Here is a 72,089-nt window from a genome sequence, read left to right as displayed (position 1 = left end):
CAGATGCTAATCTTTCATTTGTTAAAGTTTGATCTCTAAAACTAATGAACATGGTTTTAAGATATAATCTTAACTCAGTAATATCATCAGTATAAAAAGCAAGAGTTGTTTGAGGTACCTTCAATTCAGCAGCATCAGAACTGCTATCAGCATTTGCCATTAAGGCATAGTTCACCTCATCTTCAGAATCTGAAATGTTTGCCTAGTTTTTCTTCTTTGTGATAAGTGCCTGGCCTTTATCACCTTTTCTTTTCTTGCAGTCAAGAGAGATGTGGCCTCCTTCACCACAATTATAGCATTTGACATTTGAGTTGTCTCCTATGTCAGACTTTCCTCCTTTGCCTTCAGACTTTCTGAACCCTTTCTTTTCAGAACTTCCACCTTTCCTGGAAAACTTCTTTCCCTTTCTGAATTTCTTGTAGGCTATCTTTGTGATACCCTTCACCATAAGAGCACACAGTTGCATCATCTCTGCATAAACATCCACTTCAGATAAACTTTCAGTTTCTGAATCATCATCATCAGAATCTGATGATTCTGAATCAGACTTTATGATGAGAGCCTTTCCTTTGCCTCTCTTTGAGACAGCCACTTTAGGAGACTCCTCCTCAGCTTTAAGAGCAACTGTCTTTGACCTTCTTCCAAGCCTTTTGCTCCTTTGATCCATCTCAAGTTCATGAGTCTTGAGCATACCATAAATTTCATCAAGAGTACTTTCAGTAAGGTCATAGTTGTCTAATTACGGTGGTAGACTTCAAATCCCAATTTTCAGGAAGAGCTAAAAGGAATTTTAGATTTGAATCTTCAAGATCATATTCCTTGTCCACCAGTGACAGATCATTCAAGAGTTTGGAAAATCTGTCATATAAATCAGTTAATGACTCATCAGATTTTGAGTCAAAGTGCTCATACTCCTGAGTGAGTATTGTCTTCCTGTTCTTTTTGATGGCTTCAGTTCCCTGACATCTTGTCTCCAAAGCATCCCATATCTCCTTTGCAGTCTTGCATCCAATTACCCTGTTTGACATGACATTGTCAATTGCACTATACAGCAGATGCCTTACCCTTGCATCCTTGGCAATAGATGAGATGTCTTCAGCTGTGTAATCACCTTTCTCCTTTGGTATGACCTTTGCTGGTTGATCAGTAACTGCAACAGAGAGTTTAGTAGGCTTATGTGGTCCATCATAAATTCTATTAAGGTATTCTGGATCTGTGGCTTCCAGAAACATATCCATCTTCACTTTCCATATAGGATACTCAGATGCTCTCAGTATAGGAACCCTAATAGTTTTATATCGACTATGGGTTTGATTGTTCTGAGTTTCTTGAGTTTTGGTGGGCTTGGTTGGAGTTTTTCTTTCTTCAGACATGATTGTAAACCGGATCTTACTGTTTGTATATCAACAGAGTAGCTCTGATACCACTTGTTAGGTCACACAACACTATAGAAGGGGGTTGAATATAGTCTTTATACAATCAAATCGATTTATCAACACAAGTATGTAACAGTAATCAAGTATATTCAATATAATAAACTCTGTTACAATAGAACAGTTGTTCTCTCTCAGTTATGAACAATATCACTAAGAGCTGCTAGGGTTACAATGAATAATCTTCCTCGTGAATGATAACACATATAGTGTAAACCCTAAGCTGTGTTTATATAGTACACAGTTACAAGATATCATCTAATTGATATGGAATATAATTATGTCTCCTAAAATATATTAATCAGATATTATCTTCTACAAGTCTTCTAGTCTTTAAACTCTAAAGCATATCTTCCAATGTTTTAGTCATGATCCTCTCCTATAAATCAGCTTCATTCCTTATCTGAAGTACCTGCACTTATGTCTTGATATAAATCCTGACGGCCTTAAGTTTTGATATAAGTTCTGACTTCAGTAAGTTCTGATTTCTAGTAAGTCCTGATAAGTCCTGATATTAAGATCTGAAACTAAACACATCAGATTAGTTATGACATTACAAATATATCTAACACATACATCATTGTGTATAGGTCATAATCATTCGGTGGCCTTTTCACCTGATCTGGTAAACGAAGCTTTAGTCATTTTTCCAATGAGACAAAGTTCACATCTTCCATATAATTCAAAATCAAACTTATCCAAGTATCCCTCTATATGTAACTCATAATGCATTTCTCATTAATATGGCTTATCGACGATGCTAGAGGTAATGTTTGATTTGAGTCATCTTAGAACATATAAATTGTTAACTAATTGTGCAACATTATAAGCCTTATCATTAAAATAGAATAAACAACTATTGTTTATTTAATTAAAATGAAAACCTTTCTTGTCCTGACAAGAAATTGATTTAATGTATCCGCTAAAGGCATGAACGTAATAACAATTTATCAAGTTCTTAATCTAGTCTTATGGGAAAATTAGGTATCGAATTCCTTCAACTAGAGCAACAACTTTTGCTCCAATTCTAACCCGATACCTGAAGCTTGACCATTGTTGGTCTTCTTCTTTAGATCTTCCAAACAAGCTCGACAATTTAACTTTCAATCATCCAGTTATTTCCATAGAAGTGACAATCATCTCCTTTAGCAACACCACTATCAGGCTTCAAAAGCCCTTTGGGATTGGACTTTGGTTTGGCACCGAATAAGATCAAATCTTCACCTTGTCTGTCCACTTTCCTTTCCCATTTGCATTCCATGTGTACACTATCAATATGGACGTAATTCATGCATTTACCGTATTATTTTCAGCAGTTCTAAACATGCCTAACAACTCAGTGAGTGTTCTGTCTATCTCATTGCTTTTGTTCTTAACAAACTAAGAATAGAAGTTGTTCAAAGATTGTTTGATCAAATCAAGATGAGTCTCTAAACCATTCTTGAAACCCAAAATATCAAGGCACATATACCTATCATCTTTAGAACATGTGGTCCAACCGGATATCATTCTCCCATTAATGCCTAATTATGGTGCCTTATTATTGTCGAATCTTCTGACGAGCCTATCTTTCAAACATCCTTTAAAGGCGCTCAATCATATCATAAGCATCATTATACTCTTGTTACTTCTAAAGCTCAGCACTCATAATTACAAGCATGAGACATGAAACATCAGTTGCATAATCAATTTGCTTCTGGTAAGCATTTTGTTCAGCAAATGTTTAATTCTCAGCTACAAGAAATAAGGGAGGGGTTTGAGTGACATCCTTGAACTTGAGTACAATCCTCAAGTTCCCATGTCAATCGAGGAAATTATTTCATGTCAACTTGTCCTTCTCAAGGACTATTACATAGAGAAGTTATTTATGTTATTTGTCATTTGATATCTACGATATTAAAGTGCATAAAATGAATTAGTCTACAGATGATCATTGAATTATGTTCAAGTGATTATTCATATATATATATTCACAATATATATCTCCCACTATTTTTATCAAATCAATAGCCCTAAATATTAATTTGAAAGAATATCTTTTATGTACTTTCTAGTGAGACAAGATCCATATTTCACCATGCATTAGGTCAGCTTTGGCTTTTCTCCTAAAACCTGATTATTTAGGTAGACAACATTTGTCAATTATATCAAATATATAACTCTTGGATAGCTTGGTGCAACAACATTTGTTCATATTTATTTAATAAATCTCGCCAAACTCGATGCCCCTAAGTTCACAATCCTATTGTGGTAACTTAGTTAAGTCAAACCCAACAGTCAAAAAGTATCAATATACTTCAACACATCTCTCATGATAGATTGGAGTACTTCGCTTTGGCGAACCCACTCCTTATCGATCTAGGGGTTAACGTATTGGACTCATTGGAAGGCATCTGATCAACTTAATATTAAATTTAGGGTTTTATTAATTTTAAAACCATCATGATCCCATCATAAAGAGATTCGCAATTTTGCTTGAATAAAATACTTCAAATCAATATTCGTCAATAGTTTGATTTCCAAGTAGTGAGGGAGTCATAATGGTCTCGCTTAAAACCTACAACCTTACAAGTTCAATGAACTCGCTTTTGACAAAATCGCCCCATGTTAGAAATAAAAAATATTATATTTTATTCCGTGTTTCATAAACACGAGAATCTCATAATCGTATGTTCATTTTAAAATCTTGAGTCGTCGTATCTAATGCATACATCCTTAATCTAACTAAACATACATCAGTAAATGACTCTATATATGCATTCACCATATGAGCATATATATATATAAAGTGTAATAAAGTAAACGTGGTTGGTTATGGCTTCATCTTATGCGATTTTCATCAAGCCAATGACAAAGATCTAGGTCAATCTAAGATGGAAAATAAATACAAGCTAACTATTACATGTCTTCTTTCTTGAGTTATCTCTTCCTTGTATTACTTTCTTGGATGGCCTCCATGTGGGATTACCCTTTCTTGAGCTTTAAATCTTCATGTCTTCATGTATATTACAAGAAAATAATATAAAAGTAAATCTAATGAACTTACAAGAAGAACTCGAGTTATATTGGAGATTTAATAATTACAAGATCAAACGACATGCAAGCCGTATTTGAAATAACCAAAACCATTAACCTAAGGTCATAAGCAATAACCACCCACCATGCTCAATTAACACATAAGAACATGTTAGAATACATAATCTGATCTTAACATATCATACCCATCATGATCTAATCATAAAACCAAATATGGAAAAATCAGAAAATTCAAAATTAAATCTGATAACATTAAATCACAGATTACAGGGCCTAAACGACATCTAACGCCTTACATATCCGAATAGGGTATTACCTATTGAAATTTTGTTCAGATGCTCGATTACCTATCGAATAAGGTATTCGTTTGAGAAAATTGGACACCAGACCCAGATTTTAGCAAATCCGCTGTATCTGATTCATAATCTGTATCTAATACGATTCTTATAATAAGAAGAAAATATAAATCATGTATATACCAGTATACATACAGAATATATAATCATCATATTATTATACAACTCACATGAATATCGTATATTCAAACCATACATATACAAACATATCATATCACATCAAAATATGGCAAATTACGTCCATGCTTGTATATAAAAAATGGTTAAACACATAAACGAATTAAACACTTTCGCAAGTAGCACATAAATGCAACGGAAACGATGTAAAATTAAATTATAACCAGAATAAAATCGAAACCCTAAGTAAGATCTATGCGAAAATAGATATTTAATTCGTAGTAAGAATCTTTACCTTAAAGAAACTTTAAGAGTTCATTAATGGAGTTCCAAACCTTGTTAAATCACCACGTATCCCGCTCTCGCGATCTACGCTTTACGTTATCCACACGAACGCCTTTCTTGAAGGATGGATGTGTACTAGCACCTGAAAACTCCATCTCTACCTCTCTTCCTCTTTCTCCTTGAACGGCTAGGATTTTGTAAACCATATATATATATATATATATATATATCAGCCTTCAAAGAGTTTATATAGAGAGAAGAATGAGTTTTCTAATTATAATCTAATTATAATTAATACTAATCCGAAATCCCATTTTATTATTTAATTAAGTCACAACTAATTATTAATAACTTATTTTAGAATTTAGTTTAAGTAATTTCTCTATTTTATTTATATTATTAATTAAATCATACTTAATTAATATCATAAATAAAATAAATTACTTATTTAATTTAAATTTATAATTTAAATTATTTCTCCTTCAAGTGTTCTTTGTGTGTGACCCTGTAGGTTATTATTACATTGGCTATAGTTTTAATATCTCTTATTAAAATTATAAATAATGAGCGGCATCTAGTAATACGTCATTGCTACCCAAGTAATAATAATTAAATCGGTGATTTGATTTTTAAACCTTTCGTGATAATGTACAATGTAATATAATCCCTTTACCAAATATTATAGATTAAACTAGAGGCATGATGTGTCATCCTCATTATAGTTTAATCCAAGTTTCCTTGATCAATGAATAGACTATCATATCAAATCAATATTTGAGCATGGCCACGCATTTCATAGTCTAGCTCACACAAGAGCCCAATAATATCACTCCTAAAATAGGAGGGTTAAATCCCATCTAGATCATTTATATTTCTCATACGATTCATAATATACCCGAAATACACTTTTATCATTATCCGGTCAAAGGTAACTTCTAATATAATTAAAGTACATTAATTCTCGTATAAAAATATAATGATTTTAAGTCTAAGGATCATTACATCATTATCACAATGAGAATTACTTATGACACAACAGACATGTAGAATCCCACATTGGGTCTATCCAGCACCATGTACATTTATATCTGCCTGTGTTTTTGACTTTAGTATCATCATACCTCTGAACAATGAGATGTGATCATCAGTCAACAAACACACCATTCTTAATGCATTATTATTGCCCCTTAATAATAATACTCGACTAGGAACCTTTAGGAATATTGATAATATTCTCATAATCACATTTTTATGTCACGTACTTAGAGATACAGAATTGTATATCATATTCTAAGGACATTTATTAATCTAACATTTATATCGCGGTAAATTAAGAATTAATAAATTATAAAGAGAATAATTGGTAGAACATAAACACTAATAATCCAAATGTCTTAAACTAAAATATTATAGTGTTGTCTCTAGGGCACAAACACTAACACAAATCACTTGGATCAACCCTTGGGGTCGCAGCTCCTCGCCTTGACGTTGGACCTCATAGATCTATGACATGAGGAAAATCCCTTGGCACTACTAGAAATATGCCCTTAGAATGACTGATGTTTTCGCGACTGATGTTAAAAATATTTTTACATAGACATCGGTTTTTACCCGATGTCTAAAGCAGTCTTACACAACGGTTTGGGAAATTTTCTGAAGTCTTATTCACGGTTTTAACATCAGTTCCAATAATTAACCATTGTTATAAATGTTCTATAACATCAGTTTTGATTAAATATATGTTTTCGAACAACTGTTCTAACATCGATTTTCTTTTTTAACTATTGTTGATATTCAAGTAGTAGAGCTTTTTAAGATCATTTCTTGGTTTGTAACTAATGTATTAAACATGTTTTAAAAACAATATTTAGATTTTTATCTTTGGTGTCTTGGTCAAAATAATAACCACAAAACTTAATATTTAAATATCAATTAGGTCACTTACTGCGTCCAAATGTATCAAGTGAGTCAGTGGTTACAAAACTGACTCAAATTAATCACTCATTTGAAAATTTGTATAAAAAATATCACTATATCGTTAGTTGAAATTCTTAAAAATTTTATATATTGAGTTTGGTACATTTTTTATGAATGATATTACATCCAAATGAAAGATTCTGAGTTCTAGTATTTAGATAATATTTTTAATTTTTTTAAAATTTATTTACTATTTATTTTTATTTAAATCAAATAATACAATCAAAAAATTAAAAATAAATAGTTGATAAAATTTTAAAAATCTAACAATATTATCTAAAATAGTAGAACTCGTATCCTTTCATTTGGATATAATATCATTCACAAAAAATGTGGGAAACTCAATATATAATATTTTTAAGTATTTCGACTAACGATAGAGTGATATTTTTGATATAAATTTTTAAATGAGGGACTCATTTGAGTCAGTTTTGTAACCGGTGACTCACTTGATATATTTGGACGCAGTAAGTGACTTACTTGATATTTAACCCGTACATATTATTACCCAATTATCAATAAACAAAATAGCCTAGTTTGCACAATCAACCCAAAAAAAATATTATAACCCAAATACATGATCATTCTAAACAAATATATAAGTACAACTAATCTCATCAATTTTTAAAAATAAACCATCCTGCTATCTAAACAATCACATCATACTTAATTACTTGCAGAAATAATACTTAATTGATCAATTGCAAGAACTTTAATAGTAGCTGCCTTCAGCAATCCCTTGAGTTTGGTTCTTCTTAGTCGAGCCAAGACTTCCTGTTTCATGCCCTCTGCAACTACCATAAATATATTTAAGGTGTTTTTTTCCTCTAACTTCTGTAGAAAAAGACCCTAAACTCCCACCACCCTGCACATACATCATCCACACCATTATTTACAAATTACACTAATCTACGCATCCAAAAAAGAACTAAACATGTTTACATGAAATATCATCCTCGCCTATAATTTCAAGCACAAACTTTAACAGTCCACCACCAATCACATCTTTATAATATAAAATGGTATTAAGTAACTACTTCGGCAAAAGGAAAAATGAACTAATGTTTATATACACGTATAATAAAAACAGAAATTTAAAAAATTCTTCCATTTCGATAATTAGGTTATGCATCTGATTCAACTTAAAGTAGTTATAATTTTAATCATACAAAACATAAATACATATTAAAATATCCTATCCTGCGCACATATCCCCGTTTATCATAATTGTCGAATCACACAAAAATCAAACACCAAAAATAGTTTTACAAAATCAAAAACTAAAACAATCAGCAAACACTATAATACATATATAACAGCGGGGTGTGATAACCTAAAAAGAAGAAGCAGGAGAAGGATGATTAAGTTCAGATTGCCACTTTCTAAGCATCTGATTAACTTGTTCTTCTAATAAAGCAACATTATTAGTACGACTCTCTTTTGTAGCTGATTGAAGTTCACAGAACATACCATGTAGATCATCCACTCTATTCTTTGCTCTTTCTTTCATCACCTGTAGAACATACATTGTATCAAAGTTGAATGAACACTTATAACAACACAATTCTAATCTTGTAGATCACCCACTCTATTCTTTGCTCTTTCTTTCATCACCTGTAGAACATACCCTGTATCATAACTTACTGAAAAGATTATTTTAATATTTAACAACACACTGAAATGCATGTAAATATACAAATGTGTAAATTCATCATTATATACTACTACATACACATAGGTTTTTTGGGGCCCTGGTGCCCTAGGCGTTCGTTTTTGTAGCCTTACCCAAGGACCTGCCCTACGTGGGTCTGTTAGTCTGTCTGGTATAATTTATAGCCAACATCTACTGAATAAAAAGAAAAAAACTAAAGATACATTTACATTCTAACCAGATATAAGGGGGTATCAAACCAAATCAAAACAGAAGATTATCTAAAAATTAAGTTTGTGTACATCATCCCATATATGATTTGAAACAAGATATTGAAACCTTTTATATACCAAAATGGTTTACATCCTCCCAAGTTTTTGGTACCAGAACAGTTTATTTGCAAAGCAAACCTAACATTTGACAACACTATAGTCTGACTCAGATATCTAGATACACAGAACCAGTAACAAATGCAACCCTAAAGACAGACTTAAAAAGCTAAAACTTAAAATGTACCCAAGTAAAAGTGTGTTACAAATTGGGTAGCCACTTTACAATTGTTAACTATAATAGCTTTGACCGATCATCCAAGATGCTGCTTGTTCATTTCTTAACCAGAGCAATGATCTGTTGAACTTGTGCAACAACTTACCTTTTGTCTTGCTCAGTCGGAGTGACCAGCCAAGTTCATATATCTGCAATACGTTGTACTCTTTTCCCAGTCCAAGAAAGAACAACCAAACGCAAACATTTCACATATTTCGGTTTGTAAGGGTCAGTGAATTAATCATGTTATTTTGGTTTTGAAAGAATATACTATTAACAACCCATCTATAGTTCAGCAACAATCTGACAATCAAAAAACTTGTACATCGAGGTTCCTCAAGCCAACAAGACATTTCTTTACTCATTTCCCAACATTAGTGTAACCCTTGGAAAATATTTGGTTGATCCAGGCAGCAGGAAGGAAATCACTGTGTACTATCAAATAGAATATAAATGCCACGTATGCAGCAGTTCCAATACAGACCACAAACCCAAATAACATTCCGTTGACTTTAGAAACGAAAAAATCCAGGACAAGATACCCATTGATAATCATCACAAGGGCAACTGTAGAACATACCATGTATTACCTGTAGAACATACACTGTATCTAGCCTCACTTTCCATAAATTGATAGGTATTTACCAACTCTTATAACAGTCCATTTAACAAACTAATTCTAATCCGAAATCACAATTCGACAAAATCTTTTTATTAAAAAAAATCGACATAACAACAGTTGGGTAATTCAACTCCACCATAAAATCATTAAATACTAATATACTATCAAACTTGATGCATTACACATAATATACAACACAATTAATAAAATTAATTACGAACACACGGATACACATAATAATCATACCTTGCAAGGCCAATTTTCGTAATAAAATATGCAAACAACACGATCAATAGCTTTAACAACAGAAAAGAACTCCTTCTCGACATAAATCTCCGAGTACCCACCATAACCTAACGCAACCCACTATCGCCTCTTCTCGGCCATTTTCTTCATCTGCTGTAACGTTCGCACTCTCAAAACCTTGATATCCTCCAAATCGAGATGATCTAGAGCTGAGATCTCATCATCTATCTTATCTTCCACCGCTTTCAATATAGTTAACACTTGTTTCTCCAAGATCTGTCAAATTGTCCAATTATTATAATAAAAAAAAACACACACATACACAAACTCTCTCTCTCTCTCTCTCTCTCCCCCCTCTCACTCCCCTATCTCTATCTCTCTCTCTCAGTTAAAGGTTAATGAAATATTTAAGGCTACGAAAGTGAATACAAACCTGTGAAGCTCAATGAACCTCTGTACCTATTGAAAAAGAGAGGAACGAGATTAAAAAACAAAATCCAATAATAATTAAGAACTAAATCAAGATGAAGAATAAACAAAACCCAATCGAACTAGTAAACCAAACCAGTTTTTTGAGAAATTAGGATTTCTCGAATCTGTTTGATTAATCGGAGATATTCTTCAATTTGGGGTTCAAATTAGAACCCTAATTACAAATATAATATGAGATGGTGAGAGCTAATGTGAGATGGGGAGATTTTAAGATAGAGAGAGATGTAAGAGAGAACCGAAGAGAGAGAGAGAGAGACGAGAGAGGGAGACATGAGAGAGATCGGAGAGAGGGAAACGGTAGATAGAGACAGAAGAGCGAGGTGAGAGAGACGGGAGTAAGGAGAGTAAAGGGGGAAAATAAATAGATTTTGGAATGGAAGAAATAAACGGGGGGAATATTTTAGTTAGCAAGGGGAAACATTTGGGAAAAAGGGGGAAATTGAGCACGTAATTTTTTTAATTTTTTTAAAATTAATAATCAACAATGGTTGTCAATTTAAACCGATGCCTAAGAAAATTTGACACCGGTTAAGTTATAAACCGATGTCTAATTCACGTTTCTCCTTTTTTAAAAATAATTATTGACAATGGTTATTTTATCGACCAGTGTCTAATATATATAATAACATCATTTTAAAAATAACCGATGTCTAAAAGAACATTAACATCGGTTGTTTAAGCAACCGATGTCTAAGGACCGGTATCTATTGACAGAATTCTAGTAGTGTGGTCTTGCTGTCAGTTGGGATCTCGGTGTCTGATGTATCTCCAGGTCACGCTTCAACCTTCGGATCTTAGCTTCATGATCCCTAATCCTCTCTTGTACATCCTGGGGAATCGTCCCTTGGGGTGCTTCTGGGATGTTGCCACAAGACACATGCTTCTTACCAGGGCGTCTCCTTCTTGGAGCGGTTTTCTCGTCCGAGGGGAGTCTCTAGCAGAGTAGGGTCCAAAGAATTCTCGATTGTCATGGATGAGAGTCAAGCCTCGATTAGAGAGACCACTTCCTACAACCTCTAGGTATAGAGGCATCCCGTACGGTGGGTTAGTTGTCCCTGAAATCACAATCGTTGAGTACTCATACCCAATGGGTTGAGGGTTTATCGGTGCATGTAGTTACTGAAGTTGGGGATTCGTCTCATGAGGAGCCGGGGGATTCATCCCTAGGGGCAGATCTTGGATCATGGAATTCGTCCCTTGAGCTTGAGCCTTAGATGCCCCTGCAGGGGTTACTCCTCTGGTGGTGGCATAAGTCAGGTGCGGGGGTATCTCTACCGTAGATGAGATCGTTTGAGGTGGAACTATGCCATCTACCCAAGATGGCATAGTTAAACCGTACGAGACTCTCATCTACAACGAAAAAATTTAAAATAATTAATCTTACGGATGTTAAGATATATCAATTTTAGTCATACGGAATCTCTACTCGTACGGTTGGATCGTCGAAAAAAGCATTTTAAAAATTAATCTTGTAAATCCGGAACGAGTCTCGTTGTCGGGAGTGGTACTTTTACTAGATTTTTCTAACCTGACATGCAAGATGAATTTTAAATTTGTTAATAATTTTTTCATATGACTAAAATTGATATATCTTAACATCCGTATGGTTGGATCGTCGAAAAAACCATTTTAAAAATTAATCTTGTGAATCAGGAACGAGTCTCGTTGTCGGGATTGGTACGTTTACTAGATTTTTCTAATCCTGACGTGCGAGATAAATTTGTAATTTTTTAATAATTTTTTCATATGACTGAAATTGTTATATCTTAATATCTATATGGTTGGATCGTCGAAAAAACTATTTTTAAAAATAATCTCCTAAATCGGGAACGAGTCTCGTTGTCGGGAGTGGTACTTTTTCTAGATTTTTCTAATCCTCACATGCAAGATGAATTTTAAATTTGTTAATAATTTTTTCATATGACTAAAATTGATATATCTTGAAATCCGTACAATTGGATCGTCGAAAAAACCATTTAAAAAAATAATCTTGTAAATCGGGAACGAGTCTCGTTGTCGGGAGTAGTACTTTTACTAGATTTTTCTAATTCTAACATGCAAGATGAATTTTAAATTTGTTAATAATTTTTCATATGACTAAAATTGATATATCTTAATATCCGTACGGTTGGATCATCAAAAAAAGCATTTTAAAAATTAATCTTGTAAATCGAGAACTAGTCTCGTAGTAGGGAGTGGTACTCTTACCAGATTTTTCTAATCCTGACATGCAAGATGAATTTGAAATTCTTTAATAATTTTTTTATATGACTAAAATTGATATATCTTAACATCCGTACGGTTGGATCGTGGAAAAAAGCATTTTAAAAATTAATCTTGTAAATCCGGAATGAGTCTCGTTGTCGGGAGTGGTACTTTTACTAGATTTTTCTAACCTGACATGCAAGATGAATTTTAAATTTGTTCATAATTTTTTCATATGACTAAAATTGATATATCTTAACATCCGTATGGTTGGATCGTCGAAAAAACCATTTTAAAAATTAATCTTGTGAATCAGGAACGAGTCTCGTTGTCGGGATTGGTACGTTTACTAGATTTTTCTAATCCTGACGTGCGAGATAAATTTGTAATTTTTTAATAATTTTTTCATATGACTGAAATTGTTATATCTTAATATCTATATGGTTGGATCGTCGAAAAAACTATTTTTAAAAATAATCTCCTAAATCGAGAACGAGTCTCGTTGTTGGGAGTCGTACTTTTACTAGATTTTTCTAATCCTGACATGCAAGATGAATTTTAAATTTGTTAATAATTTTTTCATATGACTAAAATTGATATATCTTAACATCCGTACGGTTGGATCGTCCAATTTTTTTTAAAAAATTAATCTTGTAGATCGGAATCTCATTTTATAGAGTAATACTTTTACAATGGTTTTCTTGAAACACCATTGTGTAAAAACATTTTTACAACGGTTTTATTAGAAAACTGTTGTGTGAGAAATAAAGTTTCTAGAAGGTTCTAGATTGGGGCATATAGACAATGGTTTGTATTAAAACTTGTACAAGTTCAACTAAGACAACACTTTTTTAATTATAAAATCGTTGTGTAAGCATATAAGTTTTTTCCAATCTAACGGCTAATATCTAACCTCATTTCAATCAAAGGCTGTCATTTCTACACTTCAGCAATCCTTGTAAAAAATTTATGACCTATCATCGGGTGTCACCTCATCCCTTGGTGCCCATTGAAATTCTAAAAGAACTATTTTTAACAACTGTTTTATTCCATTGTATGAAGGTTTCTAAGACAACCTTTCTAAAAACTATTGTCTGAGTTACACAACGTAATATTTAAAAGCTTGTATGAGACCAACTAAGACAACACTTTTGTTTTAACATAACACCGTTGTGTAGGAATATCAGCAATTTTTTGATCTAACGGCCGATATCTGATCTCATCTCAATGAAAGGCTCTCATTTCGCCACCTCGGCAATCCTTGTGAAAGTTTTACCACCAATCACATGCTGCCACCTCAATACGTGGTACCCATTGAAATTTCTCAGACAACTGTTTTCACTCCGTTGTTTGATGGTTTAGAGGACAACCTTTCTGAAAAACCGTTGTCTGAATTACACAATGTAATGTAAAAAACCGTTGTCTTATGCCCCTATACGTTTACATAGTAACAACGGTTTGTAATCGTTGTGTTAAAGATTTACAACAACACTATATTTAAAAAACTGTTGTCTGACTCGATAAGAGGATACAACATGTACGACGGTTTGAAAAAGATGAATAACCGTTGTTTGTTATGGAGCTCACACAACTGCTTTTTCTGCAAAATCAATTCACCGTTGAATGATTTTTTAGAACGACAATTTTTTTTTAACCGTTGTCTGATTGCAAATTTCTTGTAGTGTAAGGTAATGAAAGGATACATAATTAGAATGAAGAATCCCAGAAGTACATAGTCAGATTTGGAATAAAGCATACCAGAGGTACATTGAGCATAAAATGTGTAAAACATGAAAGTTTGTTTATTAAAAAACAAATGTATCAAAACAATTTGTTTGGATAAAAAGTATTTTTTTGTTTGTAAAAAAATACCAGGAGTCATAATTAATTATATTAAGGTAATGAAAGGATACATAATTAGAATGAAGAATCCCAGAAGTACTACGTAGTCAGATTTGAAATAAATCATCCCAGAGGTACATTTAGCGTAAAATATGTGAAACACGAAAGTTTGTTTAATAAAAAATAAATGTATCAAAATAATTTGACAGGATGGAAACTGTTTTTTTGTTTGCAAAAAAACACCACGAGTCATAATTAATTATAGTAAGGTAATGAAAGGACACAGAATTAGAATGAAGAATCCCAGAAGTACTGTGTAGTCCGATTTGAAAAAAACATCCCATGAGTACATTTAGCATAAAATGTGTGAAACACCAAAGTTTGTTTATTAAAAAATAAATGTATCGAAACAATTTGTCAACAATTTGTCAGGACGAAGACTTTTTTTTGTTTGTATGAAAACACCACTGAGTCATAATTAATTATACTAAGGTAATGAAAGGACATATAATTAGAATGAAGAATCCCAGTAGTACTACATAATCAGATTTGAAATAAAGTATCCTAGAGGTACATTTAGCATAAAATGTGTGAAATACGAAAGTTTGTTTATTAAGAAAAATGTATCAAAATAATTTGTCAGGTGGAAACTGTTTTTTTTGCTTGTATAAAAACACGAGTCTTAATTAGTAATATCAAGATAATGCAAGGACACATAATTAGAATGAAGAATCCAGTAGTAGTTAGATTTGGAATAAAAAATACTAGATAAAGCATCTTAAACGTACATTTAACATAAAATGTGTGAAACGCTAAAGTTTGTTTATTAAAAAATAAATATATCAAAATAATTTGTCATGATAGAACTGTTTTTTTGTTTGTGCATAAACACCCCAATTTATAATTAATTATAATAAAAGTACACATAATTAGAATGAAGATTCTCAAGTAGTCGGATTTGGAATATTTGATCTGAAAAATGTTTATCACGTTTTCTTTCATATTAATGTCATATAATTTCAACTTTCTGAGATAGAATAATGAATGTTTTATAGCGGATTGAGTAACTATTTAAAGAGGCAGCAAGTAATCTCATGCAAAAACATAAGCATTTGCCACTTTGATTATATATACAATGGCCCTCAGTATTGCAGACCTTGGCTTAAAATTCTCTTGGAGCCGTTCCCTTCTTAAACCTTGCTTCTCATTGTCTAATTCATCCACAAAAGTTTCATATACTAGTCGTATCAAATGCAGTGCGAGTGATGATGCCAGAAGATCTGGGAACTATCCTCCTCCCATTTGGAATCATGATCTTTTGCAGTCTCTTTCCAGTAATTTCAAGGTAGGATCAATACTGCTAGTAATTTCAAGTAACAGATATGTTATGCTTACATATATATCATATATACAGGGCGATAATTGCAGTAAACATGCAAGTGATCTAAGGGAAAATGTGAGGAACTTGCTTAACAAAGGGAACACAGACAGCCTCCATGCACTTGAGTTAATCGATACGATTCAAAGACTTGGAGTGGGCTATCATTTTGAGGATGAAATAAAGAGAACCCTGGAGTTCGTATACAACAATGATGACAACTTGAGCTGTCTAGATCTTTATGCCACATCTCTACGTTTTAGAATCTTGAGACAACATAATTTTTATGTTCCTCAAGGTACTTCGTTTTCATTCACGTTACTTTTGTTGTCCATTTACATTTATATACTAATGAATAAATAGAGTAATTAACCGTATGCAGTTTTTGATTATTTATATTGCAGATGCTTTTAATGGTTTCATGGATGAATCCGGCAAGTTCAAGGCCACCCTCGGCAAAGATATGAAGTGTATGTTATTCTTGTACGAGGCATCATACCTTTCGACAAAGGATGAAAAGATCATGGACGAGGCCCGAAATTTTGCAGAGAAACAATTGAAGGATTACATAGATAATATCAGCGATCAAAATGGAAAGCTTTGTACCCTTGTGAGTCATGCATTGGAGCTTCCATTGCACTGGCGGGAGCCAAGGCATGAAGCTAGATGGTTCATTGACTTTTATGAGGCATCTGCGCCATCAAAACATAGAGATAATTCTCTTTTGCTTGACTTTGCAAAACTGGACTATAACATGGTACAATTCATTTATCAAAATGATCTCAAACACATGTCAAGGTATTATATATTTAGCTACCATCTTTGTTACTTAAATGTATATTTATCAGTATATTTCTCTATACAGATGGTGGAAGGGCATTGACTGGGGAAACAAATTAAGCTTCGCTAGAGACAGGTTAATGGAGTGTTTCTGCTGGAGTGTGGGCTATAACTCCAAGCCTGAGTTTGTATATGGAAGAAGGGTTCTCACTGCCTGTAATGCCTTCATAACTACCATTGACGATATCTATGACATTTACGCTACGTTGGAGGAACTTGAACTGTTGACGAAATCATTAAAAAGGTTAAACGTGATTTCTAGCATAGTACTCAACTTTGGCTTATAACTTAATTGTCAGTCTCTATGTAATATACATTTTACGGTGAAGATCTGTTTATAGATTTGCAACTATTAACTTTCTTTGTTTATAAATTTTGGGGTCGACATTTACATGTGCTTGTGGAGTTAATCAGATGGGATTCGACCGAGTTGGATCAACTTCCTGATTACATGAAGGTCTGTTTTACGGTGTTCTACAATGAGATCAATGAAATAGCTGATGTTGCGGAAAGGAAATATGGTGTCTCCATCCTTCCCTACTTTCAGAAAGCGGTATTAATTTTAAGCATATAGTTATCGAAAACATCAACACTCTACCACTCAACAAGAGAGAAAAAATTAAGTTTTCTTTAGATTTCTACTTAACAATCAAATCTCAAAAAGAATAATGAACTATGAATATTGGACTGCCTGAACTTTGTATATGGCAGCCACTGATATTATGTACTTATGTTACAGTGGAAGGATATTTTCGAATCTTACTTGTTGGAGGCACGGTGGTACCATAGCGGATATAAACCAAGTCTCAGTGAATATCTGAACAATGCATGGATCTCAATCTCAACTCCTGTAGTTTTAACTCATGCTTATTTCTTAACTGCAAATTCCATCTCAGAAGAAGCCTTGCAGTGCTTAATGAGTTATCCAAACATAGTTCGTTTGCCAGCAACTATTTTAAGACTTGCAGATGATTTAGGAACCTCATCGGTATAAATCACACACACATATCTTCTCTAGTAAATATACTAATTATGATCGCAAATAATTTTTTTTGATGATGATGACGATATTGCAGTCTGAAATAGAGAGAGGGGATGTTCCGAAATCAATCCAATGTTACATGAAGGAAAAGGATGTTTCAGAAGAAGAAGCGAGAAAACACATTAGCTACTTGATCAGTGAGACATGGAAAGAAGTAAATGAAGAGATGCTAGTTGCAGAGTCTCCTTTTCCCAAAGCCTTCACTGACATGTGCTTAAATCTGGCTAGGATATCTGTAACTATGTATCGACATGGAGATTCACATGGTGCCCCAACTTCTCTTGATAAACATCGTTTATCACTTTTATTTGTTGACCCATGCCCCCTTTGATTTCTGATCAAAGGTTGGGGTTCTCATGTTTGTATTTATCGTATGATTTTAATAAACAAATTTTGGCCTAGCCAAAAGCGTAATATGTGCTCTCAAACCTCTTAAATCTATACTAGAGTTTTTTCCTGCACACAACCAACCACAAAACCATACTTATTACTAGTATTTACCATAAAAAATATTAAAATATTAATACAATATCACTCGTTTCTCCTTTGTATAAATTGCATGGTATTATTATTAACACTTATATTTACGCACCCATATTTTAAAATAAAAAAAAGTCACGGATGTCACTGTTCGGGGGGAGAATGACAATGTCACCCTCTGAAAATATGACCTCAAATGTCGTTTCAAAACGGAGGATCGGGTTCCGTTTTTGTTATTGATGTAAAACGAAAATGCCCTTTTTTTTCTTTTTTTTTCATATTTATAAATATTTTATTCATATTTTAATATTTTCAAAAATCGAAATTGAGTATTAGTGAACTCTAAATTTTTTTTTTTATCGTAGGTAACCCGCAGCCGCTACCCTTCGGGTGCCCACTGGGTAAACCCTACGGACTCACGCAATAGCCTGCAAACCACGTGAACCAAGGTAAACCGCATTTAAGCGACAAGTTCTGACTCAGAAGACATAATAATAAATTCTTCTCCCTTGGGATTCGAACCTGTGACCAAAAAGATAGTTTTCCTCTCTTTAATCAGGCTCTCTAAAATATTAAAAGTAATTAATAATAAGAATCTGGTTCCTAAGCTCTAAATCATAAATTAAATTAGGGTTTAGGGCTCTAAATCCTAAAGCATGAACCCGAAATTCAAATTAAGTTCTAATTAGTTCTTCTACCTAGTAATTTCTCCTTTATTAGTTTCAATTGGTACCATATAATGTGCTTTGATGGTATTTGGTAAATTGTGAATTTGATCACCGTAAATATTTATGTAGACCATCGAACCCTAACATGTTCATACTCACACTCCCTTCAATTTTACATTAGATATTTTTTTTATATTGCATTGTAGTGCCAAATTTTTGTTTTAATAATAACACAATAAGACCTACTTTTTATTTCTTTCTAGCTAGATCCTCTTGGTCCTTTATTATGGAGAATGCCAAATGATATGACATCTTCCAGGACTAATAGTTCATTCAAAGACATTGTCAACCTCAAACCAAAATAATATGGTGCATCATCAGTTTCCCTACCCCGCATTACTAAACTTTATCGCCACTTAATTTTGTTATATTTGAGGTCAAATAGGCAACTACATATGCTGTCAGCCTGTCACACACTCTTGGTTCAAATTTCGGTATAACATAGTCAAGTCGCTCTACAAATCTGGTTGTCAATATGTTATCACGAATTTAAAGTTAGATGATGTTGTCGCAAGTATCCATAATAATTTATATATTATAAATAATGTTTGGTATCCATATTCGACTCAGATATAATTTTTAACTTTAATTTGACTCACTGGACTATATATTTTTAGGTTTGATATCTAATATAGGTTTATAAAAGAGTCATTATTTATTATGACCCATTTTAATTATAGAAACTTTGCAATACAATTATAAATATGAATTGTATTACTTATGTTAAGTTTTTAATACAAATTTGAAGTAAACTTTAAATTTTGACACATCATGGAAATAATCTCATAAAATATATAACATAAAAATAACTTATGTAACGAAAGTAGTTCTTAAATAAATTTATCATAATATGTAGATTTAATACACTTATTATATAAATAACTTAATCTTTCAGAATTATATTATTCAATTTCAATTATAAATTTATTTATTTATTTTATTAAATATTTTTTAAAATACCAGTACAAACCACGGACTATAAACTAGTTTTTAATAATATTTGCAATCATGATACTACTAGTCGGAGAAGGTGCTTCGGGTTTCTACTCATCTCAGACCACCCGACCCTGTTGCTTACATTAAACTAAACTAAACCAACTTCACGTGTTAAATGGGAATTTTACGAGTTTATCTGGTGATTTTTTTTATATTATGCATAGTTTTATTATTTTTAATATACATGAATCAATTAAAATTAATTTAAAATATGAGATTTCATGATTAACGTACAAAATTTGTTCTTCTAAAATAATAATCTTGATTATTTTTGAACTTTTTTTGGTAATAAGAAATAGGGTTTTTTTGAAAATACCCAAATTTAGAAATATTTTTGCAAAAATGTTGTCATTGTTTAATAAAATTTACAAAAATATTTTTTAATTTGTAAAAATATTATTTTCAATTATTTTTGTAAAAATACGGTTTGTGACAACTGAAATCACCTAGATGCAATATTTGACGATTTTCTCCGACTACATGCAATCTCAAATGCAATAAAAAAAAGTGCATTTAACTAGTTACATATCTTCCCTATTTTCGCAAAAAAAAACAGAAAATAGTAAAATCACAAAAAAACTTAGAAAAATTAGTATTTTAGGTAAATTCTCTAAAACAATACATTTTTTTTAAACTAAAAAAAATACATTTTTTTTATTTTTATTATAAGGTTAATATTTCAATTAAGCCATTTTCTTAAATTAACTCTTTTTAACATTTGATGCTTTCAATAACTAGTGACCACTGACCAGGTACATAAACGAGTCTTTTCTCAGTGATAAATCAAGTCCAAGTTGGGTATTTAGATGTTTTTTACCAACCAAAAACTTGAGAATTAAGTGCCCCTTGAATAAAAGATACCACAAAAACATTATCAATAACTTTTAGATTTAAGTGCCCCTTAAATAAAAGATAAAAGTTACTACCGTGACATTAATAATACATAATTTAGTGTAGTACAACTTCAAGCAATATAGCCCATGCCAAGTGGGTAAAGAAAAAAGAGAATAAAATAATACAAAATATATTATTACCTATCTGCCCACATTTGTGATTCATATATCATACCCGAAAAAATAACATAATACTGGTGAATTCTGTTTGTACAAATTTAAAAAATGCCAGTTAAATGCAAACCTATTTTCCAGTAGTATATTGTCAATATCCATACCGAGACTTCGAATCTTGTTTTTATTTTAGAAAAAACTTCCATATTTCTCGATCAGTGGTTTCTTTCACTAAATGAGCTCCAAAAATGCCTTCTTCATCCACCAGGCTTCTCAGCTGCCGTGCTGCACTGTTGAAGCCAACATAATTCCTTTTTGTCGCCAAGTATAGTACTCCATAGGGAGGCCTTAAACACTGAAGAATAACAACGGATATTTTGTTAATAGCTAGATTTTTTAGCACCAGAAGAAAAAACGAGTGCTGCACTACAATTCAATCACACAATTTATGCTCATATGAGTGGATAAACATAGAGATTAGGGACAATTAAAGATAAGGTCTAAATAATTGAGTTGTCTTTTAACTTCTCTCAAAAGAAAGAAGGAAGCCTTGCTTATGTCAATTCAATAATTTTGCTAGTAGTATTTCCTTGACAAATATTTGTTTTTAAGTTCCCCTTGACACACTTCATACAAGTTCTAAGAAGCTTCTGTGTACTTGAATATGTGAGACATGAAATTGAATTTTAATCCGACAATTAAGGGTAGCTAGCTCTATAACCCATGCTAGGCACGAGCATAATCTAACATCAACTATTATAAAATGTGTATACATGTTTGTGAATTGGAATATATTTTCTGTTACGAGAAGTTATTTTTTGTGTATAGTCTTTGTTGTAAGGATGAGTTTTTTCGACATGTCTATTTTATAACCCAAATGAGACACACAATTTCAAAACTAATATGTTAATGAAATGTGTACATGTTATATAATTGAAAAATATGGTATAGTGTTAGATACACTTGTTTTGAATTTTGTATCAGATGACTAATAAATGATTTTTGTAAAACATGTACTTCAAAGTGTTCAAGATTTTGTTAAATTCCATAATTGTTACTGTATAGCATTATAATTCATTATTTGATAAGATCATGTTTTCCGATTATGAAAAAATTGAGTTCATTTTTGTTAACTACCTTAATTTCGTATATTTATTTTCATGATTGTATGTGTATACGTGTATATGCATGTATACGTACGTACGTATGTACGTAGTACGTATACATACGTATGTACGTATGTGTGTATGTATGTATTTGAATTTTAAATGTGTGAAAATAAGTTATATGATAAATTATTTGACACAAGTACATGTGTATTGAGAACTTATAATACAAGTGTTATATGTATCTAAATAAGAATACATTATTTATTTTTCGTTCGAATTTAAGTTTTTCTACAGTAAATGGAATAATTAAAATGTGACATACAACATTAAATGCGATAATAATAGATATATAAAAAATAATATTATTAAAATTTTAGTCTATATTTATAAAATACATATGTAATTATCTATACTTTACTATAATAACCAGAATGAGGTATAATTTATAGTTTGGTTGACCCCTCATTTTGGTTATCCATTTACATCACGACCGTGAGATCTTCTTCATCAAATAATCAGAGTCATTAGATCCACATACTAAAAAAATACACTCCACAAGTTCTCAGGTTCGAATCCCGTCAACAACAAACATTTATATTATTATTTATAAAAATACATATAAGTTCTCATGTTCGAATCCCGTTAACAACAAATATTTTTATTATTTAAAAAGATACATATAAGTTTTTAGATTTTAATCTCACTCACCAACAACAAACATTTACATTATTATTTATGAATAAAATCTCATCAATCATATACTATTTATACTATTTGAACCTAACTTGAAATTATAATTATATAATCATTATATAGTATTTAATTATTTATATAGAATTTTAATAAAATTATATGAAATAAATTTAAAAATATATAATTATTAACCCAGACCCATGCATCGCGCAGGCCGTAAGCTAGTAAGTATAAACATAAGTTCTTATTATACAATAATGGAGTAGTAATAAATATATAATTATTAATAATTAATGAGATAGATGTAATTAATACATGTTATTAATTTGATATTTATTAGTACATATTTATGAGGAGTAATTAAGCAAAATTAAATGAATATATTTTCTCAATGAACCCCTAGTTAATGAACCCCTAGTTGCTCTATTATATATATAATAGATAGATTACTTCAAGTCTGGACTTTAGTCACCACAGTATAAATATCAAAGTACATAATTTGCAAATGGGGATTTGAATTCAAATTTAATTATATTTAATTGTTCTTAATAGTGAACAAAATACATACTATAAACTAAAAACAACGCATAAATAAAAAATTTAGGTTGTCTGTTATGAGCCCACTACCTCATATATATTTGAAGAAAACTAAGTAAAAATTACAATGTAATTTCACATCTGTTTTTATATTTTTTTTGTTCTCTTAAGAATGTCTCACTAAACTTTTACCTTCATACTATATTTTTTCTCTCGAATGAGAGTTTTTCTCTCTCCTTGATTGGGAGTATCATCTTGTTCATGTGACAAGTATATCATTATATTTTCTCTTGAGTAATTTTCTTGTGAGCACAATGGAACATTCCAAATCTTCGTTGGCCGACTTATATGCAAACTTAACGATTGAAGTTTATGTTCTTCTCTGACAGAAACCTCCCAACTAATACAAAAGATCTTCAATGCGATGCAAAATGTTTTAGCATCCATATTGAGACCAAAAAGGGGGTTGAGATTCATGATATAGGGGAGATGAGATATTATTTTGTGCTCTACCATGCCATGGATGTGCAAAAGGTAGTCGAAGGTGGCCCATGGTCGTTTGAACAGGGGATGTTGCTCTACAAGCAAATAATAGGAGGGGAGAATCCAAAGGAGATACCACTGAATGAAGCTGATATATGGGTACAAGTATATGATATTCCAAATGGTTTCATCTCTGAAACTATCTTTCAGAGCATTGAAAATTACATCGGAAGTTATGTTAAATCTGACACGTCAAATCTTAATGGACTATGGAAAAAATATTAAAGTATCAGAGTTCGAATAGATGTACATAAACCATTAAAGAGGAGAATGAAAATTAAACGAGAAGGAGGCGAATTGAGCTGGATAAACTTTAAATACGAGAGACTTAGTACCTTTTGTTTCGTATGTGGAAGATTAGGCCATTCGGAGAGAGATTGTGATGTGGTGTATGCAAATCCGGGGAAAGAGATGGTACGAGCATATGGTACGTGGTTACGAGCAACGGGAATGAATACTAAGAACGATACTGGATCAAGATGGTTGAGAAATGTTGAAGGCGGAAGTAACTGGGAGGAAAGCAGAGGGAAGTCAGGGTCGCCGGCGATCGGAAATGAGATGAAAGTAAGTGTAGCGAAATTCAAGGAATCTGTTGCTGAGAATCCGGAAGATAACGGAAGGATCACAATCACAACGTGAAATCATGAGATGAAAGACATGGGTGGTAAAATTTTAAATGAGACAGATTTGGGGGGGAAATTAGTGGAGGGGACAACTTTATCATCGACCCAAAGCAAAGGCGCAAAGATAAAGGACTGTTAATAGAAGATAATGGGCTAGTAGATGTGCAAACAGATGGGCTTTTACAAACTGGTCAAATTGGAATGACAACAGATCCAAAAAACTTGAAAATGGCGAGCTCTGGGGATCAGGCCCGCCAACACCATGAGTGTACTAGTGTGGAACTGCCGTGGAATGGGCAAGCCACGAGCAGTTAGACTCCTCAAGGAGATCATTCAAAAATATAGGCCCAGTTTAGTTTTTCTAATCAGAAATATTAGTTGAAAAAAATAAAATAGAATCTTTGTGTAAGTCTATTAGCTTTGCTGGTTGTTTTGTTATTGATGCTCAAGGGCATGGGGGAGGCTTAGCCCTATTATGAAAGAATGAAGGAGGAGTAGAGATAAAAGGAAGTTGTAATAACTATATCGATTTTGAGGTCATGTGTGAGCAGATTGGTCGATGGCGCTATACGGGCTTTTACGGCTACCCAGAAAGAAACAGACGCCAAGAATCATGGAATTTATTACGTGATCTTGCATCAAATTCTCTATTACCTTGGCGTGTTTTGGGTGATTTCAATTATATGTTATTTAGTTTTGAGAAGTGGGGAGGTCGGCCAAAACTAAAGCATCTGCTAGAAGGCTTTGGTAAGGCAATTATGGACTGCGGGCTTGAGGATCTTGGTTTTTCTGGGAGTGAGTATACATGGGAGAAATCACAAGGGACTTCGATATGGATACAAGAGCGATTGGATAGGGGCTTTGCAAATCAGGGATGGAGACATTTGTTCCCAAGGCACTGAGATTATGGTGCTTGAAGTTACTACTTCAGACCATTTACCTCTAATCCTTCAATTAAATTCACAGGTTTATATGCCTAAGTCCAGAAGGTTTAAATTTGAAAATATATGGATTCGAGATGTCGAGTGTCTAAACTTAATACAGAATAGCTGGAACACACCTGATGGGGGAAGCATCTTAGAGAAAATTAAGTACTGTTGTTTAAAGTTGGAAGAATGGGGTGGAGGTAAGGTGCAAGAACTTCGTAGGAGTATTAAAAACTGTAGGGGGACTATGAGAAAGTTCAGGTCACGACGAGATGAGTATGGTGTGCAAATATACAATGAAGCCAGGGGGAATTTTTAAAGTTGTTGGAACGCCAGGAAATTTACTGAAAGCAATGGTCAAAACAGTTTTGCCTGCGTGAAGGGGACCAAAATATCCGATTTTTCCATAATTATGCATCAGGGAGAAAAAAGAATAATCATATATACAGGCTTAAAGATAAGAATGGAGATTGGATAGAGAGCTTACAAGGTATGCAGCGGATAATCATAGACTATTTCTCAGAGTTGTTTACATTGTTGCTGATAGCAGGACACTTGTCTGATAGAGAAAAGGTGCAACAGGTTTCAGAAGAGCAAAACGCACAGCTACTGCAGCCTATTTCCAATGAAGAAGTAAAGGAGGCTGTCTTTTTAATGCATGCAGAAAAGGCACCAGGATATGATGGGTTAAATCCAGCATTTTATCAAGCTTATTGGAACATAGTTGAGAATGATGTGGTGGGTTTCTACCAACAGTTTTTTGAAACAGGAGAATTACAAGTGGAGTTCAACCGTACTTTAGTATGCTTGATTCCGAAGGTGAAGAAACCATAACAAATGACTGAGCTGCGTCCGATTTCGTTATGTAATGTCCTCTTCAGAATTTTGTCTATGGTTCTGGCAAATAGATTGAAGGGGTGTTTACCAACACTAATATCAACTAATCAGAGTGCATTTATTGAGGGAAGATTATTAACCGATAATACACTGATTGCTTTCGAAGTGAATCATTATATTAAACAGCGGACTCAAGGGGTAAATGGCGTGGCTGGGCTAAAGATTGATCTATCCAAAGCGTATGACAGACTTGAATGGGATTTTATTGAAGGAATGCTGATAAAGTTTGGGTTTCATGAATTATGGATCAATAGAATCATGACCTGTATTAAGACTGTGACTTACAGTTTTACTCAACATAGGCAGATTTTTAGTGATGTGAGACCTTAAAGAGGGATTCGACAAGGGGACCCAATCTCTCCATATATATACATTCTTTATGCTGAAGCTCTTAGTTCAATCATTAAACGACATGAAGAGGTAGGGCTAATTCATGGATGTGTTATCGCTAGAGGGGCAACACCTGTTTCACACTTAATATTTGCGGATGATTGCTACTTTTTCTTTAAAGCAGTTGAATCAGAAGCAAGGGTGATGAGAAGTATTATACAGCAATATGAGGAGTTATCTAGACAAGCCGTGAACTTTAACAAATCTGCGATCACTTTTAATCCGAATACATCTACACAAAATCGAGAAGTCATTTATGGCATTCTAGAGGTTGAAGAAAGTAGGAGCCCAGGAAAGTATTTGGGGATACCGATGGTAGTGGGTAAGCGGAAGAATGAAGTATTTAGTTTTTTTAGTGGTCGAGTTCGGCAGAATTTGCAAGGATGGGAGAATCAAACACTATCAAAAGTAGGTAAATGCCTTCTTTTAAAAACAGCAGCGCAGTCCATACCCAATTTCTGGATGAATTTAATGCTCATTCCAACTGATGTGTGCAACATGATTCAATGCCAAATGAATGGCTTCTGGTGGAAACGTGGAAATAATGGTAAGGGAGTGCGCTGGATGGCCTGGGATAAACTTTGTATTATAAAAGAAGCGAGAGGTTTGGGATTTAAAGACCTTAAGCAGTTTAATCTTGCAATGTTAGCAAAGCAAGGTTGGCGATTACAAAATGACATGAACCCTCTTGTTACCAGTATCATGAAGGCAAGATATTTTCCAGGTACAGATTTTTTAAATGCAAAACTTGGAAACAATCCAAGCTATATGTGGAGAAGTATTATTGCGGCTCAGGAAGTGGTGAAACAAGGCTGCCGAAGGAGTATTGGTACGGGAGAAGATACGTTTGTGCTGAAAATGGGTACATATCAACAAGTATGCCTCCAGATTTGGAAAACACAAAAGTCTTTAATCTAATGGAAATGCATGAAAAGAGATGGGATGATGAAGTTTTAGATGATATATTTAATAGTAGGGATGCCCCGATGATTAGAAAAATCCATGTGCTGATAACGGATAGACAAGATTCGTGGTTCTGGTTATTTGACCGAAAAGGGGAATTCACAGTTAAAAGTTGCTACTGTAAACTGGTGGGGGAATGCAGTACGGTTGATGCAACCTTTTGGAAGAAATTATGGTCCTTAGAGGTACCTGGGAAGATTAAAGTTTTCTTATGGCGGACGTGTAGATCATGCTTACCAACTTTTGTAGCATTGCTTGAAAAGAGAGTAAATATAGAAAGCAAATATGTTCGGTGTCGTTTGGGAGATGAAGATACAATACATGTCTTGTTTGAGTGTATTTTTGCGAAGAAAGTATAGGAAGCTACTAGCATGGGTCACTGGGTTCAACCTACACCAGGAGACACGAGTTTAACTCTATTCAAGCGGCTATTCACTAGTGGAACGAAGGAACAGTGTGTTTTATTAGCTTTGATCTGTTGGAGCATCTGGAACCGGCGTAACAAGTGGGTGTGGAAAAAAATTGATGTGTCTGTGTTTGGCACTCAAAGCTCTGCAATGAACCTATTAGCAGATTGGAAGACAACACAAACGGAAGGTGCCAGGGGCAAGGCCGTGATGAATTCAAGTTTGAGAAGGTGGCAGGTACCACAACGAGGATGGGTCAAGGTGAATATTGATGTGGCTACTTTTGAAAATATATCATCTATCGGTGTTGGAGGAGTAATCAGGGACGAGAAAGGAGGATTTTTATGAGCTATGTGCATGAAGGTGGAAGGGTCGTGGACACCCAGAGAAGCAGAAGCATTAAGTTTAAAGGAAGTCCATCCTGGGTGAAATGTCATGGACATACAAGATGCATTTTTGAGACAGATTCAAAACTCCTTGCTGATGCATGTAATGGTGATACAGGAAGATCTTATTTCCACTCTATTATAAGAGATTGTGTTGAGTTTTTTAAGCACTTTGAAAGGGTGCTAGTGCAATTTATGCATAGGTCTGCGAATGAAGTTGCTCATGTGTTAGCCAGAGTGTCTCATTATATGCCAGACTTACAGGAATGGGGGATGTTGCTCCGAACTTCATGTCCGATGTACTCATTAATGATTTAATCTAATGCAAGTGTGTTTTATCTCAAAAAAAAAGAATGTCTCACTACAATACAATCAACACACTTCTAATATTATCTATCTATCTATTATACTTACTATAGGCCAACATTAGTTTTCAATGTATTTAGTAAATTACCCATGCATTCACCCTTTATTACACTAATAAAGAAAAAATATGTTTGTGATAAGAATTGAACCCTTGACCTTAGTATTAGAGAAGAATTAGATTCACATCTCCAACCGTTACACCAAAGAATTAATGATACTCTTTCACAAATTCATTAAAATCTTTTTGAATCAATTATGTTTCCTATATTTTATATTTAGTATATGCCAACATGATTTTATATCAGTTGTGAAAATGCTAATATACGTTTTTTAGTAATTTAGAAATTGACATTGATAAATTACAAAAAGACGAATCTCCTCCTTATATTAAAACAGAATCATTAATAATCTTTACTAAAAAAATTGCTTGCTCGAATGATAGTTAATTTCGTATCACATCCCCAGCCAGTACAACAAAAAAATTAATGATAGTCTTTCACAAATTCATTAACTACATGCACAAGAAACTCCCTACCTACATTTAATATAATATTTTCTCCGAATTTAATAAATATAAAATGATCAAATTATTCTTCCCCATTAATAATTAAAATCTCTTTGAATCAATTATGTTGCCTATATATCTCTTCTATATATAATAGGTTAACAAGGGTATAATTTCATGGAAAATGCTAAAGACCCCAAATATTTTCCCAAATTTTCCCCAAATGTTGATGTATGCGCCCCCAAATCAAAACCTGACATGTGTATCCCAAATCATAATTTCATGAGATTAAAAACTCTCATTGAAAAGACTAAATTACCCATGTTTTTAATATTTATATAAAAAATATGGTGGTTTGTGGGAATCGAACTCAAGTTATTTCATTCAACTATACAACCTCTTATCTCTACACCATATTGTCACATGTGCTTTTTATCATACACATAATATGTAAGTGTGCTAAATGAATATTTTATTTAACTTTAAAGATACTTACTTGAATTCCACACAAAAAGGATAGTTAGTTGAATATTTATATAGTTAATTTTAAAGAATTGAATTCCAGATATAAAATTAGACATAGTATATAAATGGATTATTATCTTATTTATTAATCATTTTTTAGTTTGAAAATATATCTCATATATTTTTAACATATTTTTTATTATAAAAAGTAATTAAAATGTACATATATAATTTTTAAAAAAATATTAAAAATAGAATCGCTTATATATAAATAATCTATATTTGGTATTACATATTTAGATAAGTTCGAATTATAAGTCAATTCATTTTAGAACTTGGCCCATTATTCAAAAAATACTCGAAATTTGACTACATGACCCGGCCGAAAAATATCGTCACATTCTACGTTTAGTAAATTTAAATTACAAGCTCGGCGAGAATATTTTACCAATAATGTGAAATTTTTTAATATCTTATGTTAATATAAATTAATGTGTTTGAGGTCTTTATAGGATCAAGTCAGTTGATTATTTATATTAAAATTACTAACTTCACTGGTAACGCATTATTATTTTTGGGATTTGTCCCAATTTTAAGAATATTTAAAATTTGAAATGAGATCTCACTAGATTTGTTAAAACTACGATGATATATTAAATCGATTTATTTTTCATTTTTCACTTAAAAAAACTAACTTTTTAAAAATAATTCTTTTAGATCAGAAATATTCATTGATCAAGATAATATTGTACAAATATTTCGAATTAGTTTAATATTTTGAATTATTCAAATAAAAGTTATATCTATACTATATTGTAGCATTTGATTCAATGCAATTTATATTATTTGAGGAAAAAAACATATATTGTTCAATAATTTGAAGGAATTAACCGGTTCAACTGATATTTATAAAACTTTATCGAACTGAAAATTTTTAATTTTAGAAGAATAGTATAAAATGTTATGAAATTATTATATGAAGAAATATTATAGTCGTAATGAATGAAACTTAAAAACGGTTTAAATAACGATATAAATACAAATTTTCTTTCGAATTCTTGAAAAAAAATCATGAATATCAATATTAAGTCTTAAAAATATATAATTCATTTTTATGTTACAACCATGATTGATACCCGGTTGCGTAAAAAATAGATATGGATTGTTTGTTAGTGATAATTTGAATACCATATATAAATTATAGCAATTTATTTATTACATAATTTTAATTTTTGAATAAATATAAATGCATGTTATTTAAGTTATCAATTATCTCACTAGATGTTAATAGTGATTATACATGTACATAAATCAGATATTTGACATATAAATAATTGAAACCATCATAATTTACTAAGAGATGTAACATACAATAATTTACATGCTAACACACACATACATATAACTTAATTTTACTTTATTAACAGTAGTGTAAATAAAAAACTAGTATTTTCCCATACATACATACGTTGAATTTCAAAAACTAATATTTTTCATTAAAATCAACTTTAATATTAACAATAATGTAAATTTTACATTATTGTATATTATAATTGCAAGTCATTCTGACTTCAGTTATGCATTTTTTATCTTTTTAAATTGAATAAGTTAATTGTAAGTTAATATTGAACTCAGTAATAATATAGAGCAATACATATAATTTATTTAAATAAAATTCAAGATTTTGGTCAACTCTGTATTTAACATATATGTTAATTTGTAGCTTTTTATTTGTAAACATACTAACGGCATTCTACAGATTAAGTTTAATTGTTTCATTTTAAATGTACTTACTACCCTGTTTATATTTATTCATTAAATATAAAATAACGGGTAAGAAAAATATAATATAATAATAGTTGAGGGGATATTCACTCCTAAAAGTGAGGAAGCATTCGAAGCTTCTAATGATAGAGGGGGACATGGAGCTTGTTGGAGAGAAATTTTATCTCCATTTCTTCAAAATTTGACTCAAGAGCCTATATAAGGATATTGTTGGAGTTGCTCTACAAATATTATAATTGCATGATGCATAAAAAAACTCTAAAAAATGACCCGTGCCTCACACGGGTTATTATGCTAGTTACATTTAGTATATGCCAACACGCTTTATATTAGTTGTGAAAATGCTAATATACGTCTTTTAGAAATTTAGAAAAATGACATTGAAAAATAACAAAAAGACAAATCTCCTCCCTATATCAAAACAGAATCATTAAAAAATTACTAAAAGAATTAGTTGCTTGAATGATGGTCGATTTGGTGATACGAAAGAATGGTTGAGTGTAGATGGTGTATGAGGATATTCGAGCGTGGGGTATATAATAATAATGCCACTTTATTCCTGAAAATGGTTTAGAAAATGGATGATGCATGAGGATGAAGGTGGAAATTCAAATAACTAAAATTTTGAAATACAAATTACCACAATTTTACACATCTGAAATTTCGTAATTTTTCGAAAGTGTTGATTATGGTGTTACCGACGGTAGAGTAGGTGAAACAATATCATTGGAGATTTTATAAACTCTCTATTGCGAGATGATGAAAAATGAGATGAATGAGCTTGCAGATGTTTGGACGAAATGTAGTTGAAATTCAGTGACGTACTTGTTTGTAAGTAGTTGCTATTGCTAGAATAATGGTAGATTTAGTCATACGAAGGAATGGCGGAGTGAGGATGGTGTTTATATGATAAGGATGTACTAGTGTATAATATGTAATGATAATGCTACTGTATTGCCGAAAATGGTATAAAAATGGAGGATGCCTGAGAATGAATGTGGCAATGTATATTATATTTGAATATGTTGTTTAACTAAATATATGTATAAATAATAAGAGTATAAGATTAGTTCTTAATTTTAATTTGAGCAATTACACACACCCACACATGTTATTCTACTTTGATAGATTTTTAAAAATAGTATCATTTAATTTTTTTAAGTTACACCTTTTTTAATGATATAAAAAATTTCTTTGAACTTTTTAAATTATAATATATTGTCATGATTACATATGAAATTCAGATAAAAAATTGAAGTATGTATCAGTTTTTACAAAAAAAATAAGTTTTGTCAAATATATCACACTTATAACATAAAATATTTTAAAAATCACGAGTTATTATTTCAAAAATCAAAAAAGTTAAATTATACAATTTAAATGGAACCCGTGCTTTGCACGGGCTATCATGCTAGTTTCTTAAGAAATCCTAACTTGAAATATATAACCAAGTTACATGTTACCACACAATAAAATGATACACTACTCTAGATCCAGTAAGATACTTCTTCATCATTTCACATATGACTTTATCAAATTGGACAGTTTTGTCTCGCACAGATTGTTTTGTTGAATTCTCCAATTTGTTTGTATGGAAATGCAATGTTTCTTATTTTTTCAAGATTTTATAAGTCTTAGAACTTTGTCTTGACTTCCATTTTCATATGAGATTCCTATCAATCCATGTGTTTGGTCCCACTAAATATTAAGTCACTTTAAATGCCAATTTAAAATCCTTACCCCGTTGATAGTATTTTATTCCTTAGATTTTGAGTTCAATAGTTTTATCTATTGATCAGCTTTACCCGTTGATAGTGTAATTAAGTAGCCATTGAGACTCTGTTTCACTTAAACAAAATTAATGGCATGTCATATATATAATTAACCATAATATTTTATTTATCAATGGACATTACAAGACTTCTAATGAATTATTATATAAATGGTTATTATAGGAACTCACAGAAAATGTTACAACAATTATCCATAAATAAGCCACCATATCAATATTTATCCCTTATAATACCTAACCATTGATAGTTACATTATGACTTAGATAAATTTAGGCAATGTATTTTGCATATCTTCAAAAGTACACATGATACTTGTAATATCCGGGTAAATTTTATGAATATTTTGTGAATTAATAAATAAAATTTTATGTGATTTTATCAGTTTAAAATATTAATGGCCATATTTATTACGTGGTAGTATTGTGTATAGTTAGAAAATCTTAAAATACGTAACTTACGACTTAAAATAAATAAGTGATTTACAAGTATTAATTAAACAAATACGTATAAGTTATACAAGTTTTTGGATAATTTTACTTAAAAATCAGATTTTTTTTACTTAAATAAATTCAAAAAAATAATTTTTAAATAGAATTAACTTAATTTGTGAATTTAAAATTAGAAAAAACATTTAAAAATATAATTTAAAATTAAAGTTAACAAAAAGTATAAAAAAATAAGTTAAGAAAAAATACGTCATTACTAACATTCAACTTATCTGCTTACAAGTTATAAATTCGACTTATAAGTCGGGTCAACAAACAATCGTCGATAAGTGCTTATAGACTTATAACTGAATAAGCCATTTTTAGTAAAATAAGCCATTTTAACCGGATTATCCTTAATTAATCGGAGTATAATTCGGATGTATTTAATAAAATACAAAAATAATTAATTTATTAAATGAAATATATTAATTTAATAAAAAATGCAAAGATTAATCTGATTATAAAATCAAATTAGTGGAGCATATTAAAACGATTAATCGGATGATTAATAGGTAGATGATTTTTAGAACAGAGAATGTTGCTACTCTGTAGTTTTTTTTTATCTTACTAGTTTTTTTCTTAGGTTTCCTTTCTTTTTCATGACGTGTTTTTATTGTTGCCTTGTTTTTTCTTAACTAGGTCTATAGCTCGTGCGAGAGACGGGCATACTCTAGAATATTAATATTTTTTTAATTAATTTCGATTTTTATTTGAGGTATTTGAAATTCAAGCGAGTGGTAGATGTTGCGACATAAAAAACTTTTTTTGTATTATATTAATAAAATTCCCCAGCGTGGCTATATTATTGTCGACTTACCGGAAAAGATTTAATATTACATAACATGTTAGTGTGTTGCATTAGTTCCTTGTACTCTGCTGTTAAGTGGCATTTATGACACTTATTTATGCTCTAATAAGCTTTGAGTTGGTGTATTTGTACTGAAGTTATTTGTGTTTTAACGTGTTTTCAAGTGTTTTTGCATTTCAGGCTTTACTTCGTGAATCAGGTGACTTAGCATTGTTTTGATGCTAATATGGTGTTTAGGATGTGCTGGAATAAAAACTTGAAAGACTGGCTCGAAACTGCAAGGAATAAAGAAGAAGAAGAAAAAAGAATTTTTGACAGAAGGCAGGCGCGCCCGCGCGGGTGTTGCGCGCGGCCGCGCTGGTGTTGCGCGCGGCCGCGCTGGTGTTGCGCGCGGCCGCACCGGGAGTACAGAAAGTCAGTGCGCCCGCGCTGGTGAAGTGCATGGCCGCGCTGGGTGGGGATATTAAAAATCCTGATTCAACTACAATTCGATTTGCTGGACTCCTGGGATGCACGGACTGCTATATATATAAATAATTTTAGGTCATTTTTATAATGTAATCAAGAGACAACAAGCAAGGAGAAGACGACAAGAGACCTTTTGGCACAATTCAACAAAGGCGAAGACGATCTAGTTTAATCTTGTGAATCTTTGATTTGAGTTGTAATTTGTATGCTTGTTTCTTGTTTTGCTGAACCTTTACTCTTGTTTGTACTTTGGTTTATTTATTCGTATAAAGACTACGTTTATTTTACCATTCTTTCATTGGAACCCACATTGGCATGAGTCTGATTATGGGCTAATCGTTATCGTGGGGTTCTAGCGGATTTATTTATGGATTTCTTTAGTTAATTCGTTTGATGCCTTAGTGTGTGGTGATTGTATGATATCCTAGTATTGGTTGTGCTTATTCGTCTTATGAGCGTCGCGAACTTATAAGATAGCATGTTAATTCTTAATGAAGCGAGAGTGAATTTAAGGGTTTAGAAATTGTCATGCTAGCATAGATTCATGTATTGTTATGCATGATTTGTAGGTAATTTTAACCATTTTACTTGCCCTGTGTAATCAAGATAAATAACTTGTGCTTAAACCGTTATATTGTCAAATTCTATAGACATATAGGGTCTCAATATAATTGGTGCCTATTCAGCTTCTATCTCTTTTGTGGATGTCTGGTAGAATGGTATATGCGCAATGAAAGTTGGTGTTTATCAGTTTCGTGTTATCTGATTAGTATCATTACCATTGCATGTTAAGGTTAAGAATGAAAAGACTATTGAATGAAGTATTTAATGAAGTTAGAATCTCATGTTTGTCATATATATTAATTAATCAATCTTATTCTCGTAGTTATAATTATTAGTTTAATTCTTAGTTATAATCAACCTCAATTTGTGATTCTTCTTAGCATTGAATTATAACCATACATTGTTGCTTAGGTGCATGAATTAATTAGTTAACCAATACAGTCTCTGTGGGAACGAACTAGAAAAGATTCTATACTACTTGCGAACTCGTATACTTGCGTGTATTTTTAGCGCGTGTTTAGTGACTAACAAGTTTTTGGCGCCGCTTCCGGGGACTGCAGTGTTAATTGATAGTTTATGACATAGTTACTTATCTGTTTCCTTGTTTTGTTTCAGGTGCTCTAGCGAGGGTGTATGCATACGCGTTCGCGTGCTCGTAAGAGAACTCTGGATAAAGCCGAGGAAGAACTTGTGGTGGTTCGAAGGGAAGCTTTTGAGGAAGAAAAGAAGGTAGAAGAAGAAGAGAAAGTCGAAGAACCAGTTGTAATAGCGATGGGAGATCAACCAAAAAATCCGAAGGCTTTGATGGACTATTCTTAGCCCAAGATTAATGACATTCAGTCGAGCATCATCAGACTAGCCATCAGGGCTAACACTTTTGAGATTAAGGCAAGCACGACTCAGATGATACATAACTCAGTTCAGTTTGGGGGTTCTCCTACTGAAGACCCCAACATGCACATCAGAGATTTCATCGAGATCTGTGACACCTTCAAGTTTAATGATGTGACTGAAGATGCTATCAAGTTGCGACTCTTCCCATTCTCTCTAAGGGACAAGGCTAAGAGTTGGTTACATTCTCTACCACCAGGGTCTATTACTAAATAGGAAGATCTGGCACAAAAGTTTCTCACTAAATTCTTCCTTATGGCGAAGACTGCTGCAATCAGGAATGCTCTTACCCAGTTTGCTCAGCAAACAGGAGAATCTCTGTGTGAGGCTTAGGATCAATATAAGAAGATGCTAAGGAAGTTCCCACACCATGGCATGCCTGATTGGATGATTATTAACTGCTTCTACAATGGTTTGGGTGCTACTTCTAGACCCATGCTGGATGTAGCATCAGGAGGAGCCTTGTGGGCTAAGAGCTATGATTAAGCTTATGAACTTATTGAACTGATGGCTGCTAATGAGTACCAGAATCCTTCCCAGAGGTTGACTCAGGGAAAAGCTGCAGAAATTCTGGAGTTGGATGCAGCAACTGTTATCGCTGCCCAACTTAAGGCTTTGACAATGAAGGTGGACTCTTTGACTAATTATGGAGTTAATCAAATCACCAGTGTCTGCAAACTTTGTGCTGGAGCTTATGAGACTGATCAGTGTGCTATTTCTAGTGAATCAGCTCAGTTTGTGAGCAATTTTCAGCGTTCGCAGCAACCAGTGCCAGCCACCTACCATCCTAACAACCGCAATCATCTTAATTGCAGCTGGAGCATCGCTCAGAATGTGGTTCAACAGCCTTATCAGGAATATCCAGCTAAGCAGTACAACCCCCCAGGTTTTTAGCAACCACAATATGCACCAAGATAACAACTTCAGCTGCAACAAGCCAATGAAAAATTTGAACTAGAGGAGTTGAAGCTTTTGTGCAAGAGCCAAATTGTTTCTATCAAGACCTTGGAAAATCAAATTGGGCAGATTGCCAATGCTTTGCTTAATCGTCAGCCTGGTACATTGCCTAGTGACACTGAAGTGCCAGGAAGGAAGAAAGCTAAAGAGCAGGTAAAGGCAATCACGTTAAGGTCTGGAAAGGTTGTGGATCCCGTACAAACTCAAAAGTTGACTGAAGAAGCTGAGGCTGAAAAAGAAGAGCAGCAGGATGAAGAAGTGGAACCAAGGAAGACTACTGTTGAGCACACTCCTCCGGAGGGTAATACATGGGAGAAACAGATCTATCCTTCACCGCCTTTTCCGAAGCGGCTGCAAAAGAAAAAGCTGGACAAGCAATTTGAGAAGTTTCTGGAGGTGTTCAAGAAACTTTATATCAACATACCTCTCGCTGAGGCTCTTGAGCAGATGCCTAGTTATGCAAAGTTTATGAAAGGTATTCTCTCTCGGAAGGTGAAGCTAGATGATTTAGAGACTGTCGCTCTCACGGAGGAATGTAGTGTTGTGCTGCAATAGAAGTTGCCTCCGAAGCTTAAAGATCCCGGAAGCTATACTATTCCATGTACTATTGGAAAAGTGTCTTTTGATAGATGCTTATGTGACTTGGGAGCTAGAACCAATCTGATGCCCTTGTCAATCTTCAAGCAGTTGGACTTGCCTAATCCAAAACCAACTTATATGACCTTGCAGTTGGCCGACCGTTCTATTACGTATCCGCGAGATATTGTGGAGGATGTCTTGGTCAAGGTCGATAAACTCATCTTCCCTGCTGATTTTGTTATTCTGGATTTCGAGGAAGATAAGAAGATTCCCATAATCTTGGGAAGACCTTTCTTGACAACTGGCCGAACTTTGATAGATGTGCAGAAGGGTGAGCTCACGATGTGAGTGCTGGATCAGGATGTAACTTTTAATGTGTTCAGTGCTATGAAATTTCCTACTGATAATGAGGAGTGCTTAAAAGTGGAGTTGGTCGATTCGGTGGTCACATCAGAACTTGATCAATTGCTAAGGTCTGATGCCTTAGAAAAAGCCTTATTGGGAAATTCAGATAGTGAAGATGATAAAGGTGAATAACAATTGCAATATTTGAATGCTTCTCCCTGGAAAAGGAAGATTGATATGCCTTTTGAATCTCTTGGAATGGAGGAATTGAACAAAGCTCATAAACGCCTCAAGCCTTCTATTGAGGAAGCTCCATCTCTTGAGCTTAAGCCTTTACCTGAGCATTTGATATATGCATTTTTAGGTGATGTATCTACTCTGCCTATTATTATTGCATCTGACCTTTCAGGTAGTGATGGGGAAAAGCTTTTGAGGATTTTGAGAGAGTTCAAGTCAGCAATTGGATGGACTATAGCAGATATCAAGGGAATCAACCCTTCTTATTGCACAAATAAAATTCTGCTAGAGGAAGGTAGCAAGCCTACAGTCGTGCAGCAAAGAAGACTTAATCCTATCATGAAGGAGGTAGTGAAGAAGGAAATTCTGAAGTGGCTAGATGCAGGGATCATCTATCCTATCTCTGACAGTTCATGGGTAAGCCCGGTCCAATGTGTGCCAAAGAAAGGTGGAATTACTGTGGTAGCAAATGAGAAGAATGAGCTTATTCCTACACGGGCAGTCACAGGGTGGAGAGTTTGTATGGACTATCGGATGCTGAATAAAGCCACTAGGAAGGATCACTTCCCTTTGCCCTTCATTGATCAGATGCTTGACAGGTTGGCTAGGCATGAGTATTATTGTCTTCTGGATGGCTATTCGGGTTATAATAAGATTTGTATCGCCCCAGAAGATCAGGAGAAGACTACCTTCACTTGTCCATTTAGTACTTTCGCCTTCAGACAAGTTTCTTTTGGTCTGTGTGGTACACCAGCCACATTTCAGAGATGTATGATGGCCTTCTTTTCTGACATGATTGGCCAAAATGTGGAGGTGTTCATGGATGACTTCCCAGTCTTTGGAGATTCTTTTGATGAATGCTTGCAGAATCTGGGACACGTTCTCAAGAGGTTTGTTGAGACTAATTTGGTTCTCATTTGGGAGAAATGTCATTTTATGGTGCGTCAAGGCATTATTCTTGGGCACAAGGTTTCTAATAAGGGGCTAGAGGTGTACAAAGCCAAGGTGGGGGTCATTGAGAATCTTCCTCCACCTATTTCTGTAAAGGGAATTCGCAGTATTCTTGGCCTAACAGGTTTCTACAGGCATTTCATCAAGGACTTCTCAAAAATTTCAAAGCCTTTGTGCAGTCTGTTAGAGAAATATGTTCCTTTTAATTTCGATGACGAGTGTCTTGCAGCTTTTACGACATTGAAGAAGAGTTTAATCACGACACCTATCAAAACTGTACCTGATTGGAATGAGCCTTTTGAGATGATGTGTGATGCAAGTGACTATACAGTTGGAGCAGTTCTTGGGCAGAGAAAGAACAATATATTACATGTGGTCTACTATGCTAGTAAGAGTCTAAATGGTGCTCAACTGAATTACACTACTACGGAGAAAGAGCTTTTGGCTATTGTCCATGGCTTTGAGAAATTTCGATCTTATCTACTTGGGACTAAGGTGACAGTTTTTACTGATCATGTTACAATTCGATATCTCGTCTCGAAGAAGGACTCAAAGCCTAGATTGATTAGATGGGTTCTTTTGCTCCAAGAATTTGAACTAGAGATCAAGGACATATTAGGAACTGAAAATCAAGTTGTTGATCATCTCTCGCGTTTAGAGAATCCTAATGCTACTTCATTGGATAAGACATCGATAAATGAGACTTTTCCCGACGAGCAGTTGTTTGGAGTGCAAGAAGAAGAACCGTGGTTTGCAGACATTGTGAACTACCTTATGAGTAATATCATGCCTCCCGACTTATCGTATGCTCAAAGAAAGAAGTTTCTACATGAAGTGAAGTGGTATATGTGGGATGAGCCGTTTCTTTTTCGACAAGGAGCTAACCAAATCATCAGGAGATGTATTCCTTACAGTGAAACGGGGGGAATCTTGCGAGATTGCCACTCAACAGCTTATGGAGGACATTATGGTGGAGAAAAGACAGCAGCTCGTGTTCTTCAAGCAGGTTTTTTTGGCCGACCTTGTTTAAAGATGCTTACCAGTTCATTTTGAAATGCGATCGATGTAAACGTGTGGGTAATATGTATAAGAAGGATGAGATGCCTCTTAATGTGCTTCTCGAAGTTGAGGTCTTCGATGTGTGGGAAATTGACTTCATGGGGCCATTTATCTCATCTTGTAACAATCAGTATATCTTGTTGGCAGTTGATTATGTGTCAAAATGGGTTAAGTTAAGGCGTTGCCAACAAACGATGCGAAAGTGGTGCTTAATTTTCTTCACAAGCAGATATTCACAAGGTTTTGAACTCCAAGAGTCATAATCAGTTATGAGGGGTCGCATTTTTGCAATCGCAAGTTCACTGCTATGATGAAAAGGTATAATGTGAATCATCGCGTTGCCACGGCTTATCATCCTCAGAAAAATGGTCAAGCCGAGGTATCTAACAGAGAGATCAAGCGCATTTTGGAGAAAGTGGTATGTCCAACAAGGAAGTATTGGTCTTTAAAGCTTGATGAAGCTGTTTGGGCTTATAGAGCAGCATATAAAACTCTATTGGGAATGTCGCCGTTTCAGTTGGTTTATGGAAAGGGGTGTCATTTGCCTGTGGAGCTCGAGCATAAAGCATATTGGGTTTTGAAGAAATTGAATCTGGACTTGGATGCAGCTAGAAAAAAGAGGATGCTTCAGTTAAATGAACTTGACGAGTTTCGACTTCAAGCTTATGAAAACAACAAGACGTATAAGGAGAAAGTCAAGAGGTGGCACGATCGGGGTCTAGTGCTCAAGAAATTTATGCCAGGGCAACAAGTTCTTTTATTCAACTCTCGTCTCCGTATTTTTCCTGGAAAGTTGAAGTCAAGATGGTCAGGGCCCTTCATTGTTTCAACATGGAGTGGTGGAAATTTTTGAGAATGATCCGTGCCAAGCATTCAAGGTAAATGGTCAAAGGTTGAAGCATTATTATGGTGACACGGCAAACCGCGAGGTGGTTAGTGCCGTTTTATTGTCCACTTGATCTTGAGATTCTACGTCGAGCTAGCGACGTAAAAGAAGAGCTTCTTGGGAGGCAACCCAAGTATGTTGTACATTAGGAAATAGAAGAAGCAAGAAGAAAGGAGAAAAACACAAAAAAAATCAGGAAAAGAAAAAAAATCAGGGCCAGCTACAGAAGCCGGGTGCGCCCGCGCTGTCCTAGCGCGCAGCCGCGCTGATTTTCCAGAATGTGAGCGAGCGCGCGCCCGTGCTGTCCTAGCGCGCGGCCGCGCTGGGTCTCTGTTCAGAAAAAATAAAAACAACATTTTATTAGAGAAAATCGGGATTTTAATTCCAAAATCAATTCTAAACCAATTTTTACTCTTCCACATCCCATAATTCCCTCTCCTAATCAATTCCATTATGCCCACGATCCTCATAATCAATTCCCACTTCTATTCCTTATCAAATTCACACCTCTCCACCTATAAATACGTACACTTACACACAACTTCTCCACCATATCACAAACTCTCAAACACAAATTCTCTCTCAAATACAACTCTTATTCTCTCATTCAATCTCGATTGCACCCAAGAGACAAAGAACACAAGTAGGCAGCAGCACCATAGATTCTTCATCTATGGGTGGTATGAGGCCAAGATTTTCTACTCCCGGGCTGAAGAGGAGTACACGAGGCTTATGTCGAAGCCTATTGCTAAGGAGCGAGGTTTTCTTCCATCAGGGAATGATGGTAAGCTTTTGGAGATGATCCTTGAGATGGGTTGGGTTCCTTTTTGCGAGGCTCCCGCTGCTGTGCCCATGAGTGTTGTGCGGGAGTTTTATGCTAACGCAAAGGCGGAGAAGAATGGCTTCATGATGGTGAGGGGGATGACTGTTGAGTACAGTGCAGAGGCTATCATGGGGGTGATTAGGCAGCCCGCGAGGAAGGTGGGTCAGGACACTTGGAACGATAAGACTCCGAAGGACTTTGGTTTGGATCTGATCGTTGCTACTCTATGTGTGCCTAAGACTCATTGGAAGTTCAAGAAGGGCACTACTGATAACTTCACGTTCCCTGATTCGTGCATGAACAGGTTTGCACGTGTTTGGAACTCTTTTATGTGTGCTAACATCATGCCATCTTCGCATGTGCATGAGATTACTGTGGAGCTTGCTCGTCTGTTATGGGGGATTCTGCAGGGTGATTACATTGATTTGGGGATGGTGATATATCAGGAGATCCTGAGGTTTTTGAGGGGTGGTCCTACAGGTGCTATTCCGTATGTGTCAGTTGTGACGAAGTTGTGCGTGGCAGTTGGTGTTCATTGGCTAGCACATGAGCAGTTGCAGCTTCCCAATGCTCCTATTGATAGTGCTACGCTGCACAGCATAGTTGAGTGGTATGGCGGAAAGCCCAATCCTAAGGGCCTTGGTTACTCTTATGCTCATCTTCCAGGTGGTGTGCCTATGGAGGCAGCTACAGCGGGAGGTTCTCAGCATGCCCGCCGAGCAGCTTGGAGGGCTCAGTATGGAGAGGGAGTTGGTCGATCATAGCAGCAGCAACAGCAGGAAGCAGGAGCAGAGATGGGAGCTGGTTTGAGTTCGACGCAGTATAGGCGTCTTGCACGGATGATGGATGCAATGCACGACATCCATAGTCGTTTTGCACAAGATCTCACCCAGACACTTGGGACAGCTTTTAGAGCCACCGGAGTTGACATCCAGTGGCCAGTATTTGGTGAGGATTCTGTGTATCCACCTCCGAACACGCCTGACACTCCACCCGTTGAGGGTGAGGATTCTGATTCGTAGTAGGTATGCCTAATTCCTTACTATTACCTTCACTGAGGATAATAAATATTTTAAGTTTGGGGGTAGTAGTTTAAGGAATATATTTGTGTGAGTCTCATATATTTTGCATGTTCATGATAGTTTAGTTCATATAGTTTGCATATTTTGCCATGTAGTATTTTTTTGGTAGTTTTTATGATATTCTGTTCATGTAGTTTCATGCATTTGCATTATATCATGATCCCTTAATTAAATTTTCTGATTGACTTGAGATATTGATGCTAGTGTAGTGATATCGTATTTAGTGATGTTGAGTCTTATTGGATTGATTTGCCTGTTAGAGACACCTGTATTTCACTAAATCTTATAGGTTACTAGAGTGCTAGATCATAGTCATGGTTTGTTTGTTTGTTGAGGTTTAATCGCTTGTTTATATTTAGAATTTAGGATATTCTCTTAATAATAAAAGACATGGATATTTAAAAATTGGAGAAATGGGATTTCATTGCTAATTGTATGGCTAGGTGCCAAATGGCTAGTAGCCGGCTCATATTTTTATGAGTAGTCTAGGGTTGAATGAGATGGAGTGAAGCGCACTCATTCAGAAATTGAAAAAAAAAGAATAAGTGTTACGTATAATTGATCACGAGTGGGCTCTTTAGTACTCGAGTTATTAAGTTCTTAGGGGACTTTGTGCCTAGTGACCCAAGGCTTGTATATTCTGGGATCCGTTAACCTAACGCTCGCTACATGGGTACTATTATATAAGACTTTTGTGGACCTCACTCATTGCACGATCAAATAAGCATATTTGTGTTGTTTTGTTGTGAATAAAAGCATGAATCCATATTAACTCCGATATAAGAATTGAAGTGTTATAAGTTAATTTGAGTCTAGCTTTTATTTTATTTATAAACTTGCGATTGTTTTGATAAGTAGTGAGTTATGATTATCAATCTAGTTGCGATAGTATATCTGTAAGCATTTGCACACACGCACGTCTTTGTTGTGTAGATTGATTTGTGACATTTGATGGATCTTTATGTGAATAATTGCATTTGCTGAGGTGTTGCTGGTTGATTGGTTTAGTTATTCTTTGGGGATCGTTGCATTCATATTGTTGCATTCATGCATTTTTATTTCTTATTCTTTGAGTCTGTTTATGCTTGAGGACAAGCATCGATTCAAGTTTGGGGGTGTGTTAAGTGGCATTTATGACACTTATTTATGCTCTAATAAGCTTTGAGTTGGTTTACTTGTACTCAAGTTATTTGTACTTTAACGTGTTTTCAAGTATTTTTGCATTTCAGGCTTTACTTCGTGAATCAGGTGACTTAGCATTGTTTTGATGCCAATATGGTGTTTAGGATGTGCTAGAATAAAAGCTTGAAAGACTGACTTGAAGCTGCAAGGAATAAAGAAGAAAAAAAAAAGAATTTTTGGCAGAAGGCAGGCGCGCTCGCGCTAGTGTTGCGCGCGGCCGCGCCGGGAGAACAGAAAGTCAGCGCGCCCGCGCTGGTAAAGCGTGCGCCTGCGCTGGTAAAGCGCGCTCCCACGCTGGGTCAGGATATTAAAAATACTGATTCAACTACAATTCGATTTGCTGGACTCCTGGGATGCACAGACTGCTATATATATAAATAACTTTAGGTCGTTTTTATAATGTAATCAAGAGACAACAAGCAAGGAGAAGACGGCAAGAGACTTTTTGGCACAATTCACCAAAGGCGAAGACGATGTAGTTTAATCTTGTGAATCTTTGATTTGAGTTGTAATTTGGATGCTTGTTTCTTATTTTGCTGAACCTTTACTCTTGTTTGTACTTGGGTTTATTTATTCGTATAAAGACTATGTTTGTTTTACCATGCTTTCATCGGAACCCACGTTGGCGATAAGTCTGATTATGGGCTAATCGTTATCGTGGGGTTTTAGCGGATTTATTTGTGGATTTCTTTAGTTAATTCGTTTGATGCCTTAGTGTGTGGTGATTGTATGATATCCTAGTATTGGTTGTGCTTATTCGTCTTATGAGCGTCGCGAACTTATAAGATAGCATGTTAATTCTTAATGAAGTGAAAGTGAATTTAAGGATTCAGAACTTGCCATGCTAGCATAGGTTCATGTATTGTTATGCATGATTTGTAGGTAATTTTAACCATCTTACTTGCCCTGTATAATCAAGATAGATAACTTGTGCTTAAATTGTTATATTGTCAAATTCTATAGACATATAGGGTCTCAATATAATTGGTGCATATTCAGCTTCAATCTCTTTTGTGGATGTCTGGTAGAATGGTATATGCGCAACGAAAGTTGGCGTTTATCAGTTTCGTGTTATCTGATTAGTATCATCACCATTGCATGCTAAGGTTAAGAATGAAAAGACTATTGAATGAAGTATTTAATGAAGTTAGAATCCCATGTTTGTCATATATATTAATTTAATCAATCTTATTCTCGTAGTTATAATTATTAGTTTAATTCTTAGTTATAATCAACCTTAATTTGTGATTCGTCTTAGCATTGAATAATAACCATACCTTGTTGCTTAGGTGCATGAATTAATTAGTTAACCAATACAGTCTCTGTGGGAACGAACTAGAAAAGATTCTATACTACTTGCGAACTCGTATACTAGCGTGTATTTTTAGCGTTTGTTTAGCGACTAACATCTGCTGATATATATATATATATATATATATATATATATATATATATATATGAATCTCTTCCAAGATACGTACTTGGTGTAAATGCGATTATATTATTTTCAAATTCCCAATAAATGATACTACATGGTATGTACTTTGTATTGTATTGGTAGGAATTTTCCGTAAAACAAGATGTGACAATTATATTGTGTATTTTATAAGCAAGTATTAGATACTTCATAATAGTCATGAATAATCATATTACATGTTAACTAATTTTAAAAATACTCAAAAAAAATTGTAGTATTTTAAATTAGGTAGTGATGATTTTTTTTCGTTAAGCACTTAAACCACAATTGATTTGATATCAAATTGTGTCGTGTTATTTAAAGATTTGATATAAAAAATTATGTTATATTTATAGTTATTTAAAAATCTCTAATTTTTATTTGTATTTTATTAATTTTTAAATGACACATAAAACTTAAAATGACATATGTATAAATACATGTGTAGGTGTATTATATATATATATATAATTATTTTAAAGTTTGATTATTAGTAAGTACTAGCTTGAGATGTGTGTGATTTACATATCTTTTTTAAGATTATATAACTTTTTTAAAAAATTAATTTGGATTTAAATCTTAAATTTGCTTATTTAAATTTTGTAAATGATATACTTTAATGATAAATATATTAATACATATATATGTTCATAATTTTTTTAATAAAAGATATTTAAAAATGACAATGATACTTATTAAATCATCTATTTTCTTGATTGTTTTACGTGTTTTTACGAAAAATGATTATATTTAAATTAAAAGTTAAGTTTCAGTTTCGATCAATATTATATGAATTATGCTTAGTCTGATTTTAACTTCATATTATCCGAAATCAATAGTTTACATTTTAACCTAAGTCAAGACTAATTACACCACAAAATCCAAATAATTATTTTTATTTGATTTTAATTTTTAAGCCCGATTCAATATAATAATTTTGTTTTTAACCTGGAGAAATAGTATAAGTGATTTTATTTTAGTTACTCGAATTATATTTTGATAAATTAACTTTTGATAGTATATATATAAATAGATTTATATACTATCTATATAATAATTAAATTGTTTGTTATAGACTTCTAGTAAAGATTGTTATAAAATTAATTAAATTAGTAGAATAAGTTGACTTCAATATCAGTTGGAATAATACAGACATCAATATGAATTAGAATTTAAATTTATAGAAGACATCAAATATAATAATACATAGTGCAATATGAATTAAAATTTAAATTGATTGAAGAAATTGACTTCAATATCAACTGAAATTAGAATGACCGACCGACTAACCAAACTTTTAATGTTCGTCTATTATAATATAGTATAGATTAGATATGAAATAAATAGGATACGAGTTTCATAAATAGGATAGGAGTTAAGTATAATTATAGTACTTGAAGGGTATAATTGTCATTACCTTAATTAAATTATCTCACTCAATACCGCACTTGCTCTATTATATATATAATAGATTTACTTCCAGTGCGAAGCAGTGTTCTTATTAATATTAAATATGAATAGGATATAAAGGCATGTTACGCGTGATGTCAAATTCATTTAAAAAATGTGTATTTAATTATGCGGTAGTTGATATGACAGATAGAAAATCGAATGTTATTTGTTACATAAATTATAATATTGTATCTTGTGTCTTACAAAATTTTTTATGGGACAATAAAAAATAAACAATTGTGAATATTTCTAAAGTGGTAAATAATAGTCGTAAAATATAATTGATCGTTAATGATCGTTTTAAAATAATTATAGAATAATTATAATACTCTCATTAATGATCGTTTTAAAATAATTATTTACATTAATAATTATTTTGATTTTAAAATAATTTACATTAATGATCATTACTTAATATAACACTCTCATTATATGTCTAACTTTTTAACATTCTTGAAAAATCAAAAATATAAAAATAACAATTATAATATGAACGTAATTATTAGAACAAAAATATTATAAATATTAAATATAGCTAAAAATATTAAATAATTAATATATACTTCATAAAATTATGGAATATGCAAGGACCGTAAAAATTTCTTATTTTAAAACTAAGGCTTTGTTTTGTTGGAAAATATTTTTTATTTTCAGATTTTCCATCTAAAATATATTTTCTGGATTTGTTTGGTAGTAGTAGGAAAAAGTATTTTTCCTTGTAAAGATGAAGCCTCTCTAAACAGGAAAAAAAAGAGGCTGCGGCAGAAAAAAGGAAAGGGATGATGGATTGTGATTCATTAGATAAACATCATATTGTAGTGCAAGCCCACCAGAGAGTCTCTACTGGTAGTTTTGTTAACACTACTAGTTACTATATTCTAGATGTTGTTACTGCTGGATTCTCAGCCCTTCCTGGTTGCACCAATTCCATGGTGGTTTCGGGATCCAGGATTTACATCTTTGGAACGCCCCCTATAAAAAAAGACAATGTCGAAAAACCAAGCTCTTTCGAAATTTCACCAAAGAATTACCAAATTGTTGGAAAAGAGTTGTTCCTTTGAATAGACATTGGTTCCGCTACAAGAAAAACGCTATCACATAATACCCATTAGACAACGCTTGGCCAAAAAAGTGTTGCCTAGATTTTTTATACAAAAGTTTTTCAAAAACCAAAAAACAGGTGTTGGCTGATACATATTACTACAAGCAAAACAAAATTGTTGTCTAGTAAAACAAGTCAGACAATTCTTTTCATAAACCTGATGTTGTGTGAATGAGAAACTTATAGCATTATCACAACGCTTTAAAATCCATTGTCTAGTTCTTAGAGGCAGACAACACTTTCTAACTTCATGTTGTGCAAGTGAGTAAGTTTGCATAACGGTTTTCAAATGATATGTCTGAAAGATATTGAGACAACGTCTCAATTAACAGTTGTAAAAATGAAACAAGTGTTTTTTTAGTTGGTAATTTAAGATGCTGTCAAACAACGTACAAGTATAAGTGTTGTCTGAATTAATACCGACATACAAGTGTTTTTCTATGTTGTAGATTATACTTTCAGAAAATGGGCTAACTGATAAAACCGTTGTCTTACTCTGGTGATTTTTTTTAAAAAAATTACCAGAAACAAGGCAAACCTGTCAAACCAAAGGCAACAAGGAAAACCACCCAAACCAGATGCAACAAGCAAATCAACCAACAATCAAGAACCGAAAATAAATAACAGAACCAAGCCAAAGTTATTATGCATGTTCATACAAAGTATAGTAATTCAAAGTACAAATAAAAATACTTCAAGAAAGTTGAATTAGTTCATCAACATCTCGCATGTAACTATTCATGTCATCACCACTATCATCTATGTCGGGATAATTGGGCATGAAACAGTCATTCTCGAGTTCCACTTCGACGGATCCCTCATCTGCATCATCATTATCTTCATGGTACTTTTTCTCGAGCAATTTCAACACCACCGACCATAATTTTTCAGAAGGATCGGCGATATAACAAACTTGTTTAACATATTTTGCTAAAACAAACGGATCATTCAAAAAACCCAACCTATTTAAATTAACCGATGTATATCCCAAGTCATCAACCTTAATCCCTTTGTTTATATCTACCCAATTGCAAAGAAAAATAGGGACCCTAAAGTGATTATAGTCCAATTCCCAGATACTTTTTATAACCCCGTAATATGTATGTGATATGTGCTCAATATTTTGATCCTTACCCTGCACAACCATTGTGTCTGCTTCTACACACACACCACTGTATTGAACTTGACACATATCATCACGATCCTTGGTACCAAAGGTAACACCATCCATTCTGTAGCCACTGAATGTAGGAACATCCTTTTTGGGCTCATCTGCAATCCACCTAATCTCGGCCGATATCTCTTTTTCATCGGCCAAATTTGAAGCAATCTGAAAAAAAGGAATTCAAACATGTAAAATAATTCAGGTGAGGTAGTAAGTTGTAAAACAATGGGAAAAAAATACATCAAACGACCAACGTAATACCTTTTCCTTAAACCATTTTGGGAATGTCTCATTTTACTTGTTTTTAAGCCACATTTCATCATTTTCATGTTCCGGATATTTTGTCATTAAAAAGGCCATGTGTTCACTGCATTTAAAGATAAGACAATATAAATTCGTTGAACTAATGACAGAAAATATATATGCAATTTTTCAAGTAAAGAGAGAGAAAGTGTAAGAAGTTACTCAATATATGGCCTAACAGCAGTGGCATTTTGTAAAACACATAAATGTGCTATGTGCAAATCAGTACAACTTGGGGTTATAATCGTTGCACCGGATAATGGCTTGTAAATAGAATCCTTGGTATGCCTGCCTTTTTTTGGTACCCCAATTGTCACTTCTTCATTTTCCACCAAACATTCAACTGCCTCTTCTGTAATATAGGCATCAGCGATGCAACCTTCTGCATGAGCTCGATTCCTTATATATCCCTTGAATGTCTTCATGTATCTCTCAAAAGGATACATCCACCTAACGAAAATTGGTCCACAAAGCTCGACTTCTCTTACAAGATGAACCGAGATATGAAACATTAAATTAAACAACGAGGGAGGAAAGTATTTTTCAAGCTGACAAAGAATTTCTACCAGTTGCGATTGCATTTTCTCCAGCTTTTCAACCTCAATAACTTTACTACAGATCGCTTTGAAAAATAGACAAAACTTGATAATAGTGTTCCTTACCTGTTTTTGTAGTGACGAGCGAATCACAATTGGGAGCAAGTGATGCAAAATCGTATGGCAGTCGTGAAATTTCATTCCGGTAAGACGAAGATTTTCCATTAAAACCAGGTTCTAAAATATTATAACAAAAACCATCAGGCAACTTCATGCCAAGGAAGGATGAACAAACAACCTTTTTTCAGAATGGGTTAGATTCCAAGATGCCAATGGTAACTTCTCCTTTTCCCCCGGAGTTTTTGGCCTTAGTTCTGTTCTAATCCCCATTTCAGCCATGTCAATGCGCACAAATTCCTTGTCTTTCGTCTTTTTTGGTATATTAAGCATCGTAACGAGTAAAGATTCACATATATTTTTCTCGATGTGATTGTTTCTATATAGGTCGAGCATCACCTTTCTTCAATCGTGGTTGGCGTTGTGTTTTACCATAGACATGTCCCTTTAAATGTTGCACTCTTTCAACTACCTCCGCACCGGTCAACGGAACTGGAGCTATTTCTTTTTCTACGGTGTTATCAAAATCTTGTTTCTTCCGACGATAAGGATGATGACGGGGCAACCACCTTCGATGCCTCATGACTACACATTTACGATAATTGACAAGCCTTGTAGCTTTTGTTTGATCAAGACAGATAGGACAACCATTATATCCTTTGATTATATTTCCCGACAAGTTACCATAGGTTGGATAATCACTAATAGTCCATAACAAGATGCCTCTTAGCAAAAACTGCCCATTCTTGTAAGCATCGTACACTTGTTTCCCATGCCACAACTTTTTTAAATTATCTATAAGCGGTTGAAGAAACACATCAATAGAGGACGGGTGCGTGGACAAGGGCGCTTTGTGAAGCAGTCTACATACTTTCATCTTCCAAGGCAGAAGAAGATATGTAGGACAATAGAGGAGATGATTCAAGAGGGTATTCAGAAATTTATGAAAGAAGAGACATAAAGGATAGTTGAAAAGCGAGATGCCTTTTGGGCTGCAGAGTTTCAAAAGCTGAAATCTGGTATAGGAGGGAAACTTATAGAAACTGGGTTAAGTCCAAATATTGGCCCTCAACAAGAAAGTTGTTCCAAGGGAGCACATGACATTCTGAAGGACTTTGATTTGCAAGGTGTAAAGAAAAAAATGGATCTCATTCAAAATGTGGGTATTGGTAAGGAAACACATATTGAAGAACATATTGAGGAGAAACCTTTGGTGGATGGCGAGGAACATATTCAGGAATATGGCGAGGCTCTCAAGGTTGTTGATGTTGAGGATAATCAAATGTTGGTTGAGGATGTGTGTCTGGAACCTGAAATTGAGGAGGTGTTGGAGGTTAAAGGATGCACAGAGTGGGAATTAGCAATTGGCTCCCCGACAAATATCGTTGCTTATGCAACAGTTGATACTAAGTGTCAGGTTCTTTATGGGAAACAACTGGAAAAAGAAAATGTACGGGTCTCAATCACTCATGTACTCCAAGGATATGAAAAGATTCCCTTCCCAATCCAAGATGAGATCATGATGGTGGAACAAGTTGTTGGAACATATATTGCATGGCCGAGAAACCTCATAATGGAAGTGAAGACAAGCGTCGCTGCAGTGAAAGGAAGTCCAAAGGTTAAATTTTCTCTCTATATATATATGCAAGTATATTTTTGGACTTAGTAATCTAATTTTTACAATATCGGGTCTATATATAGGTAAGTTTTTGCGATATTGTTTCTCATGTTTAGGCTGAATAATTGTTTGGTTCAGTTTATATACAATAATATTTTCCCCTTATTTCAGTGTTGATTTTGTGGTGGTTGTCATATATTTATTTTTGTTAAAATGTTGGAAATAGGTTTGCTAATTAAATTAATAATAATGCAATTTTTAATTTATTACGTATTAGTGAATTAAATCTGTCTATATTATGATTCTTCTGAAACTTATGTTGTTTTTTAAAAGTAAAGAATAAAAACATAATTTAGATTTTTAATTACTTAACATGTCAACTTTCTTTAACTTTGTATTCTCTATTTTCTTTTTATATTTTCAATTCAGGGAGGCAAGAAAACTACTGGGAAAAAATGGAAGAAGGTAAAAGATTGTGTCCCGAAACCAGAGTATGTATTGGACATGGGTGCGAATTACCCCCTATTTTGAAACGTTTGTGGCTTTGGGCAAAAATGCCCTGGTTGATGGACAAGTAAAATCTTTTTATCTATGCCAAGAAGCTTTTGGAGTAACCGCTAAGAAGGCACTGTTTTTATCGGATGTGCATGCTTTGTGCTCTGGGGGTGAGATATCAGGGTCCACCATTTGTATTTTTATCAAGTAAGCGTAGTTCTAAAGTTTTGTTGCCTTTATGAATACTTCTTGAGTTTTTTTTTGAATTTGTCATAATCTGTATCTCCAATTTTTAACAGTTTATTGCAAGAGAAATTGAAAAAGCGCAAGATGGTCGACATGATAATGTTTGTTGATCCTGGGATGATAGGCGCACTTGGTTGTGGTAGTCCAGGAGAGAGGTCAAAATCCTTATCTATCAGATTCAGGAACGCTAAACCAGGACAAATTTTCCTGCTACCATATAATGCAGTGTTAGTACCTGTTATAATAAATAATATATTCCTTACTTAAAGATTGTTTTTTGTTTATCATCATCTATGTATGTTATTATAAATTTTGTTATTCATAAATTATCAGGAATCATTGGACGCTCATGGCTGTAAATCCAGATTCACAAACTGTTTACCACATGGACCTATTGAAGCGCAGGATTGCAACTGAAGAATGGACAGAAGTGATTGACAAGTGAGTACAATATTAAAATTTTATTTCAACTACAATTACTTTAATAATTAAATACAAATATGAATTATAATTGATCTATATTATATTGTCGTAGTGCCATCAAACTCTACCAGGAAAAAGCAAAGAAGCTTTTAAAGAAGAGAATATCTTGGGAGAATATGGGGGTAAATATAGTATATTTTATCGATTTCTTTATTTTACAAGGATAGTGTATCTAGACATATATAAAGTTTTTAATGTTCTCCAGGGAGTTCCTCTCCAAACTGGGAGCAAAGATTGTGGTTTGTTTATAATGGGTTACATGAAAGAGATTTATGCCAATATGGAATTAAAATTTCATGAGAAGGCAATGTTATAGTTATCTTTCTTTTTTCTATATCCAACTGTATTATGGTAAATAAATGTGATTTTTACATTCATGTTTCAGTGGTTACGCAGAAGCAACCTAAGTTATGGTATGAAGGAACTGAACAAGATAAGGACTGCATGGGCAAAGTACTTTATGAAGAAGCATGCCACTTGAACTTGCATACAGTGTTGCTGGGTATTTTGAGTTATGAACAAATTTTATGTTGAAATTTGGGAGTTCTAGTCATGGCAGTTAACTCTATTTAAACGTTATTTCTAACTACTGGCGTTTTTGTGGATATGTTCACTTGAAAATATTTTGCTTTCTACTTGAATGGTCTTGTTTTGTTTAGATAAAACTTGGTTATAAGTTGGTTCTTAGTTGTAATGGTTAAATATTTGTTTAGTGGATTCATGTAATGGAGGGTTGGTTGATTGTTGGTTTAATGGAAGGATTGATGGTTGATTGTTGGTGTAATGGTGACAATTTGCTTGTAATCTGAATGATGGTTTGGGTTTTAATTTTTATGGCATGTTCATTTTATAATGTTGCTTTGTTTAATTTTAATTTGAAAAACCATTGTTTGAGGAGATTTTATACAATAAAGTTATACAATAATCATATTATATTGTGTCTCACACAACACTTATAACGACCAAGCTCATCATGTTTTATAACATATAACAATGCTATTTAAAACTATTGTTAAAAGAAGATTCACACAATAAAAAATCATTGTCTGAACAAAACTAACTATTATCCATTATGTCCAGACAATGCTATTAAGAATAAAAAGAATTATGCCTTGAAGACCACAACAACACTTTCTACAGTAAAACATAAGTGCAAAACAAAATCATACAATACCAAGTAATAGAAAAATGTTGTATGAAGCAATTCCAACAACACAAATTTAAAATAAAGGGGTTCTCTGTATGGTTGTAAGACAACAAAATTTTATCATTTGAAATTTGTGTGTTAAGGTGGAGGACAATAAATATATCAGAATAAGGGTTGTGTGTTATGTTCTACTCCTAAATTTTTAGTAAAAACATACACAACGTTTTTAAGAGAACTTGTCTAATTATACTTTTTACAAAAGAATATATAAAAAATACTTGTTTGTTATGGTTGTAATACAACGGTGGTTATCATTTGAATTTTGTGTTAAGGTGGAGGACAGTATATATATATCTGAATAAGGGTTGTGTGTTATGTTCTATTCTAAAACTCTTAGTGACCACATACATAACCTTTTTAACATTACTTGTCTAATTAATCTTGTTACAATAGAATTTATGGAAAGACGTTGTTTGTTCTGGATGTAATATAATGGGGATTGATAGTTGGTCGTTGTCTGCGATGACTCACACAACTGTTTATAATCGTTGTTTGATCCATGTAAGAGACGGCGGCTCAATAGACAACGGGTTTTCAGGGTATCAGATAACGGGTTGAAACACTTGTCTGAGCCAGTTTTCCTTGTAGTGCCAGTTAGGCTGTGCTGTTTCATTTGGTGGCACCATATATTTCTTTCGAGATTCAGGTTTCTGTTAATTTCCACAATGACTGTAATAACCGCTTGATCACTGCCCTTCTCTATCACACATTACAATAATTTATTGTTTGCACCCAAAACCATGATTATCTTTTATCAACTGTTTCTCTGCTCTGTGAGGCTATCACACACTACTTGTATGTTGGACCTTTCTGTATTTTTTCTTAGTTTCTTTTTTTTAGTAATGTTAAGTTTTTGGTTAACACAATCAAATTCTGTGTTAGTTTTCCGTTACTTTAGAAACCCATAGAATGTATGTTCACATTAGTTACATGTAATTCCATAAGTTTGCATCACATTGGTATTCACATTACAATCTGAGGGTGGAATTTTATTATTTTAGTACTTCAAGAACCTAAAGTATGTTAGTTTGCATTTGACATTTCCCAGAAATGTCAGTTGTGTTAGAATTTTATACTTTGATATTTAAATATAAATATATTTTAATAATTGGTTATGTTGATCAAATCTTTAGGATAATATTTTAGGATTAGTTATGATTTAGATTTGAATTTTTTAAAATTATGGTTGTATTATTTTTAGGAGATAAAATTAGTTTGTTATGTATTGGCCTATAAAAGGTCACATATGATTATAATAATATAATGCCTTCACGTTATATTTTTGTTTTACACCTGCTTGTTCACCATGTAGACACCTACACCTATAACCCTAGATGTACACACACATAAAAAATTAACATGGCATCAGAGCTTTCTTCTTAAGGGACCTGTGAAACACCATACCTCATATCTTCACCATATCACATTTCCATGACTTATACACACACCATAACACAACTCACAACCATAACACATTTTTCATGATTGAGAAATCTAAAATCACAACCCATAACCATAACACATGCCATGATCTATAACCATAACCCACAACTATAGCAAATGACTGAGAAGTCTAAAATCATAACCCACATGACTGAGAAGTCTAAAATCATAACATATTATGGCATACAAAAATATAACCCAAAATCACATTCATGAAAAATGAATGGACACAACCACAATCAGGAGGAGCATAATTATAATCAAGGAGGAGCGCGAGAACAATGTGTTTAGATGATAAATATGTCCAAGAAATGGAAGGCTACAACACAGGAGGAGCATGAAGATTATAATTTTGTTTTGATGAAAATTAAATATCAAAGCAATGAGGAGTGTTAGAATTTTATGCTTTGATATTTAAATATAAATATATTTTAATAATTGGTTATGTTGACCAAATCTTTAGGATAATATTTTAGGATTAGTTACGATTTAGATTTGAATATTTTTGAATTATGGTTGTATTATTTTTAGGAGATAAGATTAGTTTGTTATGTATTGGCCTATGAAAGGTCACATATGATTATAATAATATAATGCCTTCATGTTATATTTTTGTTTTACACCTGCTTGTTCACCATGTAGACACTTACACCTATAACCCTAGATGTACACACACATAAAAAATTAACAAGTTGAGACATGTCTTTCCATAGAACATAATCTCAGTTGGGCTAAACCACAAAGAGGCAGCAACAGAAGGTCGAAGCATAAACTAAAAGCCAGTAACGGAAATACATCTGCCCAAAGAGATTAGGTTCCATTCAAAGTAAGTGGCCATCAGACTCTATATCTGAAATAACTTTGACTATAACTTTGTGTTTGTTAGGCTTCACGCGTTTCCATAGCATCTGTGCTTCGGGACATTTAAAAGGCAGAACACTTGGAATAACCTCATCACCATTATCACCATCAAAATCTTGATCATCTATAGCCTTCTTCCACCATTCAATGATGTTAAAGCAGGCATTGTTCATCAGAGCCCCCGACTTGTCACATGCAGGGAAAACAAAATTAACAACAGAACCAGACCTATCACGCTCTAGTACATGTTCAAGGTTGGTACTAGTACAATTTCTCAATGCAGCCAACATGTCCTTGTCTAGGGTTAACATCCGCCGATCATGGAAGTCAGTAACCACAACCCTATGTAAAAATTCGTGGTCTTCAATTGAGGAGACCATCATTTGATGAAGATAAATCAGGTCAAAGGTATGCCTCCTATTTAATTTATAAAAATCTTTATCCTTGGCAGCAACATCGTTGTGCATGAGAAACTACTGTCTTTCTGAGTTGTCAGAGTAAGAGAAGAGTTGTTTGTATTGTATGATACAACTGCGAGACAATAACTATGAGGTCTATAAGTCGCTTCCCAGTAGACATGAGGAATAAGGTCATAATTCATCATTTGATGTTCAATGCAAGACTAGTGTGTAACTTGGAGTGAACGAATGTGCTTGAATTTCTTGAGGATTTTCGGGCAATACGTGTACAAAGTATCGACGTTGGAATGCAGTATGATAAGGGTAGGAACAAGAAAAGTGGGGACACTAAATAGCTTGGAGATAACAGAACACCGACCTAATGATCTTATGTCATTGAGAAAGCTAAGTTTGTCGTTAGTGCTGCTGAGTTAAGTGAAAATAAATATGACAAGTTCGTCCGAAAGATTTTCAAAATAGTTGTAGCCATGATTGTCACCATCGCATTCTGATTTCACTTTCTTATTCATGTTCTGAAATTCAAGTTTTGGTTGTTGAAGTTCATTACATACCTATATATATAGACATGATTTTCTAATCCTACACCTAATCTGATTAAAATCCAAATCCCGATTTTAGTATTTTTCCTAAAAGAATTGGGATACCTAATCCGATCAAAATTCAAATTAGTCAGAATCCAGATTTAAGTATTTTCCTACCCCTAATCTGATTCTAAGTATTTTCCTACAGGAACTGGGATACCTGATTAAAATCCAAATCAAAATCAAAACATGAAATTAAATATTTTCCTAAAAAATTGGAATACAGGAATTTGAATTTGTAACACCCCCACCATGGAGAGCACTCTCGTAAAATTTGAATATGAATTCGCGGATTTTGTACCCACCATGTTAATCTCTTACATTTATATATACAAATTTTAATAATATAGTCTCTAAAGAATCCGGATTCAACTATTTTCCTAAGAGAATTGGAATACCTAATTTGATGAAAATTCAAATTAGTCAAATCCGTATTTTAATATTTCTGTTTTTCTAAGTCGTGAGTAATAGGAGATTTGTTTGGTGTTTGACCATAAATGTCACTATTTGACAAAAAATAGTCCCAGTTATTATTTTCTTAAAAAATGACCCCAAATATCTTATGTTTTTTTTAAAAAAAGGGGGAAAACGCAGTTGCCCCGAACGTTTTCAATACTTTTAATTTTTTATCTTTTTTGTTTACCACTTAATTACCCCATTGTGCCATTGGCTCTTCCTATAAATACCCTCCTCCCCCTACTTCACAAAATGCACCTTACTCTCTTCTCAACCTCAATTCTTAAGTGTATAGATGCTAGATAGTCCGTCTAGTAGGAAACTTACCTTGCGGTAGTTTCAGGCAGGTCAGAATAGGGGGCCCTCGTGCTTCTCTCTTCTTTCGTTTCGGGTGAGTTAGTGTGAGTATTGGTCGGGCTGTAGCCTTCAGGGTCTACAGCGGTAGGAGTTCGTCTAGGTGTTACGGCTGCAACAAGGGGAGCTCTCCATGTTATCCGGTCCAGTACCGAAGGGACTGTTCTATCCAAGCTATCCGGTCCAGTACCGAAGGAATAGGGAATCTTTGTTTTACTATTCGGTTGTAACTCAAGTGTTACTTCGTAAACTTGAGAGAGAATATTGTAACCATTATTATCATTATAGTGGAAACATTCAGAGTTGGTCCTGTGGTTTTTAACTCTTTATCTTAAGGGGGTTTTCCACGTATAAATCTTCGTGTTCATCTTGTTAGTGTTTGTGCCCTAGAGACAACACTATGATATTTTAGTTTAAGATATTAGGATTATTAATGTTTATGTTCAATCGCTGGTTATGAATCGTATGAGAAATATGATTGATCTAGATGAGATTTAACCCTCCTATTTTAGGAGTGATATTATTGGCCTCTTGTGTGAGCTAGACTATGAAATGCGTGGCCACGCTTAAATGTTGATTTGATATGATAGTCTACTCATTGATCAAGGAAACCTGGATTAAACATTGATGAGGATGACACATTACATGCCTCTAGTTTAATCTATAATATGTGGTTAAAGGGATTATATTACATTGTACATTATTCACGAAAGGTTTAATCGATCACCAATTCAATTATTATTACTTGGGAAGCAATGATGTATTACTAGATGCCGCTTATTGTTTACGATTTTAATTAGATTTAAAATTCGTTGCCAATGTAATAATAACCTATATGGTCACACACAAAGAATGCTTGAAGGATTATTTAATTTAAATTGGATTTAAATTAAATTAAAGTAATTTGAATTATTTATAATATTAATTAAGTTTGACTTAATTAATTAGATAGATAATGATATTCAAATTTACAAATATTAATTTTGAAATTTATTTGTTAAATAATTAAGTGAGACTTAATTATAATACAAATAGGAATTTCAAATTAATAATAACTCCTAATTAGTTAAGAGTTATAATTCGTTTTTCTACTCTCTATATAATATCTCTTATGTGGCTGATTTTTTGGTGTGCAAAAAGGCTTTTACTAAAACCCTAGACACCAAGAGAGAAGATGGAGAGAGCAAGAAGAAACAAGTTTGTGCTAGTACACATCCAATCATTGAGTTCAAGCATTCGTGTGTATACCGATAGAGCGTAGATCACGAGAGCGGAATGCGTGGTGATTGAACAAGCTTTGGATCTCCATTAGTCAACCAATTGGTAAAGCTTCTTAAGGTAAACAATTTGATCTACGAATTAAATATATATTTTTCGTACAGATCCTGCGGTGGTTTCGAAAATTCTGAATTTTTACGTTTTTAATTATTGTTTCCGTTGCGTTTATGTGCTCTAAACCCAACAATGGCATCAGAGCTTTTTGCGAAAAGTGTTTAATTCGTTTATGTGTTTACTGGTTTTATATTGATAACATGTATACAATATTCCATGACTGTTATGTATGCGATTTTGTATGTTTTACATGTTGTTATGTTTATATATGCGTATGTATATATATGTTTTGAATATATGATATTAATGAGAGTTGTATAATAATATGATGATTATATAATCTGTATATATACTGATATATACATGTTTTATGTTTGTTCTTATTATAAGAATCGTATTTGATATGATTCTGAATCGGATGCAACGGATTTGCTGAAATATGTGTCTGGTATCCGATTTTGACGAACGAATATGCTATTTCATATGGAATCGAGCGTCTGAACATAACTGATATCTTAAGCTATCAACGACTGATCTGTAAGATGTTTGACGTCATTTAGGCCCTGTAATCTACGATTTAATGTTATCAGATTTAATTTCGAATTTTCTGATTTTTTTTCAATATTTGGTTTTTATGATTAGATCATGATGGGTATGATATGTTAAGATCAGATTATGTATTTTAACATATTATTTTGTGTTAATTGAGCATGGTGGATGGTTATGGCTTATGACCTTAGGTTAATGGTTTTGGTTTTTCAAATACGGCTTGCAGGTCATTTAATCTTGTAATTATTATATCTCGAATGTAACTCGAGTTCTTCTTGTAAGTTCATGAGATTAGTTTTCATATTTCATTCTTGTAATGTACATAAAGACATGAATATTTGTAGATCAAGGGTAATCCCACACGGAGGCCATCCAAGGAAGCAATACAAGAAAGAAGACATGTAATAGTTAGCCTGTATTTATTTTCCACCTTAGATTGACCTAGATCTTTGTCATTAGCTTGATAAAGATCACATAGGATGAAGCCATAACCGACCACATTTATTTATTGCACTTTACATATATATATGTGCATACGATGAATGTATGTGTAGAGTAGTTTATAAAGATGCATGCTTAATTAGATTAAGATGTATGTATTAGATACGACACCCATGCCATGCTTGCTAAACAAGATAAAATCTGTAACGATTCAAGATTTTAAAATGAACAAACGATTATGAGATTCTCGTGTTTATGAAACACGGAATAAAATACAAATTTTCTTTGTTTCTGACATGGGGCGATTTTGTCAAAAGCGAGTTCATTTAACTTGTAAGGTTGTGGGTTTTAAGCGAGGCCGTTGTGACTCCCTCACTACCTGGAAATCAAACCATTGACGAATATTGATTTGAAGTATTTTATTCAAGGAAAATTGGGAATCTCTTTATGATGGGATCATGATCGTTTTAAAATTAACAAAACCCTAAAGTTAATATTAAGTTGATCAAATGCCTTCCAATGAGTCCAATGCGTTAACCCCTAAATCGACCAGGAGTGTGTTAGGTCACACACACTGTAGAGGGGGTGAATACAGTGTAAAGTATAATCAAATCGAACTTTAATATCTCAAGTAACAGAAAACAAACTTTATTTAAACAATAAATTATGTTACAGTATGGAACTGTTACCTCTCAGTGATGAACAAATATCACGAGAGCTGCTAGGGTTACAATGAATAATCTTCTCTAATATGATAACACTTATAGTGTAAACCCTATGTCTGTGTTTATATACTACACAGTTATAAGATAATCACTAATTGATATGGAATATAATTCTGCTTCCTAAAAAATATCAATCAGATATCTTTTCTTTCAAGTATTCTATTCTTCATAGAATTCCTTCTTCATGCATATCTCTTCTTATGTTTATCTCGATCTTCTTTCCTTTAATCAGCTACTGTCCTTATCTGAATGTACTTCAGCACTTAAGTTCTGATATCCATCTTCTGATGATTATCTCCTGATAATATAAGTACTGATATCCTTAAGTCCTGACTTCCAGTAAGTACTGATTTATCCTGTTTAAGTAAGATCTAAAAACTAAACATAAATCATATTAGCCATGACATTATCAAATATATCTAACAATCTCCCCCAACTTGTAAATTAGCATAATATACAAGTTTAACAGATATTTGATGATGTCAAAAACATTAAGTACAAATGCATGAGAATCAGACTAGATAACTACAACTTACAGTTCTTAAAGCTTTACCAATATTTACCTTCTGATAACAGCTTCAGTCTGTACAAATATCAGAATTTAATCAGTTGTAGATCTTGACTTGGCTTCATCTTCTGATCTCTCTGATGTCAGGAGTTGTTCTGAGATAGTTCTTCAACAAACATCTCTCAGCATATCTAAGTTCATCAATCATCCTCCTTTTAACATCTTTAAGCTCTGCATTATCTTCACCAATTTGAAAGATTGCAGCCCTGAGATCATTAATCTTTGCTTTTCTTATATCCTGATCCAGTCTGATCAAATAAGCTTTATCAGACTCAAGATTGAATTCCACAGCCCTATAACCCAGAAAGGTAGTTATAATTTTAGCAGTGTTAGGCTTCATTTCAACTATATCACCCTTGTGATCTCTGTACTTTGGAACATATGTGCTGTCAGACTTAACAGAATAAAGTCTTTTCCGTCTCTGAATCTGATCCTTCAAATAGTTTGCAGCACTTCCTGTCAATCTGTCATCCACTTGAAATAAGAATAGTACATGCTCCAATTCTTCAAAATACTTCAATGGAATGGCATTTTGCCTTATATGATAAACCCTACCATCTGTCATGAAGTACAACAACATGTGTTCTTTCAAGTAGGTATGGTAAACCATTTGTACACATTCCAGTTGATTCAATCTCTCAAGAGTTGCTCCAATACCTGGTTCACTCAAGGAAGTTGGAACATTGGTAGTGTTCTGTATTCTTCTTTCATCAGCACTTCCCAATCCAGTTTTATCTCTTGCTTCCTTTCCAGTAACAACTCTTGCTTCAAAACCACTTGCAGCAGTCTTCAAAGGTTGAGTCTGTTTTACTTTAGTGAATCCTGGTAGGAGTGTCTTTGATCTATCTTCTGATATCAAGTTAACTTGAGCTATGTCAGAGGTTACTTGCTTCTTAGAAATATCAGAACTTACTGTCTCTTGACTCCGAAAAACTTGAGCCATGTTAGAGGTTGTTTTAAGAACTTTTCTTGAAGTCAGAGCAAGATCATCCTTTTCATCAGTGATTTCTTCATTCTCAGGAGGCACATAAACCTTGATAGGTTCACCAACCTTTTCTTTACCCTAGGATCTTGGATCTATCTATGATTGTGATTTAGCCAATATTGCTTCAGTATTTGTCCTTTCTTTTATCACATTGCCTTTGAGTTTTGGAAGTGTCTTTTTACCAGAAGCTTCAGATTTAGATGTGACTTTCTCTGATTTAAGTCTGGCTTCTTCTTCCATTAAACTCTCCAAGTCCATTCCTGGATTTTCCTGAAGAAATAACTGTCTTGACATTTCTTCATTAAGATCTAAAAGTTCATCAGAACTTATCCTTTTACCAGTAGCAGAACTAATTCTTTTCCCAGTATCAGAACTTGTCATGTGACTTGTGATTTCAGCTTTTCTTGATGAGAACTCTCTACCTTGACTATGACCTCTACCCATTCCAGAGTTTCCTTGATCATCCTTTTCATCATCCTTCCCTTTCAGTGTTTTATCAGTCTTGCATTTGGACTTAATTACTTTCCCCCCTTTTTGGCATCAGCAGGTAATAGAAGAGAGACAAGCAATTCCACTGAGGCTTGGATTTCATTAAGTTGTGATTGCTGAGAAGCTTGATTTTTCAGATATCATCAATCTGAGCTTGTTGAGTATCTTGAGTCTTCTCAATATAAGCAATCCTGTCAAAGGTAGGTTGAAAGAACTTTTTCTTATCAATCTTTTGAACTTGTTCTTCCTTCATTAGTTCTTCCCTTAAGAGATGTAACTCTGCATGAGTATTTGAATGGAGACCTTATAAATGTTTAGTACTCAATGCAGTGACTCTAAGCTGGGTTTTGAAATCATCAGTAGTTAACATTTCATCAGCTTTGGTCAAGTTTTCAGTCAGATTCTGTGCAGATGGAGCACAGGTGACTGAGTTCCATTCCTTAGTCTACTCCTGTCCTGCAGGAGTTTCACTCCAAGGCACTGGTGCTTCTCCTATAACAAACTTCTTAACAAGTTCAGATTTAAGAATAGTTTGTTGAGGAGCATGTCCTGAAGGACCTGCTTCATCAGCATCTGAATTTGGAGCAGCATCACCAGTATCACCAGCATTTACAGCATCAGAACTTACAGAATCAGTATCTTCTGATAAAACAACAGTGTGAGTAGCAATTGAGGCTTCAGCATCCTCTAATTGTTGATCTGGTTCTAAGTTCTGATCAACAGCCATATCCTGATGCTCACCTATGTTCTGATCATCAGCATCTAGATGCAGAGAAGGTGTAGAAGAGAAGTCTGGATTTTGAGCAGCATCAGTAACAGGTGTTGGTGATGGATTAGTTACTGTTAGAGCTTCTAAGTTAAGTACTGCAGGCACAACAAAGTTCTGGATATCAATATCAGCACTTGTGCCTGTATTAATAGGAGATACAGTCTTTTGAACAGGAGACACAGATGATGTGTTGGCCTTTTCAGTAACAGCTTCCTGAGTTGGAGTTGATGGAGAAGTAGTGACTTTAGCAGATTCCTTTTCTTGTGAGATCAGATATTCCTGATCTCCTTCCTTAGCTGCTGCTTCTTCATCATCTGAAACTGGCCTTTTTGCCCTCTGTTTCTTGTATCTCTTTGTAGATATGGATTCCTTGGGAGTGTCAGGAACAGTCATTCTTCTAAGCCGCTTGAGAAGCCTAGATTCCCCAATTCCAGAATCCTTCTGAGAAGTCACTTTCTCAGCTTCTTTGATAACAGGTTCTGATGTAGAAACCTGTTCCTCACTGTCAGACTCATCTCTCAAAGCAATCCTCCTTCTCTTTTGAGGTGTTTGAGGAACAGTCTTTATCCTCTTAGGCTTGGAAGATGAAGGCTTCACAGTAGGTGCTGAGGATGAGGGTTGAACTGTCTGTGAAGTGGAGAGATATGATTTGAGATAAGTCCTGAGTGTAGGTTGAGTAGTATGAGTGGTATGTTCTGATGGTTGTTGTGGTGTTTGAGAGGTGGTGTTTGGTTGAACATCAGGATAAACAGATCTATAGGCATCATGATCAGCATTTACTAAGATCTGTTTTACAGACTGAGGAATCTGTAAAGGTCTAACCACTGGTTTCTTAGTGTCAACATTTACCAGGTCATTAAAGTAACATTTTGCAACTTTGAAAGGTGGAGTTAAGGTACTGGTTAGTCGAGGTTCATCAGTACAAAAAGTATATATAAGTTGACAGAATCTAGAAAAGTAAACAACATTCCTATCCTCTGTCATCCTATCCCCAATAAAACCTATTATAGCATTTGCAAAATCAAAATGAGTTTGGTTTATAATGGCATACCCGATGTGCTGACCCATTATGGGGATGGCATCAAAATTCAAACACTTGTTCCCAAAAGCTTTAGTGATGCAGTCGAAGAAGAAACTCCATTCCCTTCTGATATTAGCCCGTTTCAACTGCCCAAGCTTTGCCAAACTATGTTCATACCCCAAACTGGCCATTAACTCCTGAAGAGCCGATTCCTCTGGAATTGAAAAAGTACATCCTTCTGGGAGATGTAGAGTCTTGCGTATTGTACCAGGAGTGACTGCATATGGAGAATCACCCACTTCGAAAACAATACTAGGAGTACCATTTGGACCACCATTATCAAATTGTCCAGTCCTCCAAAGGGTCAGAACTTGTTGGCTTGAGAATACTGAAGGTTGGGTCAATGCATACCCAATTTCACTGTGTGCAAGAAGATCTTGCACAAAATGCAATTCAGACGGAGCTTCAGCATTATCAAGAATAGCAGCATAGTTATTTAGAACAAATTTAGCTCCATCAATGATCAAATCCTTAGGTGCCATGAAATTAATCGAGATTTAAGAGTGCCTGTTAGGTGTTTGATAAAATGTCTATTTGAAAAACCAACGTCAGGAGATGAAAGAGAGTAAAAGCGTATAGAGAGATAAAGTATAAAAGTGAATAAAAGATTAAAAAAAATCCTCTCTGTGTCTTACTTATACTTTGAAAAAAAAATGTTACCGTTGGACACCTGTCAGACATGCAGTAATAACGAATAGTTAATGGGCACGGGAAAACAGTAATCATTACTTACCCACTTGCAGTTTTTCAAGGAAAAACCGTTCCACTTACCCAGTTATTCCATTAATCAAGGTAAATCAGTTTTAATTCAAAATTGAAACTGTTTCCACTTATTCAATTATTTTTCACTGCAACACCAATATTCTGAAAAGAAATTCGAGTGAGAATGACCAAAATAAATCAGGTGAGCAAGTACTGATAAAGTAAAATCAGAACTTAATTTGAAACAAAATTTATATGGTCATCAGAATATGAATATTTAATAGGATTTAACAATGCATTACAACATATCTCAGAGACAAGATCTTGAAAAAAAAAATTTCATTAATATATCAAGAGAATACATTCATGAAATTTAAATTACATCAGAACTTTTTACAAGACTGCCCTAAGCTGCTAAACCTAACATCAACAGCTAATGTCCTAAGCTAAGAAGCCTGACAAAGATGATGATGAAGAAGAACAGGAAGAAGAAAATAAATTATTTCGTCTTCCTACTCTCGATAAAGAGAATAGCAAGTCGTATTATTTGCTCCTGCTTTCGAAGGCGACGAAGGTGAAGTTCTCTTCGAACTGCCACCGGATCACGTTTAATAGCCTCTGGAAATTGAATCCAGAGATTGTGAGGGATGTTGGCGATGGGGTATGGAGTTGGAATCCCATTTAAAAAGACATGTACAGTCTCATCGCCATAGTTGTAGAACCATCCAAATGCAGCCATTTGTGGTGGTAAATGTAAAACGAGAGTGAGTTTGTGATAAAAGAGTTGATGTGTAGGCTGATGTGAAGTGGTTGATTTTATAGGCAAAAGAATGCCAGGAGACGCAAAAAAATTTAATGCTGACAGGTAGAATTAATTCTACCTCGTCTCCCCAGACTTGGAAGAAGGAAAACAGTCATTGGAAGTGTAAGTCAGGGTTAATGTGCACAACTAACAAGTAAAAGAAATATTATTGTACGGGTATGTGAACCACTATCCCTAATGATATTGACTGTTAATATTCTACCCAAACATAGTCTAATTTAAAATGAAACTGTTTTAGATTTTATCCGCAAATAAGTCAAGTAAAGAATCAGAATTTAGACTCATATCAGAACTTAACAGTTATCAGAACATAATTTCCTAACTCGAAAAATGAATGCCTATCGTAGTAAGTCCTCGCATAAATTCTAATTTAGATTCTTCAGAACTTAATCATCAGAACATGTAATCAGAACTTGTCCTCAGAATTTATGCAATCTGACACAAGAACTGTTCATCTAAAATAACATAGATCACCACAGTAATTTTCATCATTCATATGGAGTGTTTAGTGTGTGCATTAAGCTAAATTTCAGACAAAGAGTAGAGTCTGATTCACTTCAGTACATCTTAGAAATAAGGCATAACTAAAACTTTACTAAAAACCTGTCATTATTCTGAAACCTACTATTGAATGAGTTCATGCTTGAGTCCACCTCAACTATTTTGTGCTAATTTTGTGCATCTTTTTAAATTTCATTGTACAGTGGCTTCTCAGTGTAAGTGAGTCACGACTGCTTATCAGAATTTATGCTATTATCATAGTATTTCTCCAGTAATCATAGAGTGTGAAAAGTCACCAAGAAAATATTTTGCTTTTCTGATGCATATTTACTTAATACCAGCAATGCACTTGGGTCGTCCCTTCCACATTTTTTACTCTAGACCTCAAAGGAGTACCTGACTTTTATTCCTTGATCCTTTTCTTTTTCTTTTGATAAGTGAGGTTTATCAGCATTTAGTACATTCAACAGATTTACTAGTATCAGAACTTAACAGATGAGTAGCATTATTCTAGTTTGTGACTTAGTAATAAGATAGACAAAGTAAATTCAACTAAGCTCAATATCAGAATTTGCTTGTGTCAATAGATTTCCACAGAAATAATTACTTCTAATCATGGGATCATTAGTATATTGAAGATTACTAGGTCAGCATCTAGCACAGGTATCCTCATAGGATTGAGTAATTATTTTAACAGACATATCACAATCAGAGTTTAGGAACTTACATCAGACAACAGTCAGTACTTAAGCAAATTTTCAATTAAGCACAGAATACACAAAGAGAGTAATTTCTGTAAATACTGATCATAAAGCCTGATGCATCAGAACAAAACTAAGCAGATTTAGAGAAAGAACCTGAAACCATTCCAAGTTCATTTACCAATCTTGTAAAAGTATCTTCACACAGTGGTTTTATGAAGATATCTGCTAGTTGTTGATCTGTTGGAACAAAGTGCAATTCCACCGTACCTTCATCCATATGTTCCCTTATGAAGTGGTACCTGATGCTGATGTGCTTTGTCATTGAGTGTTGAACTGGATTACCTGTCATAGCAATAGCACTTTGATTATCACAGTAAATAGGGATTTTGAAATATGTTAACCCATAATCCAGTAACTGATTCTTCATCCAAAAAATCTGTGCACAACAGCTTCCTGCAACAATATATTCTGCTTCTGCAGTTGATGTGGAAATTGACTTTTGTTTCTTGCTAAACCAAGAAACCAATCTGCCTCCAAGAAATTGGCAGCTTCTACTTGTGCTTTTCCTGTCAATTTTGCAACCTGCAAAATCTGCATCTGAGTAACCTATTAGTTTAAAATCTGATTCTCTGGGATACCACAATCCCAGATCAGCTGTGCCTTTAAGATACTTGAAAATTCTTTTCACAGCTGTTAAGTGAGGTTCTCTTGGATCTGCTTGAAATCTTGCACAAAGACAGGTAGCATACATGATATTAGGTCTACTAGCAGTTAGATAGAGTAGAGAGCCAATCATACCTCTGTAATCAGTAATATCTACTGATTTACCAGTATCATAATCCAGTTTTGTTGCAGTGGCCATGGGGGTGGATGCATTTGAACAATCTTGCATTCCAAATTTCTTCAGCAAGTTTCTGGTGTACTTAGTTTGACAAATAAAATTGCCTTCTTCATTCTACTTGACTTGAAGGCCCATAAAATAGCTAAGTTCCCCCATCATACTCATCTGATACCTTGACTGCATTAGTTTGGCAAACTTCTTGCAAAGTCTGTCATTTGTAGACCCAAAAATGATATCATCAACATAAATCTTGACCAAAAGTAAGTCATTTCCATGGTTGAGATAGAACAGTGTTTTGTCTATAGTTCCTCTGTTAAATCCACTTTCCAGAAGAAACTGAGCTAAGGTCTCATACCATGCTCTGGGAGCTTGCTTAAGTCCATAAAGTGCTTTATCAAGCCTATAGACATAATCTGGATGTTTGGAATCTACAAAGCCTGGAAGTTGTTCAACATATACTTCCTCCTCCAATTCTCCATTGAGAAAAGCACTTTTCACATCCATTTGAAAGACAGGTAAACTTTTTGTGAACAGCATAAGCCAAAAATATTCTTATGGCTTCTAACCTAGAAACTGGTGCAAATGTTTCATCATAATCAATTCCCTCATGTTGAGAATATCCTTTTGCGACCAGCCTTACCTTATTCCTTGTAATTATGCCATCACTGTCAGTTTTGTTTTTGAATACCCACTTTGTACCAACAACAGATCTATTCTTTGGTCTTGGTACTAGGGTCCAGACTTTGTTTCTTTCAAATTCATTTAACTCTTCCTGCATTGCTTGCACCCAATCAGCATCTTGAAGAGCTTCTTCCACTTTCTTTGGCTCAGTCTGAGAAAGAAAAGAATTGTAAAGACATTCATTTGAAGTACCTGTTCTAGTTCTGGCACCTGCATAAGGATTTCCAATTATCAAATCAGGTGTATGTGATTTAGTCTACTTCCTTGCAGATGGAAGGTTTTCTCTAGAACTGGATGCTCCCCCATGATCCATGCTGTCTTCATTTTCATTTTCTGATGCTCCCCCTGAAACTATGCTCTCTGAGTTGGATTCTTCAGAATTTAGATTTTCAGAACTATCAGAACTTGGCTTATCACAACTTGACGAATCAGAACTTGAAGAGCCAGATGTATGTTCTGATGCTTCTTGAGATGTGGTTGGATCTTGAGTATGCTCCCCCTGCATAGGTGCATCTTCCTTTGGCGTAGTCTCCACAGTTTCAATAACATCAGAGTTTAATCCATCAGAGTTTACAGTATCAGGACTTAGACTGTCAGGATTTTCAGTATCAGAATTTGAGTCTTCATTTTCAAATCTCAGCTGATCATGATCAATAAAATCTTCAAGACCAGTAATCTTCTTGTCATCAAAAGAGACATTGATAGATTCCATGACCACTCTTGTTCTCAAATTATAGACTCTAAAGGCTTTTGTGGAAAGTGGATATCCAACAAAGATTCCTTCATCAGCTTTTAGATCAAATTTGGATAGCTGTTCAGGATGAGTCTTGAGAACAAAATACTTACATCCAAATACATGAAAGTACTTCAGATTTGGCTTCTTTTTCTTCACCATCTCATATGGTGTTTTTCCTTGCTTGTTAATGAGTGTTGCATTTTGAGTAAAATAAGCAGTCTGCACAGCTTCAGCCCAGAAATAGGTTGGAAGCTTTGCTTCTTCAAACATTATACGTGCAGCTTCAATGAGAGTTCTATTCTTCCTTTCAACAACTCCATTTTGCTGTGGAGTTCCAGGAGCAGAAAATTCCTGCTTAATTCCATGGTTTTTGCAGAACTCTTCCATTATCAAATTCTTGAACTCAGTGCCATTATCACTCCTTATGATTTTCAAAGTATCTTTGACCAATTTATCCAGATGTTTGACATGATCAATCAAGATAGATGCAGTTTCACATTTTGTGTGCAAGAAATACACCCATGTGTATCTGGTGAACTCATCCACTATGACCAACGCATATTTCTTCTTTGCAATAGACATGACATTCACTGGACCAAATAGATCAACATGTAGTAGATGATAAGGCTCAAGAATTGATGATTCAATCTTGCTCTTAAATGAAAATTTTCTTTGTTTGGCCTTCTGACAAGAATCACAAAGGCCATCAGGAGCAAATACTGACTTTGGCAGTCCTCTCACAAGATCTTTCTTGACCAGCTCATTTATATTGTTGAAATTTAAATGAGAGAGTTTCTTGTGCCAATTCCAGCTTTCTTCAATTGATGCTCTACTCATCAGACAGATTGCAGAACCATCAGTACTTGTTGAAAGCTTAGCTT

The 72,089-nt window shown here is 33.9% G+C and overlaps 1 protein-coding gene, 1 long non-coding RNA gene and 1 other non-coding gene across 4 annotated transcripts; 1 reads left to right on the top strand and 2 right to left on the bottom strand.

Moving 5' to 3' along the window:
• Nucleotides 1-7,740: 7,740 nt before the first annotated feature.
• LOC141660664 (uncharacterized) lies at nucleotides 7,741-11,156 on the bottom strand. Of its 2 annotated transcripts, none has more exons than XR_012549880.1 (4): nucleotides 10,703-11,156; nucleotides 10,270-10,545; nucleotides 8,675-9,991; nucleotides 7,741-8,069 (listed from the first exon to the last, which is right to left on the bottom strand). It is a non-coding gene; the product is annotated as an uncharacterized LOC141660664 (long non-coding RNA). The 2 variants fall into 2 exon arrangements; XR_012549879.1 differs by having other exon boundaries at nucleotides 8,675-8,818; nucleotides 10,703-11,144.
• Nucleotides 11,157-15,897: 4,741 nt separating this feature from the next.
• LOC141660657 (terpene synthase 10-like) lies at nucleotides 15,898-18,482 on the top strand. The gene is made up of 7 exons (XM_074467646.1): nucleotides 15,898-16,153; nucleotides 16,223-16,484; nucleotides 16,591-16,984; nucleotides 17,052-17,270; nucleotides 17,441-17,579; nucleotides 17,766-18,014; nucleotides 18,103-18,482. Exons 1-7 carry the CDS (start codon nucleotides 15,944-15,946, stop codon nucleotides 18,397-18,399), a joined length of 1,770 nt encoding a protein of 589 aa, XP_074323747.1. The 5' UTR covers nucleotides 15,898-15,943; the 3' UTR covers nucleotides 18,400-18,482.
• An 18,674-nt stretch (nucleotides 18,483-37,156) lies between these two features.
• LOC141680139 (small nucleolar RNA R71) lies at nucleotides 37,157-37,263 on the bottom strand. The gene has a single exon (XR_012558271.1). It is a non-coding gene; the product is annotated as a small nucleolar RNA R71 (small nucleolar RNA).
• Nucleotides 37,264-72,089: the final 34,826 nt, after the last annotated feature.

This window comes from Apium graveolens, chromosome 1 (genome assembly GCF_009905375.1).
Source record: "Apium graveolens cultivar Ventura chromosome 1, ASM990537v1, whole genome shotgun sequence".
Taxonomy (NCBI): Eukaryota; Viridiplantae; Streptophyta; class Magnoliopsida; order Apiales; family Apiaceae; genus Apium; species Apium graveolens.
This window is presented reverse-complemented; position numbering and strand designations above follow the sequence as displayed.

Coding starts and splice junctions, on each gene's coding strand:
- LOC141660657 (XM_074467646.1), top strand. CDS start 15,944: ATGGCCCTCAGTATTGCAGACCTTGGCTTAAAATTCTCTTGGAGCCGT. Junction 16,154..16,222: donor CTCTTTCCAGTAATTTCAAG/GTAGGATCAATA, acceptor TCATATATACAG/GGCGATAATTGCAGTAAACA. Junction 17,271..17,440: donor TTGACGAAATCATTAAAAAG/GTTAAACGTGAT, acceptor GGAGTTAATCAG/ATGGGATTCGACCGAGTTGG.